We start from the raw sequence: 56,131 nt of genomic DNA, 5'->3' as shown, positions 1-56,131 counted from the left end.
TAGTGCTTAGTGTGACTGTCCCGTAATGGAAGGATCACAGGTTTGATCCCTGCAACATCATTGTGTCCTGCTGAAGTGTCCCTGAGCAACATACTGAACTCTTACCTCCTCTTGCACTGAAAATCACTCTGTATAAAAGCGTATGGTAAATGCGTAAAGTTTATTTGAAGGAATCAGTATCTTCTCTCTCATTTTCTGAAACCTTCCTTCATTGCCTTTTGAAACGGCCTCATTTTGTGCAGCAGATGTTGGAATTATTGTTGCCAGGACTTCACTGCTTCACATAGTCATGAATAATAGCCAATTCTCAACTGTTCCCCTCAGCATGTCCAGTGCTATTTTCAGATCAGTGTTGATAGATTAATTCTTTATTTTGTGTAGCCCTGAGCCATTTCACTTTAGGCTTAAAGTGATCGATCTGTGTCTGTTTCCTTGGCTACCTGACCTCTCTGAACTCCTCATTGACTTCTGAACAAGCACAGATCAATGTGAAGTTACTGAAATCCCTATATGACAAACTGCTTATTTTTGCCCTTGGTGACTGTCTGGCCCCTCAGTTGTTTCCTTCCCCAGTCATGAGAGCAGACTTGGTGCACAGGCTACATGCAGATATTTAATTTATTTATTTTATAAACAGTTTGGTATTGAAGTAATGACTTAGCATGGCCATTAACATTATCTTTATTATGAATGTTCACGAATCAATTTATTGTTAGAGTCAACTAAATAACCTAATGTGTGGTGGCTTGCTCACAGCAGATCAACTGGTGCTATAAAGAGACATGTTAAACTCTTAAAGGTTAGCACCAACGTGTTAATTTGTACATTTCATGTGAAGTTTTTGTATACAGATTCTTACATGGGGAAACTTAGTCAGCAAACCTTGGTTGTTCCTTTGGGAATGCATCATGCATCTGAGTGCCGTGGGCTGTGCTGAGCAAGCACCCTGCTGTGGCTTTTCTCCCAAAACATGTTTTCATGCTGATGTTCAGTTTTGATTATCCCATGCATTTCTTTTGACCACCTGGCCCAAACAGTGATGGAAGGGACAACTGGGCAGGTTTGGTCCAAGAGAGACTCCCTTCAACTGGAGGACCAGTTGGGTTCAAGCCCCTGAGTCAGCAGGTATCCGCCCGGCATCCCCCATACTGAACCCCTACCAGCTCCAGGGCTGCTGTTCAGGAGCTGACCCTGACCTCTGACCTCCCTGGGAGGGGTGAAGGCAAAAAAGAGAATGACCCTATACCTGAATCTATGAAGTAACACATCATCATCAAAGTTTACCTGCTCAGGCCCCTGGAAGCAGATCCGGCACTGCGGTGAGCGCATCCCATCTGTGAGACTGGGGAGCGAAGCGGCGTCCAGGCCTCCTTGGAGTTTGCCATCTTTTTCCTCAAACGCCAGGCTCCGCGGCCGGGGGTCAGTGCCATAGTATTCCTCCTCATCGTCCCGGTCAGAGCAGTCCAAAGGGGGCCACCCACAGCCTCCTATACCCAGCCCTCGCATCCTGGTTCGTCTGTCTGGATCTGTGTCTGTATCGGTCCTCCTCCTTGATCCAGACCGCATCAGTACCAACACTTTCAGTTCATTGAAAAACATGCGGATCCGGTACTTAAACATTCTTACTGTATCTAGTTTAACCAGACCTGCACACGCTAAGCTGCTCTGTGAAACAAAATAGCCTTCAGCTTCCCTTTGACTCTATGGAGTAGAGTTAGGTCGATCATCAGTTTAATCTGCACAGGCTGTAGATGTATTATTATTATTTTTATTATTACTGTTATTGTTATTATTATTACTGTTGTTATTGTTATTATTGTTAGTATTATATTGTTTGCATCTGAACAATTTGATTCAAGTGGTCTGTAATAGCTCACATCCTTTTAAACACTGAGTAGAGATCTCGGTCAAAAAGCATGATATTAGCCCCCAGCTCTTTGCATATCCTGTTGTTATAGCATGTGCACCACAATCCAGCCAATAGGGAAGGATTTTTTTCATGGATAGAGGCGTTTTCTTTCGGGATTCAATGGAGGCTGAAAGCCACGAACTGTGAGGAACCGACATAGAGTCAGAGGGTCCAACTGCATCCTCTCCTGCCTACATTGTCAGTCCAGTTATTTATTAGTAGCCTACTGCTCAAACCCCTGTGCAGGCCTTTTAAAATAGCAATACCTGTCCACCGTTTGGAACAAAATGTTGGTGCCTATTCTTCCTCGGGCAGAAAGGCAGCGGGGGTGTATGTGGGGGGATGATATTAAATCCTATTAACAACTAAGTAAAATCCGATTTATATTTGAGTTTCTCATCTACCTGGAGGGAAAATCAAATTGCACGAGATGACAGCCTTGTATCTTTTGTTGTCTCTCAGCGGCATGTTAGCCATCAAATCACCGCCGTCTCCCCTTGTGTCTTCTTTGCTGTATTTTTTGGCTGGTCGATAGAGCGGGTTTCGTCCCACACCTTTCCTCCCCTACGCAGGTCCGAGAGCCCATTTACAATCCAACGGTTTCGCATGTTAAAGAGCGAGAATAAAATCTAAAGAATCATAAAAATCCATTTGACGGAAACTTGCAATCCCAATTTTCTTCTTTTCCCAATCATCTCTGCGCAACAAATCAGGAAGAGCGGAGATGCCAGATAAGGATCCCTGAAAACACGAAGCGAGCCAACAACAGACTGCAACTGTCCCTCCCGAGCACTTAAAAACAGCGGGGCTGTCTGCAGATCAACATATCGTCAAGAAATCGTGGCAAGGCCTTCACGAATCAATAACAATAAAATGCCATTTCACATTGTATAGCGATGCCTGGCGCGAGTGCTCTCCCTCCTAATAAATCTCGACGGCGTCCAAACTTGATTTCCAGTTGGCTTCGAGGCACGCCAGTTGAAAACACAAACTTGCTTGTCTATATTGTAATGGTCCATACATTTTCATTAAAAAACCCTTCCTCCGCGCAGCCGTGGAGCGAAGACAGGTCCATAGTAGGCAGCGGACTGACAGAGGCTGCTGTCCAAGGTGCTGACTTTCATGTGACGTGTAAGCCACGTGCTGACATTAATCGGCTGATCAAAAATCATTTAGTCTGTGAAAGTGTAGTTTCTCTCTCTCTCTCTCTCTCTCTCTCTCTCTCTCTCTCTCTCTCTCTCAATAGAACAATAGCCATCCCTGGTTGGGACAGTATGGATTAATTAAAAAGACTGCTATCAACCATTCACAAAATCATTTATAGTAGAAGCATCCTGGAAGTATCCCACACACGCACACCCTCCCAGCCTGCAGTAACACTTGACCTGGACTATGTTACACATGGACATTATGCATCTCTTGACTATATCCTGGCACTCAATCTATACAAGACGTATTTATTACACAGGACATAACACCACTTAGACACTTGAGACACTTGTAATAGTTTTATATTCTCATCTTCATATTTTTATAGTTTCATAATATTATTTTATATTGCCTAATATCTTTCCTGTACTATTTTTATTAGCTTTCCTGTACTGCCTTGGTGTTGTTCTGCCAGTTGCTGCTGTGCAAGCTTATCTTGTGATTGCACTATCTAGCCTTCTATTCATCTAGCCTTTCCAGCAACTACGTCCTTGTGACAGTCTTCTTTCACAATTATAGTAGGCTTTGTGACAATTTGAAGTATTCAGTAATTTGGTACACCTTGTTTTGAACAGTCCTTAGTGGACAAAATTGTTAGCTTCATGTGCCATTTCCAAGCACTGAATACTGTGATATATCATGTTCTTATTTTGTCAGACTGAGAAATAGTTATATGAGATGATTTTCTGTTTAATTTGGTTTAATAACGAATATTCATCGGATTATATGTGTATTTATATGTGTTTAATTTTACATCAGTCTCAAACATGTTGATTAGATTGTGGTGGGTGGTGAGGAGGATATCAAACTAAACTCTATATTTGGTGGGAGGCCAGTGGAGGTTTGAGAGACTAATTTAGCGCGGTGTCTCATACAGAAACACCCAGCAGCACAGTTCTGCACATGAAGAAGTCTGTTAAGTTTGTTAATATAGTGCCATACAGAATATCATGAAAATAGTCCAGCCTAACGGTTAGGAATGCCTACATAAGTGATTCAGCAGCAGGGGAGGATAGGGAGGCCTGGAGGCAAGAAGACTTCCTATTTGAAATAGGCTGCATGGCTGGAATGAGAGGATTAGGCATAAGGCTACATCATGGTTACAGACATTGGTTGATAACCATATAGTGACGCCACCAGTGTTGCAGGGAATATATTGTGCAGTCGGAGTTAGAGAAATTGGGCCAGTGATAATGTTCTCAGGTTTGTCACAGTTGAGTCTGAGGAGGTCTAACTACATCCAGGATTTGATTACAGAACTGGACTGGGTGGCTCCTCACAAGGCTTTGGTAGACAGTGTGATCTTAAAGATGCACCTTGAAGATGTCATCCAAGATATCTTAGAGATGCATCTGAATCAACATAAAGGATGTGAAACAAACATGATAAAGTAATTGCTGCCACAGGTCTTATATGACACATAGATCTATGACAGCAGAAATCTGGTTATGCCAAATTAACATTGTGCCTATTACCTTTTTACCTAGCCATATAACCTACCACAAGAATTAGTCATAGAGTCAAAACTTGCCATCTTTTATGTTAACATGAAATGTATAAAGAGTGGAGCTACCTATGGACATCTAACCATCAAACCAGTAACAAACCAACCAGCAGAAAATGTATAAAACCAACAAAACCTACACACCTTTTCAACTTTTATTGTGACAATAACTGAAAAAAATCCAACATATCTTGCTAACATGTCTGGGGCTGTAATGGCAACATGACTGGGAAATATCTACCTATCTATAGATATATATGAGAAAGTGCACCTAATGTTTGCCTGGGCTTGTGAAAGGCCAAACAGGCCAAGCCATTCCTGAAGTTGGCTGTGGTTTCATCTTGAACATTTTAGCTTGTAGTGGTTGTTGAGGGAGAGCAGAGTGTTGCTTATTTCCCTCCAACTGTTCTGGGGTCTGGGGATTTGAATTGGCAACCTTCCAGCCACAAGCCCGACTCTCTAACTCTAGACTACTGCTGCTGCTCTGTTCATTAATATGAGGATGAAACAAATGTCTCCAACACCGTGACTTAGTCAGGACTTGGCAGGTCAACCACTGTTGCTTATATTTGGATTAAGTATTATTGCTTTAAGATGTCCTTAAGGTAATGGTTATCATTAAGTATTTTATTTGAAATTAAAAAGCTGTAACAAAAAGTTACAGTTAGGGTTAGGGTTAGGGTTTTTTGTTCGAAAAACACTGTGTCATGTAATCTCATATATATATATATATATATATATATATGTATAGCTCTGGAAAAAATTAAGAGACCACTGCAAAATTATCAGTTTCTCTGGTTTTACTATTTATAGGTATGTGTTTGGGTAAAATAAGTAAACTGAACATTTTTGTTTTATTCTACAAACTACTGACAACATTTCTCCCAAATTCCAAATAAAAATATTGTCATTTAGAGCATTTATTTGCAGAAAATGACAACTGGTCAAAATAACAAAAAAGCAGTGTTGATGCACCCACTGTGAAATTTGGTGGAGGATCGGTGATGATCTGGGGGTGCTTCAGCAAGGCTGGAATCGGGCAGATTTGTCTTTGTGAAGGACGCATGACTCAAGCCACGTACAAGGTTGTCTTGGAAGAAAACTTGCTTCCTTCTGCTCTGACAATGTTCCCCAACTCTGAGGATTGTTTTTTCCAGCAGGACAATGCTCCATGCCACACAGCCAGGTCAATCAAGGTGTGGACAGAGGACCACCAGATCAAGACCCTGTCATGGCCAGCCCAATCTCCAGACCTGAACCCCATCGAAAACTTCTGGAATGTGATCAAGAGGAAGATGGATGGTCACAAGCCATCAAACAAAGCCGAGCTGCTTGAGTTTTTGCGCCAGGAGTGGCATAAAGTCACCCAACAGCAATGTGAAAGACTGGTGGAGAGCATGCCAACACGCATGAAAGCTGTGATTGAAAATCAGGGTTATTCCACCAAATATTGATTTCTGAACTCTTGAGACTACAAACATTAGTATTGTAAAATGAATTTGAATTTGTTTTCTTTGCATTATTCGAGGTCTGAAAGCACTGCATCTTTTTTGTTATTTTGACCAGTTGTCATTTTCTGCAAATAAATGCTCTAAATGACAATATTTTTATTTGGAAGTTGGGAGAAATGTTGTCAGTAGTTTATAGAATAAAATTTTACTCAACACATACCTATAAATAGTAAAACCAGAGAAACTGCTAATTATATATATATACTGTATAAATATATAGATAAATATATATATATGTGTGTGTGTGTGTGTGTACATGCATATGTGTTTATGCAAATGCATGTGTGTATGTAGATAAATGTACCTATTCAATTATTAAATTATTTGGTTATTCCATTTTATTTACTTTTTTCCCACATTTTTATCCTTATCCTGTTCTTTTTTTTAATTGATAACTTCTTTATTATTCTTTATTCTTTGTAGTTTCACTAGGTGACTCACTTCATTAAAAACAAATCACGTTGTTATAATTTTATAAATAATGTTAAACATCAATTATTATGATGACAATAAAAAATGGTTGGAATAAAAATCCCTCTCTCAGAAGTCACCAGAAATTAGTTTTTCAAAGTGTTTCTTCAGAGAGTTTCCTCCTGGGGAGTGTGGCCCCGGGCAGCGCAGCATTTTTAGGGAAGTAATGCCTTGTTTCAGATTTGTGCCCCAGCCAGTGAGAGAGTGAGCACACCACTGTCACTGAGCATGTACCACATCCCCATTTCTGGCTCCAAGGAAGGACACTGACAGCGTCTACTTTTTTCCTTCTAGCATGCAGCAAGAAGCGGGGGATGGGGAAAATGATAAAAGCACTCACAGACTGAATCCCAAATGCATTAGCTGTGCAGAACACATGTACATCTGACCAACTGGACTTTTTTATAGACAGCCACAACCAAACCACTTATGTTTTCCATTGTCTGAGGCTAACATGCTGTTCTGTGCACATCATGCAGACCATGTCTGTGAGAGTGTAAAGCAGCCGTTACTGAGGCTCAGTCACTTCGAGGTGCACTGCTGCTGAAGGCTCATTTATCCCCATTTGTGATCCCTGTCTCTCTCATCATTGTAGACGGTGTCGGAATATGCAGGCCTTCCTATAGCTGACCTGGCAACCACTTATGTTTGTTTTCTGCTAGACTGATGCACAGTATACATTTCTGGAAGGTGGACATAACTAATGTGCCTCTGATGACCACAGATACCCACAGTCTCCTGGGTGCATTCCTGTACACTGCATTCAGATGGTCAAAACACAGAGGCCATCAGTTCAACAGGGTGGATGTTTTTTAAGACCTTGAGACATTTCAAACTATTTTGACTGCAGACATTGGCAAGGAGACTGGCCATTATTAAAAGCAAAAGTAACATGCTTAGATGGAAAATAATTCAAGTAAATGCAATAATAATTTTTTTACACACAACTTACTTTGCTTATCTAAATATTAGACTATTTCTAAAGTTATAATACAATAAGTTGTATATTGTATACATCAGTGATAATAATAGTCATCATGTTAATGAACTAACATTATTTTCTTTATATAATTGATTTACAAGTGCACGATCTTTCATTTTATTTTTTGCACGCACTGTTAGGCTTTCAAGTTCTATTTTTAAATGTTTTATTTTTATTACATGTCCCAGATATTGGGTTGCTAATGCTGCTTGCACAGCTAATTCCCTTGATTTAGGCGGGTAGGGCTTTGCTCTATCTTAGGCTTGTGAACTTGAAAAATCAGAAATGAGTCAGTTAAGTCCATGAGGCCTCAGTCCAGTGGGATTCACGCCCTGCTTCAACCAGCAAGAAGTCTAATCCGTGTTTGGACTTACAGAAATATAAGGGAGAGGAAGCTCTTCTGTTTTTTCTTTTCACTTTTTTTTTCATTATTTAGTCCCCTTCTTGTAGGAAATATATGTTTTCAACATTAACTTATAGTTGTCAGTTGACTATGAATATAAATTAAACATGTGTGCTATTGGGAAAGTGTGTAATTTTTATTAAAATTCAAAGAATCAGATGGAGCCTTACATGAAGGACAGATGCAAAAGCGTTGAGAGCCAAAAGTAACAGTGGCTTTAGCTCTGTCATTATGACTGTGATGGAAACATTGATGCAAGTGTTTTTTCAGACTTCCAGTCCTTTCCATAATTGCCACAATGATAGAGACAGAAAATATTTGCTAAGGAAACACATTTGTAGTATGCAGAGTAAAAATAGACATACATCTGGCATATGCCTATGACTATATGCGGTCAATATTCATATTTGTGATATACAAAAGTGGCCAAAAAGTATTTTGTTACATACTAAAATAAATACATTTATTTTACACCAAAAATAATAAACTATTTATAGGCTATTAGGGCTAGGATTCTAAGCTCACCATCTGTCGCCTAAATGTATAAGATTCCACATAAGTAAAGGCTCATATAGGGACCTTCAACCATTCTGTGCTAATGAAGAGCTCATTGATAAGTTTTCATTATTATTTGAGCGCAGGAGGGTTTGGCTCCGCCTCCAAGAGTTGCTTGAAGCAACAGGAAGCGACAGCTTTACCCCAAAAGATTGCAGGCTAGAAAAAAGTGGAGGCCGAAATCATATCGGATGACTGGCTTATCCACAGCAGATCCACTCCTAGCCTCCAAATCCAAGCCTAGACACGCGGTGTGACTTCAGATTCATGTACATAGGACTTAACGCGGTAGATGAATGAGGATGTCTTCTTTATAAAGCTAAAATAAGCTTGCCTGCCACAGAAAAGAACAGACGTGGTAAGTAATCTACGGTATTTAAAACTGTCGTTAAAATGAAATAGTCCTGCTTGTGATCCTTCTGTGGCACTTTGGAAACATAGGCGACATGACACGTTTGTGTAATGGCAAAAATGTGAAACTAAACGCTGCTGGCAGTGGTGTGTTTTGCCCACTCCCATATGTAGGCTACTTTACACAAGTATTACATTGTTTTCTTTGCCACGTCAGAGAGTGGCTAGGTATAAGGAGGAAAGTCCGTGTGGCCTGTTGTTGCTACACTTTTCTGCTCCGATTAATTAACAAAAGAGAGACATGGAGGAGCACCACGTGTCGGGACAGAGGGCTTTCTGATGTCCTGCCCCAGTGCCCCGTTTCACACAGGCTCTGCCCAACAGCCTCCACTGTCCCATAGGCGTTTGGGGGAAAACAAATAAATATGTGAGCGAAATGTGAACTTCCGTCTATTGGACAATCAATGCAACAGTATACCGACAGTCTCTTGTAATCATAAGACTACATCAATGAACTCCCAGGTGTTGTGCTAAAGTTTGTATCCCTTAAAGTCACAATGAAATGAAAATAGGACTTTTTCACCTTGTTAGCTAATCTTCCACGTCATAATACACGCCTCTTTTACAATACATGACAAAAAATTTTACAACATTATTATTTTCTTGTATTTTTAAATCAAATCCCGTTACTTTTACTTCCTGGAAAACAGTGTATCTTTAATGGTTACCTTATGTTCTGCCAGTAGGCGTACATGCAAATTCCAACCAATGAAACAATCGTTGATTTTTTTGAACAATCCCGCCCCTTTGTCCCTCTCATCAAATAAAACTGCCTTTCTCTCCCTAACTGATCTCCCATTGGTTTACACTTTTCAATGACCCCTCCCCGCGTTACATCCCGCCCCAACATCCTGTTTTAACCAGAAATATGTCAAGTTAATTATGGAAGCAAGATGCTCTCAAAATGCTGTTTCATTGTGACTTTTTGTTTCCCCTGGTGGTTTGTCCTGTTTTGTTGCTGCATGGGGGAATGTTGTTAATGAAGGAGAACAATGCATTATAGCCTGACAACTTCCTGTAGCATCAATGGACACTTGTGGTTTGAGATAATTAGATCACAAACAAGCATGTTCTCATTCATTATGAGGCAGCTGGGTAGGTCACTTTCCGTAGGCTACATTCATTCTTTGTAATCATGTGAAATGTTTGAAAAGCCAGCGATAGGAAAACAAATTTTGAATCATAGGAATCAGACTTAACTTATTGCACTTTGAAATTTAATAAGAAAAAAAAAAAGAAATTGACTCTCTGTCTTTGCTAGGCCAATGTCTCTAGCCCATCTTATTATTTTCACAACAGAGGTTTGTTCATATTAGTGGTTGTTTGCTTAATGATGATCTCTGTCTAGAGGTCATAGTTTCCCCTGCATTTTTAACCACTAGATCACTGCTGATTTAAATTCTTAATTGTCCACAGAAGCCCGGTGGAGTGGCTGCCTACAGCAATATCTTGTTGGAGAATTCTTGTCTGGCTGGATATCAGCTCTCTAGGCCCGTAGTTACAAAGCAGCAAACAGCAGACTGATGCAAATTTGGTTCTGCTTATACAATAAAATAAAATAAAAGCAAGTTATTAGGGCTGCAACTAATGATTATTTTCATCATCGATTAATCTATCAATTAAAATTGCTTACTTAGTCTGACCAGCAGACAAAAAACCCCAAAGTATTCATTTTATACTGATATGAAACAGAGGAATGCAAGCAAATCTTAACATTTGTGAAGCTGTAACGAGCAAATGTTTGGTATTTTCACTTGCTAAATGACAAAAACGATTAATCGATTATCTAAATTATAATCAATTCATTTTCTGTCAATCGACTAGTTGTTTCAGCACTACAAGTTATCAACAAATCCAAACTTATGAAGTGCTCATAACTCCAGCAGAATTTAGAAAAGCTTAGAGGTGACTTTACTTGTCAGGAATTGACAATACATGTTGTTTTGAGGTGAAATGATTTTTGGAAATATAGGTTACCTAGCATGTTGCCAATATGTGCACAAAACACGTGTCAGAATTAAACACATCAGTTTAGGAATTTAGATTCCTGTCAAGAAACAAATGCAGACTAAACAAACTTAGAGTTTGAGGTTTTTGAGCTTTTGAATTTTAAGCCAAGTGATAGGCTGTTTTTTGTAGCCCATAGGAATGCTAGATTTATAGGCCTACAGATTAAATATATCAGAAATGTTGTGGAGGGTAAACTCACATTAAATCAGTGTACCCACCTTGTTCTGTGTGAAGCAGTTTTTAGCTAATATAAATCTTAATGAATTAAATTGATTACTCATTCATTCACATTACAGTAAATACAAAAAATTGCACAAGAAAATAAAACATGCATTAATGCTGTTTTGAAAGTGTTTCTTATTTTATATTGGTGACACTTTTATTAACCACTGCATTGCTGAATGAAGCTGGTTATCTTATCTTGCAGGAAAGACTCAGTTTTATTTACATTCTAATTCATAGCCAAGTCCCAAAGTGAATATGTTTTGTAGATACATACACATGCAAGCAAGAATGTTATCTGCAGACACTCGGCTCAACTTTCCTTGCATAACAGGAAAAAATGCAGTGTACAACATGAACTATGCCATACCACTTCCTCTTATTAACTAAAGTTGACTTCAGTTTATTGTGATTAACAACTGCTTAAACAATTATGGTTTGGCAGCATCTTAATATTTGAAACTGTGGTTATAGCATGTCTAGGCTACATCAGCGTACCTCAATGAATAGATCATAATGTTTACTTTTTCTAATGTCTGAGCCTGTATTTCTACTGATGCAATGGATTGTTGCGTCTCTATCGGAGATTTTCAGTGCATGTATCTGAGTTAAAATTATAAGACTTAGGTTGTTGTTTTTTGCCTTACCATATATAACTTGTAAATCCTGTTAGAAAGTCTGCCCACGGGCCTTTGTGCGGAGGCAGATTTTTAATGTTTTATTAAGAGAGGAGACGTTTGCCTCAGCTGAGGCAGCGGTTAGTGAAACAGTTGATGGAAGCCAACGGTCTATGCTGAGATTTGCATATAGAGCTAAAAGATTGTAAATGTGATTTAGTATATCTTTTGGCTGTTGAAAGGCAGCTGGTCTTACATCCAGCACCGAGCCTGCATCAGAGTCATCTATCTTCTGCTTTCCAGTAGAGTTTCACTCTAAACACTTTCAGCTGAAAATAGAAAGTCATATGAAGCGCAGTAGATTTCGGAGCAACTGTCTTGGAAACTTGGGAGAGCCGTATACAAAAAAGGGAGAACAACAGGTTCCTTGTTGAAGTGTTTGGCTCTGAGTGGATTGTGTTCCTTCTCTTTTGTTACTTTATTTTTCTCACTCTCCTGTGAAGAAACATCATTTTTACCTCCAGCTTCACTGCCATCTCTTTCACACCATTATTGTTTCAGCAAGTCCATTGTGACTGTCGTTTACACACAGTATCTGACACATCAAGGCAATGAATTGCTGTATCATATGATGATAAATGATATATAAAATAAAAGAAAACATCATGACATGATTTCCCTCTGAAGGCTTTTTGCTGCTGACCGAGTACAGAGAACAGTGTTTATTTAGATTATTATTTTCAAAACACAGTAACAAAGCGCTTTCAAAGGATTAAAAAAACAAGAGCAAACAAATTTAAAAATCAACAGCAAAAGGAATGAAAGCAAGATAAATAATAAAATAAAAATGAGTTTTAAGAAGTGATTTTGCCAGCCTAAGCTCCTCGGGCAGGTGGTCAGAGGGTGAGATCTGGAGTCATAGATCCTTTTCTTTTTTGGCCAAGAATATTACAAATTCTTTATACTTTACAGCAGAGACTTCAATACAGCAGCTAGAAGAGCAGTTAACAACTGAAGCAATAACATTGAAAAATCCGTTGTTTTCAGTAATCAAGTTGACAGGACGATTAGAAGTAGCAGTGTTGACGACTAAACATGGAATTTGAATGAAATTATTTCACAGCAGGTGATCGTGGTGATCTCACTTTAGAAGGATTGGTCTCGCCCGAACAGGTCAAAGTTCTTGATATGGGGACCCCAAAGGAGGAACAGCAGTCCATGAGCCAACTGTGGAAGCTGTACAGATTAAAAAGGTCCAGAGTCAAGTGTGTTCTTTTAAAAGTGCATTCCTTTCAATTGACTTCTGTCATCAGGTCAAGTACTTTGTCCTGCAGCTCCTCGGCTTTTAAAACATTTGGTGCATTTTAAAATAGTGTAAATAAAATCCTCCCTGTTAAAAACATGTCAGAGTTCACATTTCATCACTTTCTTGCTCCTCAAACTAGCTGCAGAGCTCTGAGGAGATGGGCGCTAACAGAGGCGAGCATGGCTAGCTAGATAGAGAGGTGATTAGTATTGATAGCAGTCTGAATGATCCTGCCCCCCCAAAACTAATGCTTCTGCCATCTATGACTTTATGGACTTTAAGTAGCATATGTGTCCAGAAACGTGTCCAGAAATATGGACAGAGATATGTACAGGTCATCTGTAGTGTGATCAGACCTCCGCACCTTCTAGTTGGCTGAGGCTGGAGTCGTTGTGGCCTTGTGTAGCCAGCTGGCTTTTGGCATGAAGGGAATGCTTGAAATGTATTATGTGCTGATAAATACATGAGAATATAAATACGTTAAAATACATTAAAATGTAACTTTGGGCTCCTCCTGGTGGCTCAGTGGTCTAAAGTGCATACCATGTAACCTCAGCATCCTGGGTTCAAATCCAGCCCGGGACCTTTGTCGCATGTCATCCCCCTATCTGTCCCAGTCTTTCCTGTCTATCTTCACTTTCAACTATCTAATAAAGGCAAATGTATAACAAAAAGAAATCAAATAAAATGTAAATTTGAGGCTAATAAAATGCAGGCAAAATAGCTAAGGCTTCAAATAACATAGAAAATATTATAGCTCAAAAATGAATTATTGGCCACTACACACTGGTAGGAGGTGCGGAGTCATCTGTTGTCCAGTTTGTTGTTAAATGTGATATAGACCCCCAGGAACCTGCAGGACTGCACCACCTCCACATCCTCTGCTTGGATACTGGCAGGGTGAGTGGCTGCTTGTCTGTTAGAAGCACACTACTGGCTGCTTTGACTTACTGAGTGATGAGAAGTGCTTGTTCACCAGTTAAGTTAATTTGGTGCAAAAACAAAGGGTAGTCCTGCCACAGGTGAAATTGGAGACATTTTTCAATTGATTTACAGAGTTCTTTATTCAAGGACTTACAGCTGACACTCGCAGCACATAAAAGCCTAATCAGTCGACACTTGAAAGTTGTTGAAAAGTATTTCGGAGGGTGAATACTGGCAGCGTGACTGAACATGGATTTAAAAATGGATGTTCAAGCATAAGGGCTGTTGAGGAATATCGGCTAATACGGGAAGTAAAAGTTTCGGAGGGGAACGCCATTGAATTTCAGCTTTTGCAATATGTTATTCCTCAGCCTGAGGACAGTTCAGTCTTTATTATTCAACATCCATCAGCCAGAAATAAGAGAGAGAGGAGTTTATTTCTCCCCATGTATAGCACAGAGCGTTCATAGAGAATAAATTGGAAAAGCATGGAGCCCATCAGGACCCCAGGATATATTTTTACACTTTTTATTTAATTTGAATTACGCAATCACCATCATGTCTTACTGGAATAACAAACTTGGTGCTGGCCCATCGAAACACCCATAGAAAACAAATTAAGATTCCCACACATAAAATTCTCCTCTGCTGTGAATTTCTCATAATGTGTATATATACATGGTGTATCTCATGGTAAGACGCCATGAGAAATGTCTTGATAAACGTCTTGTACCAAAACATCGACAGGCAGTAAAAGACACAGCAGAGGTTTAATTTTGTGTGTGTGAATCTTCATTTGTTTTCTATGTATGTATGGCATTGATGTCAGTTGTTGTTTTTGTCTGTGTTTATGCCTGTGGGATGTATCTTTTACTGCTATCTGTTATGATAGTATATTTTCTTAGCAACTGTAGCCTATCCAGGGGCTGGGAGTTGGGTGGGGTTGGGTGGAGGGATGTTTTGGGTGGGAGGGGCAGTGGGACCCAAGGCTGGGAAGGGGGTTCTATATTATTTTATATCGCACGGTGATCTTGCATAACGTAAGGATAAGGTTTCTTGTTTGGAAGCGATCGCTCCGCTGTGAAGCTACTTTGGATGCAAAAGCTCAGCCAAACTGGATGAGTTTGCAGAGTTAGTCCCTTGTTCATTGTCAGTACAACAGCTCCAGGCTGTACATTGGTATGATGTGATAGAATATATTCTTGGTATCTCTGCTTCCTACCTTTGGGAGAGAGTTGTTCATGCATACAGATTGGACTTTCCTAAGAAGTCAGAATAACTTATGTGAATTCTTCAGTAGAGTCGTATGCCTTTTTAATATATCTGATTTAGGGGAACTGAATCAGCATCATGGAAGGTAAGAAGTTGTATATGGGGCAGGTGGGGTATGTAGGCTGCTGAGAGTAAGACAAGTATTCAAATGTTATTCAAAGTAGTCCGATGTCTGTTACAATGTATTTCATTTTTATCATTTTTTTTGCATCTCATTTCTCTGTCTCTGTCAGTCTCAGTCTGTTTAAGCCTGGCCATGGCCCACGGCACCAGTGTCCAGTATGAACCAGTGGCAGAGATAGGAGGGGGCGCTTATGGGACTGTTTATAAGGCTCGGGACATGGAGAGCGGACAGTTTGTGGCCCTGAAGAGTGTGCGTGTCCAGACAGACCAGGATGGCCTCCCTGTTTCCACAGTCAGAGAGGTGGCTCTGCTGAAAAGACTGGAGCAGTTTGACCATCCCAATGTGGTCAAGTAAGACAATTATAAAGGTTCATATATCTGTCTATGGCTCACTGAAGTGTATTTTCCACAATTAACCATGAAACGCCTCTCATGGAGAACATAATGTGTTTTTTCTTGGACATCCCAGGCTTATGGATGTATGTGCTACCCAGAGGACGGCCCAAGAGACAAAAGTCACTCTAGTATTTGAGCATGTGGACCAAGATCTCAAGACCTACCTAGAGAGAGCGCCTGCAGCAGGACTATCCCCCGGCCGCATTAAAGTAAGAACTGAGAGAATCTAAGCTCGTATGCTTAGAAAACCAGGTGTTGTATCAAAAGGTCGCCGTCCTCAGTTGGAGCGGAAAAAGTCGGTATGGAAAGGCTTGATTATTTTGTGATTTAGGCTATATAGAGGTGTTTCAAAACATTCTAATCAATTATTTAGCAAGGAGGTTGTAGTTAAAATATGCCGATGTGTTATTGCAGGACTTGATGCGGCAGTTGCTGTGCGGTCTGGCATTCCTTCACTCTAATCGTGTGATGCACCGAGACCTGAAACCAGAGAATATTTTGGTGACCAGCCAAGGCCAGGTGAAGCTAGCTGACTTTGGACTGGCCAGGATCTACAGCTGCCACATGGCCCTCACTCCTGTGGTAAGGATCACAGTCCTTCCCTATATTTGTTATATTTCCAATGCTCACAAATTCTTTTAAAATTACATAATAAATAGCCAGTCCCACCACTACTGACGGTCCCATGCTTGTGTCTCCCAGGTAGTGACTCTGTGGTACCGACCCCCTGAGGTTCTGCTGCAGTCCACATACGCCACACCTGTGGATATCTGGAGCACTGGGTGCATCTTTGCTGAGATGTTCAGATGCAAGTGAGTGAGCAGAATAAAAGTGGCCACATAAGATATACTCTATAAATTTGTTTTATTGACTTTGTCTGATAGTTTGATACAGCTGTGCCTTTGGTAATGTTTGAATCCAGGTCCATCTGAGGTATATGTGGTCTCCAAGGTCTAAATTCAATTTGACTTGTCTGCACAAATGCCAGCTTTTGTAATGAGGTGTGCAGTTCTCAATTTAAAGAGGGAAAGAGGGCAACTACAAAATAAATGGGCTGTATATGTTTTAAAATTGAATGTCATTGACATTCCAAAAAGTAAAAAATTTTTAATGTTGGCCTAAGTTCCAATACATTGTAAAAATGCTAACGTCAGCTAATATAGTCGTCTCATTCAAGACTTTCAAACTGCAAGATTTCCTTCCCCCTCCCCACTTCTGAAAGGCAGTGGGGAAGATATGTCCTGGGCCAAGTAACCCACTACATGCTATTGTACCTGATGCATGTTATTTCAGTTTACTGAATCTGAGAAAGGCTGAGTTGACAGTTTCTCCACCATCAGTGTCCTGAAAATGAAAGGATACACGTTTCTGGGTTTGAATGCAGGATTAGTAGCTTTTCTGCACAAATCCACACACAAACTTCCACATTAGTTTGCCTCATTTTGTCATGTTTACCATATTACTTGTGATTACCAGTTACTTTTCATGCAGGAAATGTCTATTACTTCCACCAAGGAGGCTATGTTTTCACCTTTTGATAGTGATAGTGATAGTGGGGGAACAGGCCACATATACAAGATTATGTTACAGAACATCCATATGTTTAATTTCAGTCTAACCAGGCCGTAACCAGGCCTAAGAATGGACTCCAAACATACAAAAATAAATCTTGGCGGCCTTTAAATGTGACCTGCTCATTGCTGGTTATTTTGCCCATTCCTCAAATGAAGTGGTTGTGGTCGTCTTCCCCTGGCTTGAAAAAGTTCTACTGGCACCAATTCATCTGTGTATTCTTTGGCACTGCCTGGCATACAGTATATAATGCTAATGCTGGACTGTAACACTGGTAAAGGGTCCAGCAGCATGCATGCTGGCACAAACTACTGACAGTTTTTCAATGCTTTGCTCACAGAGTATGAGCTTCTTCCACAGACCCTTAAAACTTATATAGTTATATAGCATGTACACAAACACCTTTTACACCTTGTATTGATATGTTGTGATGTGGCTTCCTGCGGTGAAGTGTACCAGGAAGCCAGAACTAAATTTTAACTCATCAATCTTGTCTGCAACATTTCTCCCAGCTAAGCTGAGAACCAATGTAATGCTTGATATACACGGTACTCCCATCTAGTGGTAAAAATGTGTATTGCATGCCTCTGCCTCCAGGCTGGTTTGAGCTTGGGTAGAAAGGTTCTTGCCTCCTAATAATGGCACCATGGACAGGTTACACCAAGATTGTTCGCTATCAGGAATCATCTCAAAATTATACGACAGAGAGAGAGAGCTATAAAGGTTCATAGCTCACAGTATCGTGAACATGTCATGGCCACATTCCTGTTGATATTAATGAGATATTGCAGATTTATTTAGATGTAAACGGAGTAGAATCTTTCATGGCCCTTAGTGGGTCAAGATGCCTAAATAGCATCATATTACTGGTTACCCAGGTGCACAGACAGGAATTGCACAGACATGGATTAGCAAAGTAACACTTCACCAGAAGGTGATACATTTTCTTCAGTATATTAACTTTGGTACAAACTCTTCTGTTTGTTAGACCTTTGTTCTGTGGAGAATCAGAAGTGGACCAACTGGGGAAAATATTTCAGTGAGTAATAAATCTCTTTTTTTTTTTATCACTTTTTGTTTTTTTTTAAACACATTTAACTGGCTACAAGAAGTTGTGGATCCTGACAGTTGATCATATAATCACCTTTCTGTTTGTAAATTGTGTAATTTCAGAGTTATTGGCTTGCCACCAGAAGAAGAGTGGCCAACTGATGTTACACTCTCAAGAAAAAACTTCCCCCCTCTCTTCCCCCGCCCAATCACAGACTTCGTTCCAGAGATAAATGAGCAGGGGGCGCAACTGCTGCTGGTACGTTATTCATTTTTCAAGACAGAAGCCGCCTTAGATTACAGATGTAATTTCTCTTCTGCTCATAGTCTGCTGATGATTAACAAGAGCCACAAGAATTTCTCTGTGCAACATTGGAAATTTTTGTGGCTAATGTCATTTACAAGGCTAAATACTCTGAAAAAAAGAGGGTGGGCAAGTCTTGGCTCTGATTAGAGAAAATTATTATTTCTGCATCACATTCACGCAGCACTGACTAAAATCTAAAATCTTTATCCTTGAATAAGATTTAATGAACCAGCAGATCTGAAAGAAGAAATGCAAATGTTGCTTACCTATAGCAGCGACTTTACCGATGTATGTTATATTATTCATATGTTTTATTATATACAGTATAATAATATAGAAAAATAAAAATATAGAAAATACAGGGTGGTGGACAAAATACATGAGAAAGGACTTTACATTTTGAAGTAACTAAATCATAATTACAAAAGGCAGCTGCACAGCTGAGTCATATTAAGCTGAATGCCAATTAGCAGCATGCATCAGCTTTAAAGAGTAAATCCCCACTAAAACAATTTTTTTGAGTTGTAAACTGGTATTTAGTACTATATAGTTATGAAATACAGCGGCAGTCATATTGTTAACATTTGCTGGTGAAATGAGAGCCATGCAGATTGCGTCCAAATTTCACGTAATTGTTCCGCGGTCGATTCTAAAATGGTTTGCATTACAATCTTAATGAATGCAGCTTTTAGACCTGAAACTTCATGGTGACTCAGCCCTAATCTAAGACTGTTCTTTCTTTCATAGGAAATGCTAACCTTTGACCCCCTGAGACGGATATCTGCCCTGAATGCACTAGAACACCCATATTTCCAGGATGAGAATTGACTCGGACAAAAAGCTGAAATGCGGTGAATGATATGGGGAGAAATAACAGTGCCTGAGTCTAGACCTGACCTAACCTAAATGGATTTCAGTTTCGTTCAATGCATTGCCCATCTAAGTGTCGGGGTTATGCCGTGGGATATTTTTTGTTACTTATAACCCTTGCAGACTCTTGCACCCAATGGATTCCTTAATTGAGGTCTGAGAAATGGAATATAAAAGTGAAGAGGAGTGAAATGAAAGGATCACTGGAATACTTTCAACGTGTAAATGCCAAAATTAATGATGTTCACATGTCATGTCTTCAAGGACAGTACTAGTGTTTTTGACACTTGGTTTCTCAATCAGTGTTGCCAATATTGACTGTCATTGATATATTTAGCAGCCATATTTCCAGTGAATGATCTCTGCTGTAGACTTCCAGTGTGTCTGAAAATGTCTTTTAAAAACTTTCAAACTTTCAAAAACCCATTAAAATTGCAACAATTCATGGCTTGCCAACCTCTGAGGTGTCACTTCCTGAAAGGTCGCCCCATGTTACTTTTGTACAGAGTCTACAGAGGGGGATAATTAGTCTACTATTATAGTTTTATAGTATTACTATTATAGGCTGAACAAAGTCTCAGAAAAGTGACACCTCCAAGGGTTAGTGTGGACAACTGTTGCAGTGATTTTACTGTATTGTTGTTTTTTTTTTATATTTAACATGCAGTGAGACGCTGTATGAAAATTAATAACATATCAATCATGGGAAAAAGATAAACAACAGAAGTAGTGACGCTCCAAAAATACTGGTATTGCCCTTAAATACTTACATACAGTAATATGCACATATACAATATTGTTTAATTTGTTGGAGGATTGAAGGGGCAAAGTGCTTATGGTGAGGTATGTATTTTTTTGTTTGTTTGTTTTTTGCTCCATTCCTAAAACCACCTGCAATCAACCAGCACTGCAAAGACCAATTAATAAAAACTGTTCTAATCATATTCAGGCTTCATTTGTGCATTATTATGTACAGTGGAACCACATTTATCCAGACCTCAGAAATCTGAACCTACCTGTATAGTAGGATTAGAATATTGTTATGAAATTGTGATGAAAATACAATATATATATATATATATAAAAAGATGGAAATGTCATTGTAAGGATGCAGTAGCCCCAGTAGTCTGCTTGATCCTCCAATATGGATCAAATAATAAACTCTGAGGCTTGTTCTGTCCTGCTGACTGTTAAGGCAAGAATTATAGCTCGGGGCTTGTAGTGCTGATGGTCATTACGATTAATTTAACAATGTAGTTTAAAAAATCCTAGTTGGGTAATTAAAGGATTCACAGATGTGTTTGAACTTTAATTTTGGTTGTGAAGTTTCATTGTTAGGAAAGTGTTTCAGTTAGGAAGGAAGTGCATGAAAGTGCTTGATTTTGTTATTAGGGTCACGATTGAAAATCGTCAATCTGATGAATTCACTACTGCACTAAAAATCTATTATAGCCCCCAACATATAAGAACACGTCAAACTGCATTCCAAAATTTGGCAAACATTCATACACAGCATACTAAAGACCTTTTCTGCTTGTAAGTTTGGCATATGATCCAACCATTTAAAAATTGCAACATTTAAAACACAGTTTTGTATGTTTTTCCTGCATTTTCCACCAAAATAAAGTATTGCAGCAGCTCAGTTTCATCAAAATTAAAAGTATCCCCACACAGTTTCATTAGGACAAATTGTGTTACAGGCAACTATTTGTTTAACATTTCACAACACAAATATGCCTATATTACTCAACATTTTATATTGAGATCGTAGTTAGGGATTGTAACAGGATGGTTTCAGAAAATATAAGCATTGTGAGGAATATATTGTGTCCCTCCGAGTAGTGTTTCTCAATTTTCTCACCAGCCATTCCAGCAAGGTAATGGAGAAAGACTAACTTGGACAGGGGAATGTTGTGTTATATCTAATGTGTCCCCTGGACCCCCTGGACCCCTCTTGAACTAACCTACCTTCTTACCCTTCTTTAAACTAAAAAAAAAAAAAAAATTCAACGAAGGCTGCTTATTCCTATAAAAGGCTTAGCTGATGAAGACTGTGACACACAGTTGGTTTCACTACTGTTAACAAAATGTACTATTGTAAGTAGCTTTGGACAAAAGCGTCTGCTAAATGACATAATGTAATGTAATGTAATGTGTCATCTAATGCATTGGGTCATGATAAGATAATGTTTTGCCCCTGATGGAAGCACTTCTATCTCTTTCTCGTTCATACACATGCATGCACACAAATATGTACACACTCTCACTCACACGCACACATTAGACCAGCCAAGGTGGCGATTTATCACTTTAACTTACATTCTTTTGTAAATAGTTGCCACTTAATGTAAAGTTTACAAATGAAAATTAATTATTTCTAATTGTTGATTGTCTCATTGTTGATTCTAATTAGTTAATTCATTTCCAAAGGGTCAAAGTGACAAAAAAAGGCACTTACCCAAATTTTGTAGAGCAGTGTTGAACTGTAAACTTTTGATTGGATGACAGCAAATAGCAAAAAACAAAACAGAAGACTCTAAATTGCCCATAGGCATGTGTTTGTGTGTAGTATGGGGTATGTACTGTATATGACTTAGTATAGGACGTATGTTGTGTGCATATATACAGTTTGTAGTATGTATGTATGATGTAGTATGGTATATGATGGTATGTAAAGCCCTTTGAGACACGCTTTTGATAAAGGGCTATATAAATAAACTAGACTAGACACTGACAGTTCTGCTACATGAGACAAGAAGAGAGAGGCTGGACAAGCAGCTTCCCTCTCAACGCCAGAGATGGAATTAGTTATAGAGAGCAGAGAGAAAGGTTTTTACTGTGTATGGTTTTTTGACATATTTAAGAAACCCCTTTTCATTCTCATGTTTTCCTTCCCTCTCCTCTGTATTCCTCTACTGTCCTCCATCACTTATTCCCCTAACCTCTCCTATTGCTTTCAGTTTATTGTAATGCCACCTTATTCAATTTCTTTGTTTTATACTGCCTTCTCTACATATTCTGAGGTTAATATTTCTCTCATCTTCTACTTCTCCACTGTCAATTTGCTTTCTGTCTTTCTTATTTCATTCCTTCTTTCAATTATCCGTGTGACATCTGCATTTTTTTTTCCTCTCGTGCATCATTACTCAGTGGGGATAGAGAGTGAGGCAGGGAGAGAGAGCAGGAACTGCCCAGAGATTGCCTTGAAAAAGAGAGGGGGAGAGAAAGAGCCGGAGCCAGAGCAAATACACAGGCAGGAGAGGGTTTTTTTCATTTTTTTCCCCCCTCCCTTTGCTTTGTCGGCACAGACACAAATCTGAGCGCATGAACGTGGGCAAAGACCACCATCTCTGTGCGAGCTTCATTCACAGCCTCGCTTTCCCTTAGAGCTAAATCTGATATAGAGCTGGTTGTGTGGCGGGCTAACGGTGGGCTAGTCGGGGGCTGGAAGGCTCTGTGGCAGCGTGAAGAGGAGGAAAAAAGGAGGAGGGGCTGTGGTGAGCTGGTGGGCTTCCTCTGCCTCACAGACACATTTTATTGACTTGCTAATTGGATGAGACACTCGGAGGAGAGGATGCGGTGACCGAGAGGAGCTGCTTTCAAGAGGAGGGATACAGGCACAAGGAAGCATTGCTTGTGTTATGTAAATCAACCTACTAAATACTACTTTATTGCCTTTTTTTTTTCTTCTTTGCCAGAGAAATAACAACAGATGTTTTCCAGTATCTCTCAATGACCCTCACACCGTGCATACGGGATTTCATGCATGACATTGTCGAATGGAGACTCCAGCTACCAGACGCTTCGTGACAAGTGAATGATTTCCATTTTGATGTTTTTCTCATCCTATTCACTTTCACCTGCTTTTTTTCCCCTGGACTGATCAACTGCAGCTTGTTTTTGTCTGCCTTGTTTGATGTGCCATTTGATATTCATCAGAATCTGATGGCAAGAGAAATTCTTTATTTGGACACAAATCAAATGTATTAGGAATTGTACAATGGATATTTTTCAGAGAAAATGAAGGTATGATCTGAGCCAAAGCCAAGACACATAGTAAGGTGGCATCATTCAGCCAGACTCCTGTATTAAGTACAGTCTTAATCGAGAAAAAGATCGACCGCATTTGTTGACTGTTGCATAATTCTAGGCTGAAACCAGGGACATCAACACTGAAGAAAAAAAATCTTCTTTCATTCATTCATTCATTCATGTGTCTTTATGTCGGCATTCTATAGAATAAATGAGTTTTGGAGAGAAAGCAACACCGACAGAGGAAAGGATTATGAATGAATCAGTGGTAGAGACCAGTAGTAGCGGTGTGCATAGAAGAGGATTAATGGAGGCATTAAAAAAAGAGAACAGTCTAGACTTGATTCACGAGTGGCTCAGCCTTTTAAATATATTCCATTAATTCACAATTCTCTAGAAACATTCTCATGTTTTTGCTGACTATTCATGTCTTCATCAAGGCCTTAAAAGCCCAAGGAAATCAGGATTCCTGTGAAGTTCAGATGCTCCACATAAGACATAATCAGTTACACAAGATTTGATCATGTATCTGTGTTTTTATCCACATTTTTGTTCTCTATCTTAGATTTTCTCTCTCTTTTGCACCAGCCTTTTTCCTGCTTGCCATGATTGTGGTTTGCAGGTCTGACTAGGTCAGAGAGCAGGTGCTGCTGTGCTGAAGTCTGCTGCCCCAATGAGCAAAGCAGGCAACCCACAGAGACGCACCACCTACCTCATCTCCCTCACTCTGGTGAAGGTTGAGGCTGTGCCAGAGGATGTAGCGGGGGCCCAAGTACAGAAGGCACCTCTCCCAGGGAGAGAAGGGAGTCCTGAGGAAGAGGAGGCGAGCAAGGCCACTGAAAAGGAGGAAGGACCTGTATGTGCAGAAGTGGTGGGAGAAGAGAACACAGAGTCGGAGGAAGTGGAACAGGTGCAGGTGAAGCATGGCAGCCCCATTCAGAGCAGGGCAAAGCCTGAGAGGAGAGAAACTCATGGATGCCAAAAAGACATTGCATTAATTGGTAAAAGCAAAGAAGCTCCTTTTGTTCATCCACCTGTCAAAGACCCAATCAAAGTGTATGGAGGGACTTACTCGGAGGGAGGGGTGCGCAGAGAGGGACCCCGCTCAGATGGATTGCGCCCTAGGACAGAGCTCTACAGGGAGCCACCCATGCTATTCCTAAAGGGCGAGAATGGAGCTGACCTGAACAGTCGTTCACGTTGCAGCCTCCCCTTCTCTGTCCCACCGCAGGTCAGCCAGCGTCCTGAAGTCCTGATGAGGTCACATGCAGGGGGCGACTCTGCGTGCTGGTGGGAACTGAGAGAGGCCAATCAGAGCATATTCAACTCTGCTAAGACTTTGGACCGCAAGGACAACCGTTTCGGGGACCAGTCCCCCATAATGGCAGCTGCAACTCTCGGGCCTTACAGGGCATCCTGGGCCGACAGTGACGGTAAGGGCACGCTCATCCGCCCCGGGGCTCCCATCGGTGGAGGATTTACAGGTATGATGACAAGGGACAGCCCTCAAGGGGAGAGGCTTAAGACGGTTTCCGCTTCCCTGCCTGCACCTCCTGCCACCCATGTGTCCAAGCCTCAAAGAAAAGGTAAGAGCCGCACCCTGGACAACAGTGACCTACATTCTCTCTCCGAGGACCTGAAGAAAGGGAAGGAAGGCCAGGGAGGAACAATGCAGCGGGCTCCGGCTCGTGACCGCAAGATGCTCAAGTTCATTAGTGGAATTTTCACCAAAAGTACTGCTGTGCCACCTAGCATCAATGCTGCACCCCCCCTCTATACAGCTGTGGAGAGGGGGTCTAGTGAGGAGGAAGGTAAGACCCCCTGATCTCTTTAAACACACACACACACACACACACATGCAGGCATGTGCACACACACAGAGACCAACATTTATGTTAGGCTTTCCTGAAATAAAAATATTACATTTATGATAGGCCTACTTATTCATACCAACTTTTCTGCTCACATGATCTCATACATTTTGGCTCTATATACTGTATTTCTTCTAGAGGCTAGAATGAATTTAAGCAATTTGCTGACCCAAAGTGCTACACATAACTACCAAAATAAAGGAAACACCAAGATTTAATGTCATGATAGAGCTTTTGGCCTCATGAGCCAGCAGCACAGCTATCTGAATCTCTGTAGAAGAGATGCAACACTTCTTTCATGAGAAATTGGGGTGTTTGGTTGATATTGGTGGAAAACACTGTCACAGATGCTGCTTCAGAATATCCTGTAAATGTTCAGTTGGGTTGAAATCTAGCGACTAAGAAGACTGTATGATGAAGGTGATCAATCAGAATTGCATATTTATTTACTTAATTACCTAATATTCAATTATCAGGTGCATCGAGTGCATGAAGCAGAAAATATATTTATTAAAATGATTGCATGCTTAATTTCATGCAAAGTGGATTTGCATTTGGTCATACTTGTAAAATAAATGAAGAGTTGTGTCTTACACAAGCACACTTTAGCAGCAGGCATTGGCTTTGCTTTAAGAGAAATGGTTAAGGTTAATGTGAGGAGGTGGTAATTTAATACTTCAGTATCGTGGATGGGTAACCATGTGCCATGGAAAGCCAAGTGTATTCAGTTTTTCATTCCAACTGAACACTAGCTGACTTCACCGAAAACCTGCAGACTCTTGGCCCTCCATGGTTGCCCCTCCCTGCCTGACACCAGTGTTGGGTATCTTTTTCTGTCTTTTGAGATGTTTGGTAGAACGTTTCTACATATTCATTACTGCCCAGGGCTCTCAATGTATCTGAAAATGTACTTTTAAGAGCTCGAAAATCCACAGAAATAACTACATTTGATGAAAATGCCATGATAATCTGAAAACTGTGACAGAGACTGTGACAGTGACTTCACAATCAGACCACACAAGCAACAAGATGAGACGACTTCGAAAATACTATGATTTCACTCTATCATGGCACAATGGGCAAACATAACTGAGATTCAATCGATCACTAAATTTGCTATGAAAAAGTATAATAGGTGTGAAGCTACTCGATTGTGAAAATAGCAGCAGTGAAGATAAAGCCAAATCATCAGGTACCTTGCTGGCAGACTCTTGTCTCCGAAGTAAAATCAACAAGTGACAAAGCTCCTAGACCTACAAGACGTCTGCTGGAGAGTGAATGGAAGCTTAGTTAGCTAAAAAACAAAACTGTTGCAAAACTGGCTACAATTTAACATTGTGACTGGCTGCACATTGATAAACAATAAAACCGGTTGCAAATAGGAAGATGTGGGCTTCAATTATCTTCACTGAGAGTTTTCCAGTTCCAACCTTAGCTCTCATGCTGCACAGTGACATTCATGTCCATTCTTTGCATATTCTTTAACTTTGACCAGCATTTGATTCTAAAATCTTACTGAAGGTATTTGAATGGTGAAGAAATTCAATAACTGCATTGGTAAAATGCTATCAGCTATTGTACAGAAAGCATGCTGCTTTCAACATTTTCACTATGTATATATATGTATTTTTGTATTGCTAAGCAGTTCCCCCAACCATGAAAACCAAATCAATGGAAATGAGTTAAGCCTTAGTTAAAAGGTAGGAAAGCACTGGATGAAATATTTAGGCGTCTCTATTACGATACAATACAACTTTATTAATCCTTAATCTTTATTAATATATTCTTAGGAATATCATATGTGGATATGTGACAGAGGATGTAGCATTGGAGTAAGCTCTGAATAATTTGTCAGGAGTAAGTGGGACATGAATAATTAAGGTTGGGGATACACAGAGCTGTGTTCATCTGAGGAGTGGGAGAGAGGGAAAGTGCCACTTCCTGCTCTGTGCATGGAGTTAATCAGCCTACAAATGGAGCCTATTCATTCACTGACTCTATATTGTGTTTAGGTGTTGCAGAGCAGCATACTCAACAGAAATGCAGAAATGTGAACTATTAATTCTGGCATATAATTCCAGTATTAAGGCCTTGACAGATTAACATTATTGATGAAATTCAATTCAGAAAATATTTTTCAGCCTTCTCTGTATGTGTGAAACACTCGCTGGCGCATTTTCAGCATCATGTGTGTGCAACTGGACATCATCTATCTATGTCTCTCACACACTGCTGTATCCATGAGACCATTTATTGTATAGAGACCCAGGCAGGAGGCTTCTGGAAAATGGAGTTGCCATGGCAACAGCAAGCCGTGAGAGATGCTATTTGGTCTGTGGTGTGACGCTGTTGATCGAGGGGAGTGTGGGCGTGGGGATTGCCCAAAGATGGGGATGGGGGAGAGTCGCAAGGTTTAAAGTTAGAATCCCTCTCCCCCAAGAGACAAACGAAGCTGTGGCTCTGGCCTGGTGGAGGTGTGGCCAGGACACAGCGCAGCAAGGCGGGTGCACAGTGTCACCCAATAGCTTCGGTGTGAGAGCACCCGCGGTGTCTCTGTAACGGTATTGTTTCAACGCTGTTGGACTTTACTTGGCTCTTCCATGGTGTTACCCAGAGTGTGAGCTTGGGTGCATGTGTCCATACTGCCATACATTTGTTTGTCTTTGGTTCAGCTCCGCCCAAGGAATCTATCTGCAAGGAAGCTTTGTATTTACCTCTCACATCTGCAGATACCTTCTTCATGTCTGTTCGTGTCTGTGTGTATTTGTCCATTTATCAAGATATCTTTGCAGCTATTCTAGAGAGAGCCATGACACTAAAACCAGAATGCTAAGTGAGGCCATACTGCAAAAATATCAACCTCAACAAGTAATTTAATCTACTACTGAGTCTTAAAATCTTAAAATCTGTCGATTGAGGTAATTAGATAATTTCACTTGTTTCCAGTGTAAATTCTTGTGAATAAAGTGAAAATTTCTTGATACCAGTGGAGTAGAAAATTTCTGAAACAAGTGGAATTATGCCAACCTATGCCCCACAGGTTGGCATTTTCTTTTAAGGCAAGACAAAATAAGATTTTAAGACTGAATATTGATCTATTTTTTTTTTTCTTTGAAGTGAATGGGACAGAAATGACCTTTCCCTAATTGTCTTCAAGGGCGAGCTACTGAATAATAATAATGATAAATAAAAAACAAGCGTTTCAAGCTTTGTAACACTATGGGTCCATAGATTTGATGCACATGCAGCTAACCTTGCTGTATCTCTCTCTACCACTTTTTTGCATTTTTTGTGATATAACTATATAAGTCTTATTTTGCCTATCAGCACCAGACCTGGTACATGGTCAATTAACCAGCACATCTGGAGAAACATTATGGTCATAATTAGCCAATTAACTGGAAATTTGGTCATAATTCCACAACAATTTCTCCAGTTATCATGAAACTGAGTTCCATAAGGCACCATGGCAACAAAGTCAGCAGAGAGCCTGAACCAAACCTTGGAACATTGAAATACAGCTCTTCACCCCTTACATTCATTAAATGGCAACAGATAATTTTACGAATTGGTATAAGAGTTAGTTTGCCTATTTATGGACATGACTGTTTATGTCTGCCTTACCCTCTAACTTCATATACTGCAGCTGACAGTTATCCTTTTCCAAAGAGCTTTGTCCTTTTTGGTTGTTACCTTCTAGTGAGGATATAAACTTAACTATTTAACTCAATCTAACCATAATCTCACTATAGGTCTTATTTGTAAATCTAACCTCAATAAGATGCAAAAAAAGACACAAAAATTGGGATTGATTTTAGAAAATCAAACTTTTGACTTTGTGCCTTGACCAGAAAGTGAAAACTCTCCTTTCCCCCTTTTCCACGAGATTTCTGAGAAATTAGTAAATCATTTTGCAATGTAGATGACCACAGGACAATCAGTGAATGAGCAGCAGATATTCCCTATCCCCAGGTACGGAGCAGCGGAGAGATGATTTTATCGGTGTGCTCGCTGTCCTGGCTGCTGAAGCATGTTGTGCTCGGATGCCACTGACACTCCACACTCTACATTCAGGAATCCAGCCAGGCCTGGGCAGACATCATTACAGTACCGATCTTATTTTTCATTAATATCAATGATTCCCTCCTCCTTCTCTTCTCTCTTTCTCTCCTTCTTTTTATTTTGGGTCCAGCTGCATGTGCCAGCAGTCAAGAATGGACCATCAGCCAAACTGTACAAGAACTTCACCTGGTAAGTGAAGAAGTAAGACACCGCCATCACAAATACTTAAGTGGAATTTGTTGGTAACTCTATTTGTGTGTGTGTGTGTGTGTGTGTGTGTTGTCCAGGGTGTTTTGGGAGGTCTGTGCAGTGGGAAGTCTGCTCTGGTTCACAGACACATGACTGGGAGTTACCTGCCCCTGGAGAACGCTGATGGTTTGTTTCAAAATGTCTCCATCCACAGACACGCACCATTTCTGTGTTTTTCTGTGACTCTGTTAGTACACAGCTGTCAATAATGACTCTGGCTTGTTCCTGTGTCTGCCAGGGCGCCAGTATATTAAGGAGGTGCTGGTTGACGGACAGAGCCACCTGTTGGTAATCAGAGAAGAAACAGGACTCCCAGGTGCTCAGGTGGGTCGGGACTTGAAGGAACCTGCACAATGTGTACAACTAAACTTCACATGACCTATTCTTATCGGCCTACTCTCATGTAGCCATATCTTCCTATAAGCACTACTCCTCTCATCTCCTCCTTTCTCTCTTCTCCCATCCCCTCTCTCCAGTTTGCAAGCTGGGTGGATGCAGTCATCTTGGTCTTCAGTTTGGAAAACGAAGCCAGCTTCCAGGAAGTTTACAGAATCTACAACCAGCTGGGCATCCACCGGCCCATTACTGAGATACCTTTCATAGTAGTGGGCACTCAGGGTAAGACACACACATAAATACAACCGTGCTTTCATTCAAGTATTCGTTGATAGAGGTGAACTGTAGTTGTATTTGTGATTTGTGTGTTATCTAGATAAGATCAGCAGCAGCAACCCTAGAGTGATAGACGATGCCAGGGCCAGACAACTCTGCTCTGACGTGCGGCGCTGCACTTACTATGAAACCTGCGCTACGTACGGCCTCAACGTGAACAGAGTCTTCACTGATGGTATGTCTCCCATTCAAAGCCAGACCAGAAAACACATCATCAAAGGTAATGTTGATGTCAGTAGACAGAACAGAAGCAGAAGAAGATGCAGATACAGAGAGGTGATGTCTTTTAGGCTCATGTTATATTTTCTGTACCACAGCTGCTCAGAAGATCATGGCAGCCAAGAAGCAAGCTGCTCTACTGGCTTCTTGTAAGTCCCTCCCTAACTCTCCCAGTCATTCCGGAGGCTCCACCCCAGTGTCGGGAGTCTTTCCAGGACAGGTAAAACTGTCAGTGACCAGCTGTTCTACACTGTCAGAAAAAACATTTTGTCTGTACCTTTTTTTGAGAGAGTGTATTGTGTGTTTTAGTTGATCTGTCAGGCTATTTATAACGTGCATGCTGTTGTTGCCAAACTGATCTCCCTGTTCTGTTCAACTGTTATCTCCCCTCCCCTCCCCCTTCCTTGGTCCCCCTCTTTTCCTTCTCTAGGCCAGTAATGGCGGTCAGAGCAGCGACTATTCCTCTTCCCTTCCCTCCACTCCCGTCATTAGTCATAAAGAGATCTGCAGAACAGCAAGAGGGGAGCGGCAGGACAGTGCCACCCCTGGGTCTGTCCGCAGCGCCCCTCGCAGACGCACGTCCCGCTTTACAGTATGTACCACTCCATTACCATCCACACCGCTCTTCTTCTTGTTTTTTTGTCTCTGATCTGTTTGATGATTACTCTTCCTCTGCTCTACATCTAGGGCCGGAGAGGCAGTGACTCAAACAGAAGGAGTGCAGACTGTAAGGGGGATCTGGGCAGCGGACGCTCCATTCCCATTAAACAGGTAGGTCACAGACCTCTAATAGACACTAACATGATGTATTTAAGCCTCTGCAGTGGACATCACACCAGCACTCACTTTAAATTAGACGTGTAAAGACAATTTAATTTTGTGGAATGATGAAATATTCTCATCCCCCATATTGGCCAGATGAATAGATTGTGGGGGTTTTTTGGCAGCCAGTGCCGCTGGCTTCTGTAATCATGCTGCCAAAATGTGTGAGATAGATATACAGGAAATTAGACAGGAAGCCTCACTCTTCTCTTTTGTCACCTCCACCAGAGCATCTTGCTGAAGCGCAGTGGGAACTCACTCAACAAGGAGTGGAAGAAGAAATATGTCACACTGTCCAACGATGGCATGCTTTCCTATCACTCCAGTGTCAATGTGAGTCAGTGTGTTGACAGCTGCCAGAATGCTGTACAGCAGCATGCTGTTTACAGCTTCAGTAAACACCAGTGGTGACTGGCGGTTGGTTGTAATGGCTGACGTTTGTCTTGGCAGGACTACATGCTGAATGCCCCGGGGAAAGAGATGGACCTGCTGCGGGTGACGGTGAAGGTGCCGGGGAAGCGGCCGCCTCGCGCTGTGCCTGCCTGTGGGCCGCCTGTCGGGCTCAATGGGCGGGTCAAAGACGTGCAGGGACCCGAGGGTGTCAGCCCAGGTCAACCAATACACATCATGCCTTTTGCATTCTACACCATGATGGGGAATTTTACTTTATGTTCCCTCAAAAAAACGCTTTCTCCTGTGAAACATTTGTATAATAGAATTAATCAAACCAGCACTTTTCCCTAAGTCTCTGCATAAGCATCACACCAATTTATACATATACTATTTATAAATCTAACCACCATTTCCCAACCACCCTACAATCAGTCTTCACACAGACTTTTTAAACAAAATTACATGATGATATCCTCTATTAGATGTGTTATGACTGAATATAGTTGACGACAACAATCATATTTAGGCACGACGTAAACTGGTGGCTTGGTGGAAAGACCAGTTAGTCCGCACTACAGTAAATACATTGCATTTCCAAAGTCCTTTGGGAGGTCATGCTATGACAGAATGAACAAAATTTTGCAAGGGAATGCAAAACCTTTGCGAGCGAACAAGAGAGCATCCTCAGGGAATTCAAAAGTTTTGCAAGGGTGTGTGAAAGAACAAAAGTAATCCCCTTCAATGTCTCTTCTGGGACTTCTGCTCTATTACTTTGTGTCTGTTATTTTTCTGGTGTTCATACAGAATTGGGATGAACCACTGATCAGTGCAAAAGCAATGTTTAATTTTAATGCTTGTCTCAATTAGTATGAATAAACACATATTTGCTGTCATCTCTCCAGTCCCTGTGAGTGCCAGCAGCCTCCTGCAAGTGGAGGAAATGGAAGGACTGGGTGGAGCACTATTCCTAAGGAGTAATAGAGGGGTGCAGCGATGCCCCTCCACACTCTCTAACCACGCACAAAGTGTTGGTGAGAAAATGTGTTTTGTGAACATATTGATTGTAATTTGACACAATATATCTCTGTAAATGTACAGCATTCATTTTGAATATTTCCTGTGATTTTGCCACCAGACTCTGCAGTTGAGGGCGTGTCCAGCTCCTCCTCCACTAAAGACGTTGGCTCCGCCTCCCCAGTGACGGACAGGAAGAAGCACCGCAGAAAGAAGAGCATGAACCAGAAAGGAGATGCAACCATTGGTCAAGCAGATGGTAAAGCTAAGTCTGATTGATGACATTACAATAAGCTCCTTTCATCGTTCCATAATAATAAGTACATAATAATGAAGGCAATAATGCTAATAATAATATGCTAATAATATTGATATGATGTTAAAAGGCATCATTGAAGGTTGATAGAAAATGAATGTGAAGAAATGGTTTTGCCTTGTATCACTTTTATGCATTTTCCCTTGATCTGCCTCTGCTTTCTCTCTCTCTCTCTCTCTCTCTCTCTCTCTCTCTCTCTCTCTCTCTTCTTTGCTTTTCTGGGACGTTTGCTCTTGTCCCCTGTAGCCAAGCGCAAAATGTGGAAACTAAAAAGCTTTGGTAGCTTAAGAAACATAAACAAGACAGGTAATGCTGTTCTGTCAGCCTACGCTCTTCAAACTCTCACTGACCCTGTGCAAATCTGTCAATCTGTCTGCTTGTCTTCTGTGTTTTCTTGTCACATCGGATACATTACATCCTGTAATATATGACACTGCTGACAAGCATGGCTGAATTAAACCATATCATCTCCATTAGTTCATTGACATTCTTCTAGATGCATCTTAATTTATTTTACCTTTAAGTATGCATGATCATTCTCAGCAAAGTTTGAGTATTTCATTTCAGCTATACAAATAATAAATGTAATAAGCAATACCCCATTCTGTGTGTATACTGACTACAAAACAGCTCTCTGACTTGAATATGACTAGGAACAACAAGGTTATTATGATTATTATGATGATTATTATTATTGTGAGTATGATTATTATTATTGTTATCATTATTAATAATAATAACCATAATAATAATCACAATAATCACAATAATCATAATAATAATAATAATATAGAGTTAGGGTCAAGTTTTGTTTTTACATCTAATTGAACCCTTTACTTACACAATCTATAAAAGGACTTATTTATAATCTTAGTTATTTCTAATTGCTGTCAGACATGAATGTTTAACTCTACCACTACAAGCAAAGAGAAAAGTGTCATTTAAGTTGCTAATTTCTGAATCTGCATGACTGCATTAGCTTTTTAGATTTTTTTAAATGTAACATTTAAAGCAGGCATGGCTTGGTTTATTATATTAAACTTTTAAGTGATGTTGCAGATCTACAGACTGTTCCAGAGGCTAGATGAAATTAATTGGCACTGACTGTGCATTTGTAATTAGCTAATTTTTGGTTTATGAAGGTGCAATATATACCAGAGCCTCCCCCCATGCCTTTTGTAATTTTGGCATCTAAAATGATCTGTTACTATGCAATTAAAATACTATTACTGAATGTTCAGATGTCTGAAATATGTTGAAATCACTGGGCAACACAAATCCATCCACACACATCATCCTGTATGGTCTAATAATTTGCAGCTGAAATGCCTTTAATTACATCCATAAACAAGGATATTGAAACAATTGTGCTGCATATATTTGTCCATTGTCTGTTTTGGTAGACTGGTCAGTTCAGATGTCTGCACTTTGGGAAAAATACTTTTTTTTGTAGCTCTGTAAGCGCTGCTTAGAGATCCACCACCTGTCAACTCTGAATCCTGTCTGTCTCTTCAGCTGTAGTCTACCTGTGCCTATGACACAAACCTGTTCATGTTTTTCTCTGTCAGATGAAGATAATTTTGACTTCCTAATTGTGTCAAGCACGGGCCAGACATGGCACTTTGAAGCCCAGAGTATGGAGGAGAGAGACTCTTGGGTCCAAGCCATCGAGAGCCAGATCCTGGCCAGCCTGCAGCTGTGTGAGAGCAGCAAAAACAAGGCAAGGAAGCTCAAACAGTGCACACTGCACAGGCAGCATATACACTATGATTTACTGTGTTAGACGAAAAGATTATTCATGATCATTCCTAATTACTCTCTCTTGTAAAACATTACGAGTACTTGTGTGAATGCTTGTGTGTGTGTGTGTGTGTGTGTGTGTGTGTGTATGTGTGTGTGATATAGTCAAAATAAAGGAAATGCCAACCTAACTGTCCTCCTTGAAGGGTTGTATTGGTTCTGTACTGGACTGGGGATGAAATCAGTCCAATAATCTCTAATTATTAGAACGGCTACTAATATAACTATTCTGAATGATCACCTCAATCCCATCATGCATTTCTAATGGCAATGGTATGTTCCAGGATATCAACCACCTATCATGAAGCCATGAATGGCCCCTACATGATAATGATCTTATCTATATGCCACAGCCTTTTTACTGGAAGATTCTGAAATCACAATCCTTATGTTATTTATTTATTTATTTATTTGAGTGCAGTACTTTACCCTTACATCATTGCAGAGCTTGCATCACTGAGGGAAGTCTGTATGGTCTTTCCTTTATTTTGACCCTGTATGTGTTCCACAGGCTCGCAGGAACAGCCAGAGTGAAGCGGTGGCTCTGCAGGCGATCCGTAACGCAAAGGGCAACAACTTCTGTGTTGACTGTGAAGCTCCGAGTTAGTGACACACTCCAACTGTATTTCTCTTCTTCACATGCTATTTAGTCATACTTTCACACATGTTCATATCTGTGTTTTTATTTCCACGTGATCAATCTCTTCTTATTTCAACCCAAAGTACCCTTATGCGTTGCTTTCAATTTTTCCTTTTCCTTTGATGCTGATATTTGAATTAACCAAGTCAAGTTTAAGTCAAACATAGTCGAAAAACAAAAAGAACAAGTCTTGTGGTTCAAAACAGCTGATACAAAATCAGTACTACTTGTTCATCTTTTCATAGAGTAAAGTGTTATTTGTACTTTGTTCACTTTTAATATTTACCAAAATAACCCTTTCTGCTTTGGAATTAACCAAAATATTTTTTGGGCAACAGTCAAACACTCAGTAGTTATTGTAATTATTTGCTAACTCTGTCTTGGTAAAACTAAAATATTCACTGAAAAAAGGTTTAGACTTCAGTTTCATCATGCATGTAGTTAGTGACACTGAGACTAATGGATTGAGTGACCACTCATGTTTATGTTAACGCAGGTTAGATTTTCCCCAGTTCTGTTGCTGGGATTGTTGGGTCAATTCTATACCTGAAAATATGCTATGGCTACTAGAAACAGTCTTTGTAGGGAGACTTATCTTTGTGTTTCCTATAGTGACCGTATCCTATACATGCATATATTTCGCCAACAGGAATGAGTATTGTATTTTTGAGGACTATTGTTTTCATCCGGGTTAATTGTTTATGTGGCGATTTTTAAAATGCTTATCATTATAACTTTATAATATTTATTTTCCTATTTTTTTCCTCAAAAAGATTAAACTGAATAAAAAGAGATCAATTGCTGAATATTGTACACTCTTTGGAACATTTTGAAGAGCCAGACTTTTGAGGGAAGATGAAATTTGGCGCACAGGCCCACAGTTGACAGCCTTGCTTTAGAACGTGCCCAGACAGAATTTCACACAATAAAAGACAGTTTTCTGGCACGGCACTGCCAAACTGGCAACTTTTTCAACTGGCTAGTATATGTTCACATTTGGATGCTTTGCACCAAGGACTGCATACAAAAACAAATTAAAACCAGGAATCTGCCAACTACTGTATATACACGTAGTCTATTTTAAATCGAACTGACTGCCTGACCCTGGATCTGTGTGCCCTCCCTCTCCAAGATCCAACCTGGGCCAGTCTAAACCTGGGCGCTCTCATATGCATCGAGTGTTCTGGGATCCACAGAAACCTGGGGACCCACCTGTCACGTGTTCGCTCCCTGGACCTCGATGACCTGCCACGAGAGCTCACGCTGGTTCTCAGTGCCATTGGCAACCACATGGCCAACAGCATCTGGGAGGGGCGCACACTGGGCCACCATAAGCCAACACCTGATGCCACACGGTAAGGGCAGGGGGACACGTAGGCATAAGGGGTGACACTGTTTTTGTGAAATGTGTTATGTGTATTAGCTACATACCTAGACCTTATGTGTCTGAGACTGCAGTCTAGAAAAATATTGTTGAAAATGTTATACCGATCATTCACCTCCTTGTATTCACTCATACTATTCCCACTGTTTCCCTGGCTCTACTTTGCTGGTCCAGAGAGGAGCGGGAGTCGTGGATTAGGGCCAAATATGAGCAGAGGCTGTTTGTGGCGCCGTTTCCTCCTCCCACCCCTAGTGAGGGGTCAGACATCACGCTATCTGGCCGTCTTGTGTTGGCAGTGATGGAGCACAACCTCCCCAGACTGCTCCTCCTCCTGGCCCACTGCACCAAGGAGGACATTAACACCCCGGTCAGCCTGGCACTCACCTCCAGGTCCCCCTTGGCGCCCCGACTCCCCAGCTCTGCCCTGCACGCTGCCTGTCAGCAGGCTGATGTGGTCATGACACAGCTGCTTGTCTGGGTATGTTTCTATCCCTCTCCTCATCGTTTGTTACAGCTGCTTGTGATGTAGGAGGTCAACAAAACATCCCCACTAAGGGTCCCATTCATATCAAAATGTAAACAAAATGCTACAACCACCACAGAGATCTATTCACAGAACTATTCACAGTGAATGTACAGTATTTTCAAGCTATGAAATACATATATATATTTTAAATCATGTCAGTGAAACATTGGATCAGAGTTAAACAGTGTGTTGAGTTATGCAAAAATATTTACCCGTAAGCCTTACTTGTCAAGGCTGTTTGTATACCCACAATTAACAGTATGGTGAAATGAAATCAACAGTATGGTGAAAGTGGCAATCAAGATAACTGAGCAGACCGTCCTAACTGATTGATATGTGTGAAAGGCCCGACACAAAGCCTAGAGAATCCCCTAGTGGGGAGAGTCAGTCCTATCAGGCCAAATCAAATAGATGTTCTCATTTATCCCATATATGGTAAATCTGCCTTCAAAGTGTAATAGAGGATCATTACATAATGTAAAATAAATTCTAATTTAATCATTTCTATTTTCTTCTCTCGTTGCCTGCAGTATGGTGGTGATGTTCGGTATCGAGATGCACAGGGACAGACGGCCCTGGCACTGGCACGCAATGCTGGCAGTCAGGAGTGTGTTGACATCTTGCTCCAGTACGGATGCCCAAATGAACCGGCCCCCTCCATCGCCACAACAGCCAGCTTCGCAGTAGCCGCGACACCCAGCTTCTCTGTTGCCATGACGCCGAGCCTATCGGTTGCCACGACACTCAAGATCTCCCACAAGAGCAGCGCCACCAGCTTGAGTTACAGCAGCTCGAGAAGAGCAGTGTCATAATCAAAACGTGGTGTGGTATAGTGTGTGTGTGTGTGGGTGTGTGTCCACCGGTATTGAACAGGTCGCTTTGCCCTCATAGTGTCTACTGTAAAGTACCCATACACTCACGCTTGGACACAGTCACAGGCCGGCAGGACTGATGAACAAGCTGCCAAATCTCTCACCTCTAAAGCCAGATAATGAGTTTGTAAAGGGTGTGTGTGTGTGTGACAGGGATGAGGCTACTCAGTACGCCACCGGTCCCCACTGATACTGACACAGACATACTCAGTTTGCTAGAATGGATTAACCATAACTATGAGGGAAATGCTCCTGACAAAACTGTGTAATCACCACCATCCCTGTTCTACGCTTCATAAGACAGACAAAGAAACTGACATCCAGATGCCCCAACAGCCAAATTCGGTAGGAACTTATTGTACTGCACACCAACTGATATGATTCATGATTCATCATCTATCTGAGCCTAGAGCCTTTAAGTAAAGAAGTGCAATAATTTTACTGTTTTGAGAGATGGATGTTTCTATCTTCAAGGCTGGGTCTGTCTCTATCCGCTTGAAATCCCAATGTTAAAGACATCAAAGTTTATCACCTTTATTGACAAAAAATATCAGTTACAAATTCAAAGTGCATAGACTGTGTTATGATCAACACAACCAGTCATGTGTTTAAATAATGCTGTGTAAGTGAATTTAGAAAAAAAAAAAAAGTCTCCAATGGCTGGGAAGGGGAGGATATTTTAAAGATTATAGAAAATAACTGTACAGAAATGAATTGATAAAACACTACTACTATAACTATGAAAATTTAAAAGTGCTTCATTTTCAAGATTGTTATTGTATGATTTGTACAGTTGGTTCTGTGTATAATACTCAAAGGGTTACCCTATAGCTGTTCAGAGATTTACAACTTCTTGGTTAGGTTTTCCTTTGATAGCCAGATGATTATTCTTCTTAAAAAATCTCTTCGACATCAAAGACAGAGATTTATAATTTATGTTTGTATAGCTGTGCATGACACAAGCACTGTACCGGTTGTGCTGATGCTGAACTCACATACAAGTGCATCAACACTTGGAAAGGGAACGATCCCAGCAGCAGCCCTTTGTCTCGGCTAGTAAACTACTAGACATGCCAAGTAAATGAACAAATGAAATGCCTTGATTTTGACTGAATGTATTCCAAAAACAGTGGTTTGAGTTCTTTATTTAAAATACGAATATGTGTATTATCTAAAATTCGGATGATACAGCTGTGGTTCGACCTCTGTTTTGGTGCACTGTCAGGGCGTTTTTATTAGACTAACATTACTCCTGTTGTACATCTAAACTATTAATAGACAAAACTGTAAGTCTTGAAACTTGGCAAAGGTTCCCATCTGTAAAACTGGGCCCTCTAATGACTATATTTATAAGTGGCTACAAATCAACATAAGATAGGATTGTTGCACAAATTGACACTTGAAAACCTGGCATAAAAACAAACCACCTGCAGTATGTATGTATTTTTTATTTTAACCTGAAAACTCCACTGATTGTACACGTCTGTGATGTAAGCATCTCTTTCCATTTGTATTTTTTTACCCATGCAATGATTCATAGCGCATTGGTTATCAATACAATTAGGCTACTGCCCAAGCTGTGATGTTTTATTTTGACGTGTGTGTGTGTGTGTATGTGTGTGTGTGTGTGTGTGCGTGCATGTGCGTGCATGCGTGTGTGTTGGGGTGGAGACGGGACCATATTTCAAAGTGCAATATGTGTTGATGTTTATTATGTGTATAATATGTATTCAGAGCTGGTTTATTTCTCATGATGTGGTGACCAGATGCAATGTATCTAAACCCTTTAAAAAGGCTTCTACACCTCAGTTAACAAAAGGAGTTCATATTTCCATAAGTGTTTCCCAGACAAACACCTGAGGAGAGTGGCAGGCTGCAGCAGACAGCAACATCTGTTAGCGTACAGTATAGTTGTATAGATGTGTCACATTGAGCCGCTGAGCAGAGAGTTCATGTGTCACCAGGCTGGGAGTATTTTCTGAACAGGTAGCGCCTGCCAGTAGCCAGTGGCCATCAGTTACACTAGACTAGCGCTTCAATGTGACATCTTCTGGAACAACCTTTGTCCTCGTTAACAAGCCTCAATTGACCATAACCTACTTTTTTCAAAGTCAAAGACATGGATTCACTTTTGTACCATGACCACGCTGAGCAATCTGTTTTTTTGTTTCATGGCTCTATTTTGAAAAGCCGCAAATGTATCTTGATGGACAAACACATAAACAAAGAGATATTACAAAGAGTAACTGCAAGTGCAGTTTGAGGGTTCAAGCCGATATGGGAATGCTTGAGATTTGTAGCTGTCAGGCTTCGGGAGCTAATTTTGGAAATGTTAAAATATGAGGTTTTGATGCATCAAGTGTCATCTTAAAAAGGGCATCCATCCAATGATGTGCATCCATGTTTGTGTTAACATTGCTGTGACACACTCAAAGTGCTACCATTTGGATACCATTGGGTCAGATTTGCATGAAATTTGGCAGACATGTTCAAAATAGAGGTGATATGTATACCAGGTTGTATAAGGAAGGTGAAAAAACAACTGGGGCTATTATGTAATTACAGAATGACTCACAGGATTAATTTATGGCATTTTTGACACTGTATTGGTCAGTTTAAAATACCTTTGTAGTTGTGGTTCCTTACATGTGCTCTACAATATGTACAAAGTTTCATGGTGATTGGACAAATGGTCAGAGTAATGGCTAATTTTGTGATGGGTCTATCCCTTCCTCAATTTAATTGCTTTTCTCAGTCTATGGGTTGGATCCAAGCCACATGTTTTTGACGTAAAAGCTCTTTGATCAACTTACAGTTCAGTATTTAGTTTGCTGCAGTGCTTTTGAGATGATGCAAGCTGCTGTGCACCATCCACTACACATAACACAGCGTTGCACAGGCTTGCAACACACACACACACACACACACACACACACGCACGCACGCACACAGAACAACTTGCTATACCTACATCTACAGTAGCCTACTTTGTGTCCACATATTTACAGCATAAGCTAGTGTTATATTTATATAATTTTACTTATATTTTTTCACTCTTAAGGAATAAAAAATACTGGACGCAAGGAATTAGTTCCCAAAAGCAGGTAAGTGCTCCTTCGGGCTATAAGTTAGTGAGAATCTCTGATGAAGCTAGGAAGCTAATATTACTCAATTCTTTATTTTTCATTTAGTTGCTCCTCACCTCAGAGAAATAACCTAGCTGGTGTATTTGTTTACTTTCTGTGTAAGGGGTTTTAATATCATATTCATTATAGGCTGATGTCATGATTAATAATACATTCATGAATAAACAATCAACATTTCAAATTGCTTCATTACCTATTTATGTAACATAATTACATAGTAGATTTAAAAAAAACATTCAATCTAAACCATTCAATTTTCATTAAAAATATGTGCCAAAAAGAAGCCTAACAATAGTAATAATTGGTGCCACACTACATCTCTATCTTTGCCATTTATTTTAAAGCTGCACTAGGCAATATTTTTTTGTTTTAAATCACAAATTGGGGCTGAAACAGAGAAGAGTGTTCCATTGCCCCTAATTGAGACCCTGTAGATTTACCCTATTTGCCCAAATTAATTTAATATAAGTATAGGCACTGGTGGGAAATCTTCTCACCGTACAGGAAGTGACAAATCAAAACTAGCGAAATGCACAACTTTCTCCTAAACAGCAGCAAGCAAGCGTCCCATTGAGGGAAAACTGGACACACCAATTATGGCTGAACCTGTTTTTATCATCTCCACTCCCCACTGGCCACTAAAAACAATTCATGTCTGAGGAGTGTGACATTTACTGATACACATTACATGATTTCTGGGTAATAAAGTCTTTCAATCTTTCAAAAATTCAAACAGTTGTCTCACGCTGCCATTTGCAGCCGTCAAAGTGCGAAGTTGCCAAGTGCAGCTTTAAGTGAAAACAAAAGAAGACCATTAACATCCATGTGTTGCCCAAGTAGTCTTCTTCCAATTCAAGTGCGTAAATGCCCACTTGTCTTGCAGGGGGGAATATTGAAAACGCAAATAAATCATTAAGAAATTAAATGAACTGTGAATCTTCCCTGTTTCTTGATGCTGATTTGAAACAGTTGCGTGGTGAATCTCCCCTTGTATTGAATGACTATGGTAGCCCAGACTGCAAAACGTTGAACTACGCGAAGATCGTAGTAATGAACTCTCGGAAACGTTTAGCATACTGCTCTGGGTGAACTGTTGAGATTTCTGCTCCTGCCTGAAAAACATCAGAGAAAATCAGAAAAAACCTTTAAACTTTGCAGGATACGGAGCCATGCTGACTTGTGTATGTGTTTGGTGAAGGAAAACGACACATCAAAATTTAAAGTGATATCCCTTTATGCCCTCTCCCTTTCAAAGACACTGATCACTCACCCCATGTTTGACAGCCTTAGCAGCATGAGCAGCTTTCTTCTTGGTGTCATATTGCGTCAGCACATCGATGAGACCCATAAAATAGACCTCCCTCTGGGGCGCACCTACATCACAGCATGCAGAGGAGCAGTGAGCGACAGACTGTGGTGAGTGATCTTGGTCTGCACAGATGATCTAGTCTGTGCCGGTCACTAGCTTGAGATGTGGTGTAGCGCAAGAGCAGTAAAGTGGGACACCTAGAGCGCGTGGCTCCTAACCTATTTAAATTGTCTGATGACTTGTCAGGACTGACCTACGGCGCTCTGGACGGCGTACATGTCCACATAAGGGTCGAACTCCCCCGGGCCCATGGGCTTGAAGGAGTTCATGTAGCCAGCGATGCCCTCAGGTGAGGTGGAGCCCGGAGCAGGAGCGGGAGCCAGGCCATTTTCATCCTCCTCTTCCTCCTCATAGGACGACTCCATCTCCTCCTCCTCCTCCCTCTCAGCCCGCTCAACGTCATGAATACCCAGCAGCAGGCTGTAGTCCATGATCCTCATACGCACCAGAAACTGAAAACAGAGACAAACAAGTACACACAACCAGCCAAGAAAACAATGTGCACAAGACACTTTTTCAACACTTTTTCTTACCTCTACATCTCTATTGAGCTTTTCCATGACCTTCTCCTTCTCTTCATCACTCACATAAACTTTTTGCATGTTATTCCGGAAGTCTACGTCTTTATAAGTGGGCAACTCTTTCACCTGTAAATACAGAGTGAAGATCAACTAAGTTACATTCAGCAAGAAAATACCAAGATTACAGCAATGCCACAATAACCATTTAGCATTTTTCTCATCAAAAGGTAATATACAAAGTAATCAATAACATTGGCCAAATATTTATTTCAAATCAACATGGTCAGAAAGCTCAAAAGTTTCCAAAGCTACAGTTATTTATTAAACAGTCTTCAAATATTTCACTGTTTGCAATTAGAGATATGTCAAACTAGGGGAAACAGCTTGCACTCTGCTGGGTCCCCAGGGAGACTGACAGCTCCTGAACTTCTGTGCAGATGCTGTGATGGGAAGCCTGTGTTGCCTGTGAAAGCTAAACATCAGCACCACGGACAGCAGCAACCAACACATAAACAAAGAGCACATGGAGCCAGGGCAGGGACTCCTCATCCACCACACCTTCAGCTGCGGTGCCACAGCTGCAGATGATTCAGTGCTCGTTAAAAAAGAGCCAGGACACAACAGTCTGATGGGAACGCAGAGAGTCGAAGCTGCTTCTGCTTTTCTTCAGTGCCATCCTCTGACTGGGACCCTGAAGGGAGGCTGCCGTCATCCCAGCACCCAACAGCAACGCTTGGAGCAATTCTGCTCACCCTCTCACCCTGCGGTTTGGTTCTTCACCCCCATTTCCCCTTCGTAAACTCTTTTTAATAAATCACTCCACCAGGGGTTTTGCACCTCCTTCTGGTCTCTCTGTGTACACGCTAAAGTGAAAATGTTCTACATTATTGTGGAGTTTGCAATAGCGCTCACTGCCCTGTTTATGTATCAGAAATGGCTTAGGCCACACTTGGCAGCAAATATGTCACCAATGTTAAACACTGGATGATGCTACAAGAGAAAATGATCTTGTCCATATTTGACAGCTCATACTTCTGAAAGCACTCCTGAATGCCCTCTTTGTGTCCAGCTGGATCATTGTCTGTTATCATTGTCTGTTTTACAATATTTACCGAAGTCATCCTCATAAAGCATTAAACAAAGTGCTGAAGATTTAATTTGACTTTACTTAATTTACTGGCAGTTTGGCCAGGATTCATGAAACCTCTTAGTTACTGATGTCCCTCGTTATGGCAGAGCTCAAAGAAAGGACCATGAGGAGGAATTGAAACACCATGAAAGTGTCAGGATGAACGGGAGCATGTCTTTTGGTTATAAGAGAGAGAAACCTGGAAATGCTCAGATCCCAGACACCACACCCTCAGTCTTCACCAGAGTTTCATCTAGGTTGAATTAACTAGGTCATGCCACCTTTCATTGAAAAGGAGATGGATATGTATTTTGCAGTTTCAGCAGCTGGCCACATCCCTAAAACGGCCCCAAGATGCTCGTTCACTACTCCTTTAAAGTGTTCTGGTTTGAAAACTTCATAAAGTGTATGCTGCTATATCTTACTCAGAGTTCAAATTAGCATGTTAGCATAAATCTGCATCAACAAGCAGACTGTTGTCTGATGGTATTTAAAAAAATGTCAAGGACATTGAGGGGTTGAAAGCACTTAGTATTGAAGCAGCGCAAAGAGTGTCTTCCTTAGAGAGTCATTATGCACAATATAAAGATCTCACTGTAAGCCTTACAGAGTTTGTGTTAATAAGTTACAACCATAGATAACACAAGCATTTCTCACACCAAAAAAAACAGATAAAAGTAACCAGAAAGTGACTAGATAATACCCATTTTACAAACATAAAAGTATGGCATGCAGAATGCAGAGATTAACAACAGCAAATCATACAACTTTTAACGTAATCTGATCTCACCTTCTCTTTGAAACTTGCCTCACGAGACACCAGGGAGCCCTGAGAGAAGAAGAGATCCCACAGCATTTCATTGATCAGCTCCTGTTTAACTTGAGCCTTATTAGTAACCATATGCACACATTACTTAATGCACCTATAATTGTCACTCCCGGCTTTAACATTCACCATGGCTGGAATTATCCTTTAATTAAGCTGGATGATGCAATTTGAAACATCTGCTATTTATTAAGAAGGCTTAACAATTTCAGTTTGGTGAGCAAATTATAGGGCTGTAATGAAAGTTTGTAACACAAAATGTCACGATACAAAAATTCAACAATTGTGGAGTTGAAATTTTGTCTCTATTTCAGCTGTGGTCTAATCTAACAAATGACATTCAGAATGATCTTCTCATTTGCATTGCCTGAACACTAGAGAGCGCAAGGCTAGCAAGTTTTACCTTGGGTCATCTCGTGTTGAAGCATGCTTCAACACACATGACTGTCTATGTCCCATTCACAATCAGAGTTTTGTATTGATTGCACTGAAAGAAAACCCACTCTGAATACTCCTCTAACTAAATGACTGCTACAATACGTACCTTGAGGTCATACTTCCAGTGTACATGCAGTTTGTGGCTGAACATGTTCCTCATAACTAAGAGATAGGTGTCCTCGCTCTCCACAGAGACTCGGTACATGGCCAGGAACTGAGGCAGCAGCGTACTGCCATGGCAGGTGACAATGTGCTGGAAGAGGACAGTTAGGAATGAATGGACCGTGGATGATGGAGAACGGAGGAAACATCTAACCAGTGGCATGGGGCAGTGTAAATATAAAAGTCTTGTGCCTGCAGATAGTCAAGTGGTTAAATCCCCTGCCTCTTGATCCACATGCGTGCTTCCACTAGCCTATCATCACATCTCGACAGGCTGTCTTATATCTCCTTTACTCTGTCTCCTTCTCTAGTTTCCTGCTGTCTGAATAAATAATGTAGCACCAAAAGTGAGTGAACTGCCCACTCTCCTTTAAAAAAATATGAAGGTTCATATCAAAGCACATTATATTGCTGTAGGATAGTCAGCAGCCTGGGTTGTACTTAGCATACTGACAGGGCTGTCAGACAATAATATTCATCATCATTTATACCTGACCATTAAGACAAATGCTAGGACCTAAACTAGTTGCCTAAACTAAAATGATGTTAACAAGACAAATGTATGAAGAAATCACTAGACATTACGTTTTCTGATGATGTTCATATTCAATTATTCTCAGTTTTGTTAAATGCCTTTAAAGACAGAATATACAGTAAGTGCACTTCCCCATCTCTATCTGCTTTGATAGCAGAAAGCAGAAAGACCCTTGACAAGAAGATTTTCTGTATTTCTTTGCTTGACAGAGGTATGTCTATAACCTTAAATTTCACTGTAAAAGCAAGAGCCATGGTCATATATTATCACTCGTTAAAGCACTCTTTCTGTGTGAAAGTCAACCTCTCATCTTTTTGCTTTGATGTTGTCAAACCTTTGCCATGGCAACCAGAGCTATCATAAAATGAACAACTCTCCCCTGTAGCATCCTAGCATGCAGAAGATACAGGACAAAATGTGACAAAAATAAATTAAAATATCCTTGAATTTCATTGACTACTACTATACATTGTCTAAAAATTGATGAAATCACTAAAAGGAGGGTAACAGTCATTGTGATTAATATCACAATATATCTAAAACTCAATATGAACAGTGTAACACAGGAGAATTAAGGGCTTCACTTTGTGTCTTACTTGGTGATATTCAGAGAGAATATTGTGTATATCCTCCACTTCCTCACTGGAGATTTCTTTCACTACCAAAGTGCGGTCGTATGATGTCAGCAGCAGCCCCACGCCCTGCCCCTCCCCATCTTTGACTGGAGGACTGCGGGCTAGAGACACCTGTTGGTGAGTAAGAATATGGCATGTCTAACAAGATCAAAATGTAACATGAACAGTGGTGCAACTGTGCTGTACATCTTCCCAGTGATGGCTTCACATCCCTTACACAGGTTCCTGAAATCTTTTTATACCTACTGTGTGATATATTGCCAAGCGATATATTGCCAAATTCAGCAGTTATATATAATTAGCATTACTCAATTTCAACTGTTTTACATCCAGTTGGGCTTGCACATTTCCAGTAAGCCCCTGACCATTACTTAGTGATAATAAAATTAAACACATAGTTATGGCTGTTGAGAAGAGGATTTACTTGTGAAGGAATCTGCCCAGTCACCTATAGCTGCCTAAAAATGTTACCTAAGTTCATGTGGAGGGGGTCTGGATGGTGTTCAACCTATTTAACTTGAGAAAGTGTCTGAGTTGAAAGTTTCAAGAAAAACGGACTCTGCTGGTTATTTTAAGCATACACAATTATTACAAACTGTCCAATGTGTAAATCATATTCATTAAAGATCCAGTGCAATTTCAATTCAATCAGGAACTTTTTTTTTATTTCTAACACAATGAGCATCTTTTTTTTTTTGATGGTTAGATGGTACAAAGCTTGTAGGACTGAGTGATATCTGAACCTTCCACTGCATGACAATGTTTCTGTCTTTGAGGAACAAATTTCTAGTGTTGGAGCTTCTGCACCCAGCAACAAAGGAGGCACAGAGATTTTGTCTAGTTTGGCAAGTACCTGGCTGGCTGTTGTCTGACAAACTGTGGGACACCTGATTAACTCGACATACTGTTGACCAATTAGAGCATTCATTAAAACCAGTGTGAAGGTGACATCATTTACACCAGGAAGTAGATTGGAACTGATGTTTGATTCTGTTGACAACCAGAGGGAGAGTTTTCAAAGGGCGTCAAATTTTCACAAGGCTGACAGTTATAATAATTTGAGTAACTTTATATTAAAAGGTCCTTTGTTGAATTATACCATGGAATTGAGAAATGCAATTCGCATTGCACTGGACATTGGATATTTAATATATATTAATAAACAAAGACTTTAATAAATCTAACAAAAATGTACGGGTACTTATTCTAATTGTCACTGGGCATTCTACATCCTGCCCTGAAAATATACAAACATGACTGACTGATGACTTTTTTTTTTGTAGCTGGCAGATATTTAACTACTTTTGTAGAGTAATATACACTACATGAGATTGCCAACAAATGCAAACCAAAAACAGGATTCCAAGACATGATTTTGAAAGCAAAGGCATATTTGTAGTCTCAGTTTACAGTGTCAGTGTAATACAGCTCAATTTGTGCAACACTGGGACATAGAAATCTGCATTTTGCACCAACGGCCACTTCCTCCCTCTTACTACAAACAGTCCCGTAGGTCAGCAGTAATATTCCTTTAAACAGTACATGTTTTATGACAGTGCACATACTGTATGCCTCAGATAATGTGTGCTAAACAAATGTGTAGAGAGCAGATCGCTGACTAGACTTTGCGCCACCTGAAACATGCAAATATTATCCAAATGAATGCAAATTTAGAAGGGCACACATCAATACAGACCAAAAAATTTTAGTTAAACAAATAGGTGTCTAGTTTTCATTAGAGGATAAAAACACATTGAAAAATCTAGCAACGCTGGAAAAGTTCCTGTGGCTTCAGATATATTTTGTATCAAGAACCACTTGTTACCCCTTCACATTATAACCATTGTAGAGTAAATGCTTGATGGGAGCTGTAAATGGGATCAAAGTCCAAAATCTCCACTCTAAAGAGCGTTTTTGCCCTTTTTAAATTCTAAAATCCATTCTGGAAATTGCTACCATATGCACAATTGTAAAATTCTCTGATTTGACAAACAACAAAATGACAAAAACATAAGTCAAATGTGGATTTGTGGTGAATTCATACCTGATAATCCTGGTCTTCAATTCCAAAGCGCTCTCTGAGGTTTCTGAACACCTGTGGACAGTACTCTTTGAATTTGAATTGTCCCGGAAGATTCTCTCTGAGGGGAAGCACACAACATTTTATTCAATAAAGTAAGGATAACGCAGCTCGGTTTACTGCGCTGTGCACATCTAATCACCAACACTTTACTTGAGCTACATGGTACATTCATGAATACTGAATACTGTTATCTCTCCCTGTATCTCACTGTCTCTTCTCCCTACTAAGGGCAGGAATATAATATTGTACAATAGTAAAGTGTTCTAATCATAAGTGTGATTGTATGTGGATCATAAGTGCAAAAATGGTGAAGTATAGGTAAAATGGCTGCAGGTTTGTGCCACTCATATCCTCTTTCAAGATTAAAATCTATGCAGAAGTAGGTAGTAACCAATTACAAAATGTATTCATTTATTCAATGCTCTTGTCACTGTGTATATTTTTTAGGAATGCTACTCAAACATGCATGAATGTGTTTGAGGGCAAGGTAGTGTCAAATTAGCTGCTGAAACGTTTTGCATAATGTATATTCAAAATTGGGTCATGGGTCATGTTCAAGATATAATATCTAAGGACTGATTCAGTACTTTTTAGTGAGCAACTTTAGTTTTTTACTTGACCAGTTTCCAACACAAGTAGGTTTACTACTACTTGAGTAAAATTTCACTGAGGCAACAACACTTCTACTTGAGAAAACATATTTGATTGTTCTTATTGTTCTTCCCACCTCTGTCTATGACTCCTTTACCAGGCCCTGGATTCCTGAATGGATTAAAGGATTATTGAAAGCCACTCATTGAGATTTTTGTAGATTCCATCTGTATGGAAACTGGACCTCACAGCAGACATAATGTATAACACAGTATCCACAAATTATGGTGCAGCATTTATACTGTACCATATTCTGTCAAACTCTCCCTCAGACTGACACGTCTCCTCTGTGAGCCCCACAAAGTTTTCACATTGCCTCAGTGGGCATCAATCTACTTAGCTGTTCTCTGTCATGTTTTTGCTTGGTACATATTAATATTCTGGTGTTTCACAACCTCTGGCACCACTGGTACAATTTACTGGGGGGGCTGTGCTGTATTTCCTTCCTTTTAATTGTGTGCAGCACACAATGTGTTAGAATATTAATCTTTTACATAGCCCAGTACTATATAGTTACACTGTAGTAAGCCTACTGCAGACAAGTTAGTTATTTTTAATCTATTTGACTTGTTAATTTACTAGCATTGTTATTATTAGTAGTAGTAGTAATAGTAGAAGTGGTACTAGTAGTAGTAGTAGCAGTAATAGTAGTGGTAGGCTAGTAGTAGTAGTACTAGTAGCAGTGGCAGTAGTAATATAAGTTGTAGTGAATACACTGTTATACTGTAGTTAGCATTATTGTTTCTTATTCCTGTTGTAAAGGGGTCACTGCAAACTCTGATAAGCAGGCAAATAAATCTTAACATCCACAGAAATCTCTGGAAATCACAGGATGCTGGATGCAGGCTCATACAATCTAGCAGTACTGTACTTGTTGAAGAGGTGGTTGTTGACTTTGATCTTGGTGTTGGCTTTGAAGTCGTCTGGAAGCAGCATGACAGGGACAGGCACCTGGCTCAGGTCATTAATCTGCAGATGGTGGACATACAGTCAACATAGATATTAGATACACACACACACGCGCGCACATACACACACACATAGCCTACCTACCGAATGACTGACTCCCCACATGAGCACGCTCAACACGGGGTCACTCGCGCGGAAAACCTCTACTTTCTGCTGCACAAAATGTTTCTTCTTTGTCTTCCTCTTTGGTGCCAGAGCATTGAGAGGGTTCGAGGTGGCACTGGGAGAAGCCATCGCACTTTAACAGGTTAGGAGAGCTTGCTGTTTTACCTTTGACGAAGGCTAGTCTCCATGACAAAAAGGCCAATGCTGTGGAATAACTTTGCTTACGGGAAGTTATTCAGACGTGCCGCTGAATAGACCTGTTTTTGTTGTCATCTCTGGTGTAATAGTCTATGTAAAGTAGGCTGAAGTCCGCCTTGCTGTGGAGTCACTGCAGCCTGGTACTCTCAACACCTTTTGCCTTCGAGGCGTTTGGCCGTTTTGCGTCGCGGTCTATGGCTTATCCGGTGCAATAATAATATAATCAAACACATGCATGTGTACTCATCAGAGCATCACTCCGCACTACCGGCAGCCTCAAACAAAATCAGCATTACAATCAGTAAGCTGCAATTAGGCTATACTGGCTTCACATCACATTTTCTACCCATTTATTGATGTAACATTTCTTAATTTCATTCATTCGAGATAATAGAATGCGTCTTTGTGTGTTTTCTGTGTTTTCTCAGTCATACATGTAGGGTACATTTGCAAATTCTAACAAAATTTTTGACCAACATAATATTAATAATGATAATGATACTACTACTACTACTAATAATAATAATAAAGGTGAAAGGTGTTATAGGCTATATAAATAAAGTTTATTAATACACTTTATTTATATATAGCACCTTTCAAAACAAATGCAAAGCAAATAAGATACAAAATAAATCAACAGTAAAGCGCAAAGTCATAAAAATGAGTTTAGAGCATGCACAGAGGGCTTGTTCCATACTGTTGGGGCTCTGATGGCAGAAGCTCTATCATCTCTGACAGGGACAGTTGAAAGAGTTTGTGAGCTGATTGAAGACTGCATTCATAAAAAGATCCATGATATAGCTAGGGGCCAAGCTACTGCTTTAAAAACAATCAATCTAATATTGAAATCAATTCTATAATCAAGGAGGCCAGAGTAAATTTGCTAAAATTAGACTTATGCTCTCTCTCCTGTTAGATCTAGTCAAAAGCTTAGAAGGTGCATTCTGGACTAGTTGCAGGAGAGATAGAGCTTTTGGATTAAAGCCAGAATACAGGGAATTACAATAGTCAATATGAGATTAAATCACTGCATTAAAGACCGAAGTCTGAACAGGATATAAATGACCTGATCCTAGATATAGTTCTTAACTGATAGAAACAAGACTACCACTTTGAATTTCTCACATTTCAAACCGGAATTAAAATGACTGCCAGATTTCTGGCTGCTGGCTCAATAGCCTATGTTACCAAGATTTTCATGAATCGGTTGCATCAAGAGGGCCAAACACAACAATCTCAGACTTAGTTACAGAAAGTTTAGAGACATCCAACAACTAATTTCGGCTAAGCACTCCCTGAGAGTGTCAAGGCTACTTGAATCACTGGATTTTATGGGCAGATACAGTTGCGGGTCATCAGCATAACAGTGAAAGGAAACATTATGTCGACAAATTATGTGGTCAAGTGGGAGCATATAAATGGAGAACAAAATGGGACCAAGGATGGATCCTTGGGGTAGTCTGCAGAAAAATTTAACTACGGAGGATATAAAACCCAGGCCATGAGATGAGATATAAATCAAACAGTAGGCTTTTTAAGAAGAGGCTGGATAAATGCACATTTGAAGTCCAGTGGCCAATGAGCTATCTATAATTTAAAGAAAATATGGACAAACAGCATCAAAGACCTCTTTTGGGTGTCTGGACAGAATTGTATCTGAAGACATGATGAACTTTTCATATGAGGAACAATCTCCAAAATGTTTATGCTGAGATCTGCTCACGAGGAGCTAAAGGAACTGCTCACTTAGTGGATCACAATCAACTCATGCTTAGGAGGTACAATCAGATTTCTTCTGTTTACAATTTTCTTAGTGTAGAAGGTTAAAAACTTCTCACTATTCAATAATATTAAATACTTCTCTCACACAGTCTTAGGTGCAGTATTATATTCTGACATCAATTAATTCATATGTAAGTAAAAGCCATAAAGTTTGAAGGTTCTTGAGATTTCTTGAGAGTGAGCACATCACGTCCTAACAGCCTGTGCAGCGTCAGACAGTCCATCAGCAGCTGCAGGAGCATGCAGCCAGGGCTGGAACAGTATGCTGTTGATTACTGATTATCCACTTATAACTTTAACCAGTAACCCAACACAGATCATTGGATTCACTCTATATCGTAATCACATTACTTTCAGTTGCTCCAATATGAAGTTACTTTAAGTTAAGTTATGAAGAAATGACATATATCCTTTTTGAGGGAAAAAGCACCAATTATCACATTATCATAAAACACATTTTACTATAGCCAGTGCTTGACAAAGTAGAACTCAGCACAGAGTGAAAATCTGTTTGCGTGAGATTGTTGTTGCAAATGCCAATTAAGTGCTTAAGAGATAATTTAATTTACCATTTCCTTATTATTATATAAGGAATTCTTGACATTTATCAGCCACACACAATGGCTCTAATCAGTGAACAATATGGACAGTATGGGGTGGGGGGGGGGGGGTCCCCTTGTCCTTTTGCCCTTTTCAGATTGAAACATCTAAACATTGGTAACACTGATCACCTGAGGAGTTATAATCTACAGGGGCTTCTCTAACCAATCTAAAGGTATTTGTAGGCTTTTAACCATGGTGCACATACCTTATCTCTCATCAACAGCTTACATTGGTCAGCAGTGAGCATTTAAAGCCAGGTCAACATTCATCCCCTCCATAAAATCATAAGGCATTATGCAAGTCCATTCCCGCCACTCAATAAAATAAAAAACGATCAATTGTGAGTTTTTTTCTCGCAATTGTGACTTTATTTCTTAGAATTCTGACTTTTTTTCCTCACAATTCTGACTTTATATCTCAGAATTCAGACTTTTTTTGCGAGAGAAAAACTCACAATTGAGTCGTTTTTTTATTTTATTGAGTGGCGGGAATGGGCTTCCATACATTTGCCTCCTTCTCTTATCCGATCCATGCAGAAATAATGGCTTTAGTTCCTTCGAATGAAAAAAATGCCCAAATTGTGAGAGATGCCAAACTGCATTGAGAAGCAACTAGGGCTTAGAAACACAATTTTAAACCTCGGTCTACATCTATTGCGCTCATCTATTTTTTTTTTACACCATTAACCGTATGGGCAACATGGGCATATGGGCAACATTTTTAAAATAACATGCCAAACTATCAATAAAGTGATTCTCAAAATGCATCTTCACTTTCAGCAACCTAATGCAGATTCACCTGGAATTCATAACAGCCTCTGAACCCCAAAAAGAATTGTGCATGTGCATTGACTCTTATTGATGGAATAGTGCAACTTGTGGAAGAAAGTGGAAATTTCAATTACGGAATACAAGCACTGGCTATTTTGTATAAACATTCTAGAAATACTAATACTGGTTGAGTGCTTTCTTATTGCTATGAATGGTATGATGATTGGAATGGATTTTTTTTTTGCAGTTTTACAGTACAGATAGACAGGAAAGATTAGGAGAGAGAGGTGGATGACATGCGACAAAGGTCCTGGGCCGGATTCGAAACCCGGGACGTCACAGTTAGCCTACATGATACGCGCCTTAGACCACTGAGAGACTGTGTCACCCCCAATAAGCACATATAAGCACATATTTCCTCATGTATTTTTAATCTCATTACTGTTTTTTCAGCAAATATAATGAATTACAGTTACCATTCTTGTTACATGTACTCTGTTACTCCCCAACCCTGCATGTATCCACAATGCTTCACTGTTTTCATGTAGGGTGAAAACATACTCAAAACAAGCCTTAAAAGGTGGGCAGTCCTGTCCCAGTTCTCTCGGTCCCTGATCATATGAGAAAGATTGTTGGATTAAGGGACTAGAGGGCTTTACTTCCAGAGCAAAGTTATTTTTATTTACAACAAAGTCAACCAAATGGTTTGTATTGTATTACAATCCCTGAAGTCTATCAAGAACATTTTAGTAATATTGTCTGTTAGTGATGAGTATTTTTTATCATTCTCAACTTTTTTTAACACTTCCTCTTACAGTTCAAGAGGTGAATTTCCTCCTTGTATTCACTGTGTTCCATGCTTGTATAAGTAAGATTTACGTTGAACGTGCCTGGTTAAATAAAGGATAAATGCAATGAAAACAGAAATAAAAATAATGCCCCTAAATCTGTGTTATAAACACAAAGGTTTCAGGTTCTTCTCATTATACCTCTGGTGTCTGCTCTCAGGCAAGCACTGATATATTATTTACCTATAAAGGTAGCATGCTATAAAGAGTAGCATCAATATTAACATAAATAGAGTATTATATTTAAGGGAACATAAATAGAATGACATTGAGAGATTATATACACCAATTACAGTAATAAAATTACAGTGAATTACAGAAAAAAAAAAGGAAAAAAACAAAACTGCAAAACACATGATGAAAAAAAAAAGTAAAAAAAATACATTAAGTATAGCGAGTGCATACAAAAGACCTACTAAAACTTTGAAATGATACTGTGTGCTATTGCTCTAGTAATGAAAAAAATGTAAGTTACAAAATCATATTGATTCCTGATGCTTGATTCATGACATGTTATATATATTGTTTATAATGTATGGAGCTAAAATCTTGAAAATGAAAGATAAGCATGTTCATTATGTGCAGTCCCACACTGTAGGCACAGTTTCTGAGTTACTGCTGTAGATACAAGAATGGACCAGACAGTGGACATGTTACAACTACTACAGATGTAATGGTTTGTCTTAACAGAATGCCATGCTACCATGTGACACTTGGCTGGGTGATTTCCCACCTCATATTCAAATATGAGTAGATGTGAAAGGATGTCAGGGTGCTGTAATGAAAATAAAGTTCTGTGAGTCTCCTCACTTTCCCAGTTTAAAGAAGTTGTATGACTTATGTTCAGTAGAGGGCGCAAGGAGAC

General features: G+C 40.1%; 3 protein-coding genes across 6 annotated transcripts; 2 read left to right on the top strand and 1 right to left on the bottom strand.

Annotated features, from left to right (window-relative positions):
• The first annotated feature begins 8,682 nt into the window (after positions 1 to 8,682).
• Positions 8,683 to 20,568, top strand: cdk4 (cyclin dependent kinase 4). The gene is made up of 8 exons (XM_071546977.1): positions 8,683 to 8,902; positions 15,540 to 15,780; positions 15,899 to 16,034; positions 16,240 to 16,407; positions 16,528 to 16,637; positions 18,386 to 18,436; positions 18,571 to 18,706; positions 19,502 to 20,568. The coding sequence occupies exons 2-8, from the start codon at positions 15,563 to 15,565 to the stop codon at positions 19,580 to 19,582; spliced, it is 900 nt and encodes a 299-aa protein (XP_071403078.1). The 5' UTR covers positions 8,683 to 8,902; positions 15,540 to 15,562; the 3' UTR covers positions 19,583 to 20,568.
• A 3,761-nt stretch (positions 20,569 to 24,329) lies between these two features.
• Positions 24,330 to 38,436, top strand: LOC139667500 (arf-GAP with GTPase, ANK repeat and PH domain-containing protein 1-like). Its single transcript, XM_071546976.1, has 19 exons — positions 24,330 to 25,467; positions 29,720 to 29,778; positions 29,877 to 29,964; positions 30,077 to 30,162; positions 30,315 to 30,456; positions 30,551 to 30,685; positions 30,828 to 30,949; positions 31,160 to 31,321; positions 31,417 to 31,500; positions 31,780 to 31,884; positions 32,002 to 32,161; positions 32,847 to 32,975; positions 33,080 to 33,217; positions 33,521 to 33,580; positions 34,843 to 34,994; positions 35,586 to 35,676; positions 36,847 to 37,069; positions 37,273 to 37,576; positions 38,155 to 38,436. Exons 1-19 carry the CDS (start codon positions 24,330 to 24,332, stop codon positions 38,434 to 38,436), a joined length of 3,660 nt encoding a protein of 1,219 aa, XP_071403077.1.
• A 4,108-nt stretch (positions 38,437 to 42,544) lies between these two features.
• On the bottom strand, positions 42,545 to 51,276 carry LOC139667503 (phosphatidylinositol 5-phosphate 4-kinase type-2 gamma-like). 4 transcript variants are annotated; one of them, XM_071546978.1, is made up of 10 exons: positions 51,045 to 51,276; positions 50,845 to 50,960; positions 49,302 to 49,398; positions 47,219 to 47,368; positions 46,032 to 46,178; positions 45,452 to 45,490; positions 43,545 to 43,658; positions 43,205 to 43,463; positions 42,913 to 43,016; positions 42,545 to 42,754 (listed from the first exon to the last, which is right to left on the bottom strand). In XM_071546978.1, the coding sequence occupies exons 1-10, from the start codon at positions 51,192 to 51,194 to the stop codon at positions 42,674 to 42,676; spliced, it is 1,257 nt and encodes a 418-aa protein (XP_071403079.1). In that variant the 5' UTR covers positions 51,195 to 51,276; the 3' UTR covers positions 42,545 to 42,673. The 4 variants fall into 4 exon arrangements, with proteins under 4 accessions (XP_071403079.1, XP_071403080.1, XP_071403081.1 ...); XM_071546979.1 differs by having other exon boundaries at positions 50,863 to 50,960; XM_071546980.1 differs by having other exon boundaries at positions 49,302 to 49,364; positions 50,886 to 50,960.
• Positions 51,277 to 56,131: the final 4,855 nt, after the last annotated feature.

Source organism: Centroberyx affinis, unplaced genomic scaffold, assembly GCF_046629955.1.
Source record: "Centroberyx affinis isolate AG114_WGS23_722 - 3 ecotype Tasmania unplaced genomic scaffold, CSIRO-AGI_Caff_v1 ptg005578l_1, whole genome shotgun sequence".
NCBI lineage: Eukaryota > Metazoa > Chordata > Actinopteri > Beryciformes > Berycidae > Centroberyx > Centroberyx affinis.
The sequence above is the reverse complement of the archived record's forward strand: the minus strand, read 5'-3'. Positions and strand labels throughout refer to the sequence as shown.

Coding starts and splice junctions, on each gene's coding strand:
- LOC139667500 (XM_071546976.1), top strand. CDS start 24,330: ATGAGCAAAGCAGGCAACCCACAGAGACGCACCACCTACCTCATCTCC. Junction 25,468..29,719: donor GGGGTCTAGTGAGGAGGAAG/GTAAGACCCCCT, acceptor TTTTGGGTCCAG/CTGCATGTGCCAGCAGTCAA. Junction 35,677..36,846: donor TGTTGACTGTGAAGCTCCGA/GTTAGTGACACA, acceptor TCCCTCTCCAAG/ATCCAACCTGGGCCAGTCTA.
- cdk4 (XM_071546977.1), top strand. CDS start 15,563: ATGGCCCACGGCACCAGTGTCCAGTATGAACCAGTGGCAGAGATAGGA. Junction 16,035..16,239: donor TATCCCCCGGCCGCATTAAA/GTAAGAACTGAG, acceptor GTGTTATTGCAG/GACTTGATGCGGCAGTTGCT. Junction 18,707..19,501: donor AGGGGGCGCAACTGCTGCTG/GTACGTTATTCA, acceptor TTTCTTTCATAG/GAAATGCTAACCTTTGACCC.
- LOC139667503 (XM_071546978.1), bottom strand. CDS start 51,194: ATGGCTTCTCCCAGTGCCACCTCGAACCCTCTCAATGCTCTGGCACCA. Junction 43,464..43,544: donor AGCTCAATAGAGATGTAGAG/GTAAGAAAAAGT, acceptor CTCTGTTTTCAG/TTTCTGGTGCGTATGAGGAT. Junction 43,017..43,204: donor CGCCGTCCAGAGCGCCGTAG/GTCAGTCCTGAC, acceptor GCTGTGATGTAG/GTGCGCCCCAGAGGGAGGTC.